Source organism: Rhipicephalus microplus, chromosome 8 (genome assembly GCF_043290135.1).
Source record: "Rhipicephalus microplus isolate Deutch F79 chromosome 8, USDA_Rmic, whole genome shotgun sequence".
Classification (NCBI taxonomy): Eukaryota; Metazoa; Arthropoda; class Arachnida; order Ixodida; family Ixodidae; genus Rhipicephalus; species Rhipicephalus microplus.
In genome coordinates this window covers 110,441,723-110,513,811 of record NC_134707.1, presented here as the reverse complement: position 1 = coordinate 110,513,811, position 72,089 = coordinate 110,441,723, and the positions used below count along the sequence as shown (strand labels likewise).

General features: G+C 44.9%; 1 pseudogene; it reads left to right on the top strand.

The window, feature by feature from the left end:
* The first annotated feature begins 21,794 nt into the window (after nt 1-21,794).
* Nucleotides 21,795-69,077, top strand: LOC142768349 (uncharacterized; annotated as a pseudogene).
* Nucleotides 69,078-72,089: the final 3,012 nt, after the last annotated feature.

Sequence of the window (72,089 nt, the reverse complement as noted above, 5' to 3'; positions counted from 1 at the left end):
TGCATATCTCTCAATAGTCTCACAAAGCAAGAAAAACTTCAAGCCAAATCTTGATCTCTTCAGGGAGATGTACTGAACCCATCCTAGCCTTCCTTTGCAAAGTAATAAACTTTTGTCAATTGATGTTGCCACAAGAAATTGCCATTGCTCCGCGCAACACAGACATCGGGAACGAAGAGAAATGCTACTGGCCCGACTACTAGCAATGAAGTCAGCCGCTATGCACGAGCCGGCCCTGCATGCGCACGGTATTACACCGGACAGCCAACGCGCGTGAAGAAGAAGATAACGATGGTGCTTGAGGCAGAAGCTGGACAAAGCTGCATATACAATAGATTCCGATGACATAGATTTGGACCCTAGGTCCCTGAAGAGATCTAGATCTCCTGTGTCAAGAAAAACTAACTCACCGAAACAAACAAAGAACAAAAAGTATCTGAAAGAAAAGGAGAGCCTTTCAAAGAGGGATTTCTTGAAAGGAAGTATTCTAGAGAAAGCTATAGCGGAAGCAGCTCTTTCGAAACCATGGGGTCGCTTAAGGTTCTCCATTGGAATTGCCGATCAATCCATTCTGCATCTACGGATTTGGTATACTTGGCTTCTAAATTCGCTTCTGATAATATAGCATTACAAGAGACATGGCTATCTGTACATAATTTGTTCCATTTAAATCACTTCCAATCTTTTTGATTAGACCGTCCATCGAGTAGTGGGGGTCTAGCTCTCTTTATTAATAATAGAATTAGTATGAAAGTCAAATGCTCGTACAAACATATGTCGCCAGAATGCGAAATTTCGGTAGTAGACATTACACTGCCCAACTGCACTACTTTCACGTTAGTTAATATGTATTTTCCGGATGGAGTTCAAGACACACGAAGTTTGGATCTAGCTACAAAATCGTGGTGCAAAGACAAAGTTTTAGTTGGAGACTTTAATTCCCACCACACGAGTTGGGGTTTTAGAACTGATCTCATTGGGAAACGCTTGTGGGAGTTGACAATGGCTAATGACCTGACGTGCCTCAACGTCAGAACACCCACATTCATTCCTAATCACTCCAGGTCGGCCTTAGATTTATGTTTTGTCAGTTCAGCCATTACTACTTCTTCTTGGAAAGCGCTGGACTGTGGCACCAACAGTGACCACTTACCGATAAGTTTTGAAATTTCTTGTCCGATAATTTCATCGTGTTCAATTGTAAGAGTATTTGTAAATTACACTAAACTTAGGAATGACCTGAAGTCAGCACTGGCTTTTCACTCGGAAGAGAGCGATGATAAAAAAGCACTGAAAATAAACGCAGTCATTAAAAGATCCTACAAAAGAGCCGAATTTACTGTTGAATCCACAAAAAGAGTATATAGCCGTTGGTGGAATGATGAATGTACAAGAGGGCACCGACGAAGTCAGGCAGCTTGGAAGCAGCTCTTACATAATCCATCCCCCCAAAACCGGGCCGATTATAAATTCATTGCTGCGGGCTTTAAAAGAACGGTAGCTCAAGCTAAACAAGATTATGACAGAAGACATTATGAATACCTGTCGAAGCCTAAACATATGAAAGCACTGTTCCGATATATGAGAGCTCGGAAAATCTTGCCATCACCAGTTAATGTAGCTTGTGATAATCTGTCGGCTCAAGAAATGACCACTACCTTAGAGGCAATCGGTAAAGATCTGGAAAGCAGATTCACTTCAGTAGTTCCAAACAACTGGCACAAGTCTACGACAAAATCTGACTTTGAAGAAGTGACACAGACTGAAGTATCCAACGTGATTAAACATTTACCCTGTGCATCTCCTGGCCCAGATGGAATCACAGTACCCATGATTAAAATTCTGTTCAATTTATCGCCTCGAGACGTCGCCAGTGTTATTAACTACTCCTTAAAAAACTCATGGGTGCCGCAGGATTGGAGGATAGCAAAGGTGATTCCTATAATAACGAATCCGGGTGGAGGATTAACAGTCGATAATATCAGACCGATCTCTCTAACATCTAACAAGGTCAAACTAGTAGAGAGGGTCCTACATAGCCGAGTAAGTATCTGGATGGCAGACAATTTAGTAATAAAACCAAACCAAGTCGGCTTTCGTAGTGATTTCTCAATTTGGTGTGCCCATGCTGATTTAGAGAGCCGAATACAGCTCACACGTAAAAGAAGGCAATACGCTGCTTTAGTAACGCTTGACATAGCCAAGGCGTATGACAGTGTGGAGCACTTCATATTGTTAAATACGCTAGAGAGATTGAACTTCCCACATTATTTTATTCAGTGGGTGGCAGAATTCTTAAAATCAAGAGAATATTACTGCGTCAAGGATGGATGTTCCTCATCTAGATTTCAAGAAACGCGCGGAGTTCCCCAAGGAGCAGTGTTATCTCCAATATTATTTAATGCTTTAATGAGCACAATTCCAACAGATCAAGAAGTTACTGTCTACATTTATGCTGATGACATCGCACTCTTTGCTGCTGACTGTGGTTTTACTCACTACAACTTAAGTTACAAAGATATATTAACATGTTAGAAATTTGGTTGCAGTCGATTTCGTTATCGTTAAATATCAACAAAAGCGCGCTCATTGCGTTTGCGCTTGCAGAACCAATTTCAATTTCAATTCTATATAAACAGGAACCCATCCAGCAAGTAGACTCTAGAAAATATTTGGGAATCATTTATAATGACAAACTTAACTGGAGTCTACACATAGAGTATATAACAACCGAAGCACAGCGGCCTTCAGGCTTACTACACAAGCTAAGTAACCGGAAATATGAGTTACGAAGGCACACCTTGATAACGTTGTACAAGATTTATATGCGCCCCATCATGGAATTCGGCTGCATATTATTCTCGGGTGGCCCTGCTTATAAAACGAAACCTCTAGTTGTCTTGGAGCGAGAAGCACTGCGAATGTGTCTGGGACTCCCTATATTTGTGGCTATCAACGTACTGTACCAGGAAGCGCGCCTGCCTACACTACTTTGTCGATTTCGAATTTTGACCGTACAAGAATTTTTAAAATTTTATAGCTTACTGGCAAGAAGATCTCAATATGCTTTTATTGCAAACCCAGACGCCTTCTTTCTTGCTCATTGGCCACGGTTTCACACACCTCAGATAATGTTTGTACAAAAAAATCTACAAAGTATAAACGTGAATATTAGAAATGTAATTGAGACTAATGACTCGAATTGTCATGTTATTATTGAGTATGATGATATATTCCCCCAAAACGCCAAAAGAAATCCCACAAATTTCTAAATAACATAATAATAGATTACTTGGAGAATGCAGAAACTAAAAATATAATAGCCACAGATGCTTCCGTAAATAATCAAAAGGCAGGTGTAGGCATTGCCTCTGATTTGCTTGACTGGTCCTTTTCAGTGAGACTGCCTGATTTTACTCCAGTTTTTGAAGCGGAGCTCTTGGCGATTATTTTAGCTCTTCGAAAACTTCCATCAAATCAAAACAACGCAGTCATAATGACGGATTCTCTTTCAGTTTGTGCAGCTCTGACAGCTTCAGAGAACTCTCGAATTCTAAGCACATTCAAAACATTAGTACCCCCGCAGTTGAGACTCCTGAGATTACTATGGGTTCCGGGACACTGTGGATTAGGATTAAATGCATTGGCCGATTCCTTAGCACGAGCCGCACTTGATGGGCCAGTTTTGTCCATACTGCCAGATGTTGAATATATCACGGCAATAAGATATCGAAAATCAGCAATCACCACTGATACGATAGAAAAAGTAACTACATGGACAGACTATAACCACCTCATGTTTAGATGGCAGCCCCACTGGAGTCTGTCCAGAAAGCTCAAAGTGTTAATTACTAAATTTTGATGTCGTGTCCCCTCCCCCTAAACCTGTATCTACACAGAGCTGGTCAGACAACATCACCCCTCTGCGCATTCTGCGGAGAAATGGAATCACTAGATCATTATTTTTTTGTATTGTTGCCGCTACGATATACTTATAAAAAGGTTACTAGTTATGACATTTCGGAAAATATGCCTTAGATTGACGGCGGAAACGGCGCTAAGCTTTAGTGCCTCAGTTTTGGGACATTGCCACAGGGATGCTTTCAATGCCGTTTGCGATTATATTCAGGCAACCAAGCGTATACCTTTGTGATCTTCAATCAAAAAATTATTTATTACTCCCCAGGACAGAGTGAAGTAAACGCATCTGAGTGGTAAGCATAACACCTCAAATCTCAAAATTGCTCAACTTGATTTTTTTTCGTTTGCTCTTTTTACGTTGTTTTTATTTTTACATTAGTCTTGTTTTGATACCAATTCATTACACGTAGTTAAAATGATCACAGAAAAACTGCACTACACTTTCTTGGCTAATCCCCCTGAGTGGGTATGAGCCAACATCCCAGGGAAACAAAACAAAGCAAAACAGAGGCTCACGAAGACTACCGACCTTCGGATCTTCTGGCGTCGTTCACGTCGACGTCGGTCTTCAAGGACACCCGCTACCTCCTCGACACGTTTCCCAGATCCCTCATCAGTACCACCTCCTTTGCCTCCCAGACCACATGCCGTGGGAAAGGCTGTAAAGGACAAAGCCAGTGAGCATACCCTAACTGCGACTGAGTGGCCTGCACTTCAAAGGGAAGCAGCATCAAGCGAACCGAAGAAGTTTTATGACGGTCAGTCCGCGATCCCGGTTCGAGATCTTTCAAACCAAGACAGGCAAGTGACTGCAATTGTACAATCAATAATTGCCACGATTCACACGCTACAGAGCAGCATACAATATCCATCTGCTAAGAGTGCACTGCAAATACTGAATACACTGAATCCAGTTCTTGCTAACGTCGTATAAGCACAATGGCTCAACAAAATCTCATCTTCAGCACTGAAGTTAAAAGTGTGTCGATTTTTCAGTGGAATCCCAGAGGCATGAAGTCCCGTATCTGGGACTTTCGCCAATTTGTTCGGGCCAATCAATTCCCTATACTTGTCATATGTGAACCAAACGTATCAACGCCTTATAGATTGTCTGGTTATGAAGCTTTTTGTTCAGCCGCTTGCGAAGAACGAAGCAAAGTAATTGTTTACATTCGCACAGACTTGACTTATCTTTCGCACACAATAAGTTCAAATGACGACAATCAGTACGTGTGTCCTCGTGTAAAGAAGAATGCAGTTTCGTTCACGCTTATTGGTGGATATATATCTCCGTCATCGCGATTTGACTGCGAAAGATTAAAAGACATCTTAATAAGGACCGATGGGCCTTGGATCATCACCGGTGACTTCAACGCCCATCACATGCTTTGGGGGAGCACTAGGATGAATGCCAGGGGCCGGAACAGTGTTACATTCGCTTCCGATTACGACGTTTCCATCATGAACGATGGCATCCCCACATATCTGCGAGGTCTCCCGTTTGGCAGTTGCCTTGACCTGACATTGGTGTCACGGTGCTTCTCGCACAAAGTTAAATGGTTTTGCGATATTGAGACTCATGGGAGTGATCACATACCCACCTATGTGACGATCGATGGTATCATAAAAAATTTCTGTTCCGGCGTTGTAATTGGCACTGACTGGTAGATGTTTACATCGCGTGTTGAGGACGCTTGCCAAGATAGGCCTCGCCTGCAGCCTGGAAAATACCATAGCGGAAGCTATGCAAGCGTCCAAATGTAAATTACCATTTTTGTCTAAAATAGCACAGTTTGACATCGAACTGAAAAGATTACGAGCTATACGAAGGCGTGATGAACGAGGATACAGACGCACAATTTCAATTTACGATCTGAGAGAAGCAAGGCGGCTCCAGAAAAAGATTCGACGACGCATTTACAAGCTGGAGAGCGAACGCTGGAAAGCATTCTGCGAATCTCTAGACCCTCATAAACCGCTGTCATATGTCTGGAGAACAGTTCGTGGTCTTCGCTGCTCTCCGCAACAACGGCACCGTTTTAAATCTTTGGCACTCTATCATGAAAAAACAGAACTCGAGGTGGCTGAAGAATTTTGCACGAGAATTGCCGGGAAAATTATGAACGAGTGCATCGACGCCGTGATCGTTGCTGAGACGCGATTACCAGAAATGGACATTCCATTCACCATGGGAGAACTGGAAGGTGCATTAGTCGCTTCTAAGCGCATGTCATCGCCAGGTCCTGATGGTATTACTTATAGTGCGTTTGGACATCTTGGACAAAAAGCCAGAAAAGAACTTTTAACATGCCTCAACAACACCTGGCTCAGCGGCAGTGTTCCCCGAGAATGGAAAATAAGTCGATTATTACCACTTTTGAAATTGGGAAAATCATAATTAGACTTGACAGCGTATCGCCCTATTGCCCTCGCAAGCTGTCTCGGAAAAGTGATGGAAAGAATGGTTCTATTCCGTCTCGAGTGGTACTTAGAACGATACACCAAATACCCTTCTTGCATGGCAGGCATTCGTCGGGGCTGCTCCTCCATCGACTGTGACCTTGACTTATCGACATTTGTTCAACAAGAAAAAAGTCGCAAGCGCATATCAGGGGCACTCTTTCTTGACGTGAAGGGTGCATATGATAATGTAGCTGACGATGTCATTCTCACTTCTCTCGCAGCAATGGGCATTGGTGGACGAATGTTTCAATGGATAAAAGATTATCTAACTGGCAGGGGTTTCTTTGTGCAAACATATGAGGGTACAACTGCTGAAAATTACACCTACTGCGGAGTACCTCAGGGAGGTGTTTTAAGCCCCACATTGTTCAAGGTTGCCCTCATTGGTCTGGTGAAGGTTCTGCAAAGTCGCTGTGCCTATCCATATACGCCGATGATATTTGCCTCCGGAGTGCTGCAGTTACTCGCCCACAGGTAATAAAAGTTTATCAAAAAGAATAAAAGTTTATCCAATCCAATCGCCCACAGGTGCGTGCACGAATACAGCGGGCAGCAACCCTCACAACAGCCTACCTTCAGAAACAAGGCCTAACTATATCTACTGTGAAGTGCACGTTGATGGCGTTTACACGCAAATCAATGACGCCATACCCCGTTTACATCAATGGACAAAGTGTCAAATATGCACGGATGCATCGTTTCCTGGGCATAATAATCGACAGAGGTCTTTCGTGGAGCCCACATTGTGCGTACCTGAAGAAAAGACTGCTATCTATTGTGCATATAATGAAATTCATGTGCGGGAAAGCATGGGGAACTTCTGTGGCCTCCATGCTACAGCTGTACAGGGCCCTATTTCTAAGTGTATTGCGCTACAGCTTGCCGGTACTGACTAACACTTGCAAATCCAATACTCATTCATTGGAGAGTTTGCAGGGTCAGGCACTGCGTATCTGCCTAGGACTGCCCCGATGCGCTTCTACTTATGCCACAATCATGCTTGCCAAAGACCATCCGGTCAGGACATATAGAGTTGTGGATTGCCTCAGAGCGCGCATTCGACATGCTAGCCGTGTCCCCGACCACCACTTAGCCCTTCTACCCTCCGGAAGACCACGTGCTACGTTTGCAGACATCATAGCCAAGCACCTAAACAGCATTCCATCAGGATATACGCCAGCTGCGAGATTGGCATGTCCTTTGTGGTGCCTCGACCAGCCGCAAGTACGTCTAGAAATTCCGGGAATCAAAAAAAAAGCAGTCACTCCAGAGTAGCATTGAAGCAAGCAACACTGCTAATATTACATGAGTTGTGCTTAGACCGAATGCAGATATACACTGATGGGTCCGTCTCATCCAGCAGCTCATCAGGTGCCACTGTAATTCCGGCTGCAGCAATGACAATCAAGTTTCAGTTGTCACATATGACTACATCTACGGCATCAGAGCTTGCTGCTATAAGGGCTGCTTTACAATATCTCGTTCAAAAACGTCCAGGAAAATGGGTCATATTCTGTGGTTCGAAGGCAGTGCTTCAGAGTTTGCAGTCTGCCATGCGTAGGAAGAGTCATGACCGATTGGTACAAGAAATAAAACATTGCCATCATGAAGCTCTAGCACGAGGGCATGATATTATATATCAATGGCTGCCTGGACATATCGGTATTACCGAAAATCAATTAGCCAATGATGCAGCCCACTCAGCCCATGAAGGAACCCGTGTAGTCCCGATCCCTCTATCAAAGAATGATGCAGCAAGACAACTTTACCTGCTGGCTCAAGATCTCACACGCCCGTGCTGGTCGTCTACCAGCTGCCAAAGGTGTCAATTTTATCAACTGGATCCTTCGCTCGAGCTAAAGCTACCATCACAACTTCCCAGCTCCGATGCGACACTGTTATGCCGCCTTTGGTTGGGTGTTGCATTTACAAAGGTGTACTCCTTTCGCATTGGTATGGCAGACACTCCTACATGCGACTACTGTGAAGCTGAAGATACCATCGAACACGTCCTGTGCAGCTGCGCTTGCTACGACACACAGCGATGCCAGCTCCGGATGGTTTTGAATCAACTTGACCCCGGATCATTTTGTGTGCAGAAGATACTAAGACCTTGGGCATCTGCCTCAGTTGCGCAGAAAGCTACTAAAGCACAGCTACTTTACCTAAAGTCACCAAACCTGAGCGACCGCCTGTAGACTGTGTGTGCTCCCCGAGTGTGCTCGTGATTGTGTGTACCTTCTCATCTCTCTGCAACCTCTTTTCTCCTCTTTATCCCTTCCCCAGTGCAGGGTAGCAAACCGGATGTGCGTCTGGTTAACCTCACTGCCTTTCCTTGCATCTTTATCTCTCTCTCTCTCTCTCTCTCTCTCTCTCTCTCTCCGATACCGGACTACCGACCTTCGGATCCTCTTCCGATACCGGACTACCGACATTCGGATATTTTTGTGGCAACATGTCTCTGTCCGGTATACATGCCGAGTGGTAGTTCTACAATTGTTCCAAAAATGACTATATTTTGTAAAGCTTCGGCTGTGGATGGCCGCTAAGGTCACGTATGCTGGCATTGTCCACAAGGTGCAACATTTGCACAATTACCAGAAACCGTTGGTAGGGCATCACTTCTCCAAAAACAGGTGTAGGCAGCAACTTGCTCTTGAACCAGCCCCACTCATGTCAAGGCTTGTGAACTGTTCTCTGCAATAGCAGTTGAGCAAGGAATACCCACATCTTGTCGCTGGCACCCATTTTTGTAGGCAAACGCGCTTCCCTGGAGGAGAGCATTTTGACATTGGAGCCGCTCTGCGGCTGGTTTGGTCTATCACTATTGATAGGACTTCATCATCCAGAAACTGCTGAATATATTCCGTAAGGTCACCCAATGATGGCTAGTTGAAACTTCTGCCTGGAGTGGCCAAAAATCCAAAGCGTGGAGACTTCGCAGGAATATTGTCTACGGTGCTCACGTTCAATCAGATTTCACGTGGCATTATCACATTGACGTCATCCATTTAGTGCCCTACATGATTTTTTTAATAGCGTATGCCTTTTGTAAGTCTTTGTGTACTTCCTTATAGATTTCGTGTATTTCATGTACCCTGTTTTAGAAGGCATTCTGTAACTGCCTTCTATGCTTGCACTTTTAGCTTTTTTACCGCTTGTGTCTAGTTATTTCAGTTCCTAATTTCATCGAATGTTGCAGTTTGCATTTATTTCTTTGTCATTGTTGTTGTTATTTCTTACCAAATGTATCCAAGTGCCAAGATTGCACTTTTTTACTGTTACTTTCACTCCGTTATTTTTCAAATTTATATTTATATGTCCCCCTATGTAATGCCCTTGTCGAGGGCCTTTAGGGGTATTTTGAAAAAAAAACTCCTATTTTGATGTGCATATTTTTATGAGTGCTAAAGCACTATTGTACTGTTAGTATTGATTACCCACAAATAAATATACGGTATAGGTTGCATGGTTTGAAAGGCCCTTTTTAAATGTGTTTTCTTCAGAGTTCTGAGGATCTTTGTGCATGTAGTCTCTGTAATGTGGGTATTTATTTGTAGCTTTTTGAGTACATAATGTAGTGGTCTTGCAATGTTTTATTAGATAAGTACTTGTTTGCTGTGCTCATTTATTTAACCAAGTTAATACTACAGACTATTGTATCACATTATATGATTCCCAAGAGATATTGCTGGGTAATATTGAGTATTGTCGCTTGTGCAAGACTTTCTAGGGCCCTTCATAAAATTCCATGTGTTCATGCATTGAGAATTTGTGATATTTTATATTTGCACTGAAAATATGTGAAATAGTTTTGTGTTGCTTGTGTTCGATACTCGAAGGCAAACTGAGTTATGGCTTCAGTGCATTATTCTGCTGTTGCCAATTTAATGCAATTTTTATGATGTACTTTATTATTTATATTTCTGAAAATAATGTAGTTTTCATATCTTTATATTTGTCTAGCTATGGCTTTTAGAGCAATCTAGCAATCCACTGTAATACATGTGGACATAGAGTTTCGCAGAAAGGAGTGAAAAAAATGTTTGTAGGAAAATAAATCTCAAAAAAGCTCTATCTACAAACTCTTTCATCGAAATGCAAGCAAGCTGCTCTGCTGCGTGGCAAATGAATGATGTGTTGTAGGCCAACGCTGATTAAAGGTGGTTGCTTCAAGAAATCCTCTTGGTGTGATGAATCTGCACTAGGAATCTGCAGATTCATTTCACAACATGAGGTTCTCGTAAAGGACACAAGTCGAAATATATGAGCGTCTTTACATCTTGTACCATTGTCGAAATGCAACTGTGATTGTCATGAGTGATGCGAATCTACGCTAAGCATTAAAGATTCCCAAGTAGTACACCCTTTATGGCAACCAGCAGTTAAAATGTTCTGTTATGCTTGAAGGTGCGAGTTCAATACCCAGCCATTACTGTCACACTTTGGAGGGGAAGGAGGTGCTGTGTGACAGCATCGAGGCACAGTGGTCTAAGGTAATGTGCCGTCCTTCACTACGGCACATCGCGCAACCTTATTCTGGTGTCAACGGCTAAAGATTTCGCAACTATGGATGTTTTCATTAATAGCACTGCACTTCTGAAGTAGCTAAGATATTGCCCTGCAAGTTTGTTGTTTCCAAGAGTGATCATTTTTATATTAAGTTCATGAATTTCTTTCTTTTGGGACTGTGTGTAGACCTGTGCATCGGTACCGGATTAGCCGGCGGCGGCGTGCGCAAGGTTATCCGGATTGGTGGCAATGCGAGAGGGGGAAGTAGTTGAAGACTCAACAATTGGTGAGGGTAGATACATGCACCTTGAATTTTGAAAAAAGAATTCTGTCTCCCCGAAAGGGCGAAGCAGTTAACATGATAGCGGTATGTCTGAATGTTTTGTATATACAAATACGGCTGTCTCAGTTTTTGCGACACAGCAGGCATAAATACCTTCAAAATAACAAAATAATATTCAAGAAAATGCGTCTTCGTGCAACCATCATTTCGAATTGCTCAGCATTGAGTTTGCGCAGAGTCCCATCAATCTCATTCCAAAAATCCACTTTCTGTAGAAAAGCAAAAAAAGAAAAACGAAAACAATTTCCCCACCTTCCCGAAGAGAATCGTGAGGGCATTCGAATGCATTTCTTGTGTCGATAGTAGTCATTTTATTGGCATAAGTCTATAACGAGACGAGGATTTGTAACCCAAATATTTATTGGCGCATTCATCAGCAAGGGAACGGTCGAGAGTGAGGCTCGTGCTTCACTCCACATATACATACGAGTGAGCGGACAGGAAAGTGGGGTGCAGGAAGGTGAGAGACTAAGCGGCGAGGCACTGCATCTACCCTCTGCTACACACTCTCCACACACGAAAGAACTCCACCGAGGATGGATGAATGGATAGATGTGGCTGTACCCTTTAGATCGGGCGGCAGCTAACGCCACCTAGCCGTAATACTTAGTGAACTAACCATTAGATTTATGTTCTTTTTTTTTCTTTAAAGAGTGAAGTTGAGGATTGGTACTTTGCAGTGAAGGGTTCAATTTTCACTCGTGCCTCACTTTAGCCACCAAGCAGATAACCTTCTAGTTAATTCTACCCGCTTAAAGTCTATTTGGCCCTCCCTGTCCTTATACCCCAGTGCTTTGAAAAAATTTGCACCATCATCCTAAACTATAGGGTGAAGCCCTTTACGGAACATTATCAAATGTTCGTCAGTTTCCTTCTCCTCTCCACATGCACTGCATACCGTGTCTACCCCTTCGTATTTGGCCCGATATGTCTTGGTTCACAATGCTGCTGTTCTGGCCGCAAACAGTAGAGAACTACCCCGAGTATTATCATAGATCCTTTCCTTGGCAATTTTCTGCATAAAAGTTCGATATATCTCTAGTGCGGATTTCTTAATCATGTCAATTCTCCACATGTCAGTCTCCGTTTTCTTCACTTTAATCTTAAGCGATACTTTATTTTGGTTTGGCCACCTGCTCTTTTCTAAGTATTTACCAGTCGATTTCCTGGTTCGCTTTCTCCATTTTGTATCGACATTCTTCTGCATTGCGAGCGCCCTCATACGCCAGGGTGAGCTTCGCCTCTCCACTGCTCTGCTCGCACCACCTGCTCCCGTTGCTAGGGGCGAAGATAAACGCGCGCGCCCGTGGCTGTTGCTATGGGGGAAAGTGTGAGAGCGGAGAGATGGCACCTGCCGGCGCGCGGACACCGTTATACACATGACATGCGCCGACTAGCGAATGCATTCGCATTGAAAACAATTCTGAATTGATGTAGCGGGCACAATATTTAGAGGATCAAATGACCAGGTACGATGTGTACAGAAGACTCATCGAAAGATATTGGGGCTCGACCACTCGAACCGGTGTGAATTATCCTGTATATGGAGGAAGATGGCGCGATTGCAATTGCTCCGATGATCAAGAGGCGCTGCAGTGAGTGAATATGCACATGCAAAGTAGGCCAGAAACACTGGTGTTGCTTTTTTTTTTCGAAACAGATTCTAACATAGTTATGTCATGTTTCTGGCGAGGTGATGAAACAACCAACACATATTCGAGTCCTACGAAAGCCTTATGCGTTGTCTTAAAGGGGCCCTGCAACACTTTTTGAGCTTTGTCAGAAAATGCTGCCGATCCGCAGTATAGGATCCCGATAACACACGAGCCGAATTCTGGGTTGCGCAGAACGTGGCCAGAAGTTCATAATAAATTATCAAAATCCCCTAAAAATTGCTTTCTCTGTCCTCGACAAACGACGGAAGACGATCAAAGATCGCGCGCAGATTACCCATCTATCAGCCATTGACTGATTTGAACATGGTGCGTTTGGTTGTCACAGAGATAGCCGCGAAAGGCCGTCACTTGTTCACGCGTGCACGTGCGATCGCATTGAAAAGCTGCGCATTCGAAGAAAAATTGCTCAAGGCGCGCATGGCGTTTTTTGTTTGCCCTTCCCATTCCCTGCTGCTCCGCTTCCGGAGCTTTCGTCGGGACGAGAGAATGCGATTTCAGTGTGTGACAAACCTTTGTAAGTCTGCTCGTACTGGACGGTTTCTTAAAATCTTTGCCGCGTTGAATTTGTGAGGCAACACACTTTTACAGTGAATTAATTTCATGGTTACTCATAAAAGTGTTTCAGGGCCTCTTTAACATGAGTCGGAGACACCGAAATTATGGAAGAGCTTGTTGCATATGTTCCGATGTGCGTGTGCCATTTTAAATTTGCTGTGAGTATTACACCAATGTAGAGAGAGAGATACAATAAGTTTGAGTGAAAGGCAGAGAAGATAGCCAGAAGACAATTTCTGATTTGATACTCTGCCCTGAATAAAGGGAAATAGACATGGATAGATAAGGTGGGAAAAGGAGGGTATTGCCACAGTCGTTTGCGAGTACGGTTGACAGCAGAAACTTCAGCAGCGCCTTTATCGCTTTCTTGGTGGCAAAGCGTGTTGCAGTTCTGGAAGAGCTTGTTGCCGATTGTTTCTATGTGCGTGTGTCATTTCAAATTTGCTGTGAGAGCAACCATTGTACTTGAGACTACTTTAGACTTACACCGTTATTAGTACATGTAAAATTAATTAAGAGGCTGCGTCTTAATCTAAAAGGTCGTGACTAGACTTTTTGATGTTTGGCATGTTTCACTTCTGTTACAAAATGAGAAAGAAAAAAATTTCCCTTGAGCCTTTGCTGATCTTTATTATTAGATAACGCAGTCGTCTGCATACATGCAAAGTTGAATTTGAGTATCAATTAACAATAATTTTTCCGTCATTTATATAAACAATAACCAAGAACCGGACCAGGCACCGAGTGTTATTGAGGCCCCTTCTTGATGTTATGTTCAAACCGGATGACTCCACGTGATTAAGCGTGACAAATTTTGAGTGCGACAGAAAGTAATGTGCTATTTATCCAAGCGACTTGTTGGCACAAAAAATTATGAAAAGCTGAAAGTTTGGCACAGCAAATGATGTCAAAGAACTTCGAATAGTCAATAAATATGTCATCAACCTGTATTTTGGTCGTTGAGGGAAGCAGCGATGTCGTGCGTAAATTGAAGCAAATATGTAGCACTAGAATTGCCAGCACGAACACCGCGCTGTGGTCGTGAAAGTATATTGTGTGCATTTAGGCAGTCTGCAATGTATGTGTAAATGAAATGTTCCAAAAGTATTGAGCTGGTAGAGAGGAAGAATATTGGCCTATATTTGGTATTACTTGCTTGTTTCGGGATATAAATATAGGCATGACGTTTCCTGATTTCCAGAGCTGGGTCACTGATGCCGAGATTATTGTTTTTTAAAGTATTACAGTAAGATATAGCGCACCATTCTGAATATCACTTTAGAAAGTCATATGAAATACAAACACCGTCTGGGATAAATTACTTCGAAACCTCAAGGTTTACTATAGAGATATGTGCTCCAGATAATCTTAATTCAAGAGAACAAAGGGCAGGTCGTTTGCTGCACATGAGTGATTACCTTATCGGTGTAAAAACAGACCTCAAGTAATTATGAAAGGCAACTGCTATAGCTTCAGAATTTGAGGAGGATTGGCCATCAAGTTTAAATTTACGACGAAGGCATCGATTGATATGTGGGGTTTGACGTCCCCAAACCACCATATGGTTATGAGGGACGCCATAGTGGAGGGCTTCGGATATTTCGACCATCTGGCTCTTTTTCACGTGCACCGAAATCTGAGCACCCAGGCCTACAACATTTCCGCTTCTATCGAGAATGCAGCCGCAGCAGCTGGGATTCGATCCCGCGACCTGCGGCGTCAGCAGCTGAGTACCCTATAGCCACTGGACCAGTGTGGCGGGGCGATGCAGGCACAAACGATGCAGGACTATTATTTCTCTAGAACCTAGATAGTTTTTTTTAGGGGCCAAGCTTTTTAAGGCGTGGGCTGTGCGTTTTCAGTGTGTAACCACCTGTTGTTTAGTTTTTGCAGTATTCACTAGATGGCTGTACTTGTAGCTGACAATGAAAAAAATGCAAGATGTTATAAACTAGACGGCGGTTCTTGTAGAGATGATGAAAGATACGAGATGTTATAAAATAGGAATGATGTCACATATGGCGCGTTTCATTGCTGGAAGGTGATCGTTCTATCTAATGCGGCGACGTACGCTAGGGGGGCGTTGTAATAAAACCGAGCGGACAAAATGTACGTAGGATTCATAGTTTACCAGGTCTACCTCCGGAGCTTCGCTTACTTATCATCATTCACTTCGTGGATATGGCGGCACTTTTTTTTTTATTAGTGTAGCGAAGGCGCTGTTAAAGCAGCAGTTTTTAGCCTCTCTCAAACTTACTTTTTAGTACATTAGGTCGAGAAGCATCACGATTAGTTGGAATGACCATATCCTTACGTAAGCGCCTTATTAAACAAGTTTAATTGATTTTATCTTTTTGGCACCATGGGTATCTGGCGTCTCATGTATTATATTTTTGAGGCACATACTTTGATAGACATTCCCGGACAATCTTACAAAGCTTAAGAAAGATGGCAAAATTTGCTGCAACATTCAAATTCTTCAAAATATGAGGCGTAATTTTCAAGTACGGAAGAGTCATAAGGTTTAGGAAAGTCAACAGTTTTGATCATAGGTGTTGGCGGGGCACACGCTAAGTTTAAACCTCTTTATTGTCACATATCCCTTTGACAACAGAACTTACGAACTTGCACTTGAAAACACCATTGCATGGGGAAGATGAGGTGGTGGTAAAGTGCACGTGTGCACGTACGTGGTTGGCTCACTCACAGCTTTGATCAATTGAATTAAATGTATCAGGAGCATTTATTTATTCACTAGAACAAAGTTACAAGCCAGCTGTGCTTTGAGCAAGTGTACTGAGCCAGGTACATTTATCCAGTAAAACAAAAACGCGTGCCTCTCATTTAAGCTCGCAGTGTACCGAGAATGTATTAATATGAATAATCTAACGTTGGGTACCCTGCTTTGTTGTGCTTTTCGCAGGCGTCTCTGCCAAAGCATTGAAACTGACTGCAGTTACTGTCATTTGCGCTTTCTATATTTTTGTGATTCGTTGGCATCGGAATTACTCAAAGTTGTCAGAATACGAACTCAACTGAGTTTCAATTCACAGGTGAACCACTCTCAAGTACTCATTCCCAAGGCTTGTTCAGCCTGCCGAAGACGGCTGAATCACTCGCCACGACGATTCGCCGCAACCTGCAGTGTGCCCGCGAATAACGTTCGGCAAAGAATAAAATTTCACCGGTTTCGCAATTTCTTGCTCGTCACCCTTCTATTTTGTGCGATCGCTGCACACATATACGGCACAGTCAAACGTGATAAGAGGTGGTGGGCGCAAAAAAAAGAATGGCTCAACTTCAGTATCGCGCATAGGCACACACGTGTACTGTCACAGTCTTTTTTAGAGTTAGCTTGGCAGCGCGTAGCTTTCGGAGCTCCCAGTGCCGTTAAGCGGCGGCAGCGAGAAGTATCGCTCATGCGCAGTGTGGCCAGGGGGCAAAAATCTACCGTCGCGTGTATAGTTACTGTACATGCTACCTTTTAGCATATACAGAAACTTTAGTCGCGCGCATTGCGTCAGGCGAGCTAGCGCGTGTCGTCTGCTGCACGCGCACAGCAGTAGGAAAGCCGTGTGCCTCAAAGTGGCAACAATGTAGAACTTCCAATTACGTTCCACTCAATATGGAAGTAAACTTTAAAATGTGTTATTTTTTGCTGGCGTCTTTTGGGCTATTGTTGATATAAAATGCGAGGCATTTCTTAGCGAACTTCGGTGATTTTTAGCGTATCTATCTATCTATCTATCTATCTATCTATCTATCTATCTATCTATCTCACCGCTTATGTTTTGGGGGCTCTCGTGGTTACCTCATTTACATGGCGTGAACCAAAATTAGAATGAGAGGGTAAGACGGTTTGACGAATACGACGCGCTTGTCAAGACATGAATAATGTCACAATCCCATCGCGTACGTCGTCAAACACTTCCCGCCAGACAGTGGCACATACCCACGGGCGGGTATGTGCTGCTGGTATGCGGGTATGTGCCACAGGTGATTCGCACTTGGTATCTGCTCAGGAACGGCGAGAACACACATGAGCAATTTTAACGCGTGAGTGTTAACCCTTTCAGCCCTGGATTTTTTATTTTGGTCAGATGCACTTTTTGTGCGCGTTTTTCTCATAGTTAGGAACTCAGCCCAGGTAGCACAATACATTGAAGTAACATTGTATTTTTGTTGCGAATGTTGAAGAAACCTTTTTTGTTTTCACACAATATTGTCTGAACGTTTTACATGAAATGTGTAATGTTCTTTGTTGTATGTAAAACGTTAAATATATAATAGAAATACACTGTTAAAATAACGTTGAATGTGGAACATTAGTGCAACATTCAAACAAAACATCGAACATTGAATGTTATATTTTAAACATTAAAGAAATGTTAAAATTGCACAAAAAATCAACATAACAGGTAAACATTCCAGCAATGTTCATGTCATAATTTACCATCATTATTTGCCGAAAATGCCCATTAACAAGAAATTTAGCTGCAGAGAAATACTTCATGATGTACAAAGAAATTATACAGAGAAAACATTTCTTCATTTGAGAAATGAAATGGGTTTTTGCTAAGTGACACCAGATAATGATAGTTACAATAACAAATAGTGTAGTCAATCCGTGGCTATTCTTCAATTGATATTGCAACTATTCAATGCATGCTTATGAACTGGCTTTACTGCTTGAAATGTCATACACAGCTGTCTTTTGGTCATGTATTTGTAGTAGCTTTCAAGTTTCTCATACATGTACTTTAATAGCCAGACTACCGTGGACGTCGGCATGAATGAGTTGAGTCTTGGGGGGGGGTCGCATTGCGGTGGGGGAGTGCTGGTGTGGCTTGGGCAAATGATGCTTTAAATTTGCATGCCCCTGCTGATTCCCTAGAACACTGGTGACTCACATAAGGTTGCCAAAACAGTAATGCAATTTCTTTTTGAGGTCCCAATGCTTTACATGCGGGAGTGAGCCAAACAATTATTGTAAATAAAACAAAGATGCTAAGGCTTCGCTAAAGCTATGGTGATGCTCTTGGAAAGACTGTTCCAGTCCTGGGTGGTCTAGCAAAGGAGCGACAGTGGGTCGTGGTGCAAACAAGAGGTAGGTCGACAGCCTTCTGGTAATGTGTGGGCCGAAGCATGATGAGCCGTTTGGAAGTTATATTGAAATGTATGCATTCGGTACTACAAGTACATTCTAGTGATTGTGCATTGCAGGCATACATTATGTACGCCTGGGTTAGTCCTTATCTAAGCAACACTAGCTGGTACAGTACGAGTAACAGTAGAGTAATTGGAACAGATTGGTATAACTTCACTGTTTAGGTCAAGCTCTATAGACTTCATTTGAGCTGCGTTCAAACTGCAGATGATTACTTTAATTTTGGGCCAAGTCATGTCTTGTAAGCTCAAAACTTTGACTCATGGAGGGGCAAAATGCAAGTTATAATAAAAATAGCCGGAAGTTTTGTAAGTATTGTTAACTACCTTGCTTCAGAAGACGTTTAGATTCTGGTAATTCTTAAAAAACAAGACACTTGACATAATTGAGAGACTACATCGTAGCATGACCTCACCAGGCTTTTGCGATCCTTTAGACTTCTATCAGCGAAGCTGTTTAGCAAATCGCGAGTGGGTGGCAGAAAACTATTATTGTAACAAGTACGTGCCTCTGTGCAGCCTACCAGAAAACTATCATCATCATAAATGTGTATGTGTGATAGAAATCAGGAAAATTTCACTACTCGCCACAGGTCCACTAATAATGATGAATGCAACAGTGAGCCCAACAAATCGCTTCAAAGCAACAGCAAGTCGAAGACCCCTGAGCCCGTATAAGAAAATACTAGAGAATGAGAAAGGCAACGGCAGCAGTGAGAAGACCCCGAAGCAACAAAAAGCCTGCGCTAAAGACGTGCCTGTCGATCTGTAAGAGGTGTGGACGCTCAGTTTCAGGGCGAGTTTATTTGTGTGTTCTCCGTTTACCATGTATTGTGCATAAGTACACATTGTTTTTGTAACAATTCCTGTGTAGCTGTGTATGTTGTGTTCCGTTTACTTATGTAAACACATCTTTTTGTAACAACTTTTAGTGTGTCACGACTTTTGTAACAACTGTGGATGTTGTGTTCTGTCGCAATGTTCTGTTGGATTGTAATTGATGTTCACTGTCTGTGAAAATAAATTTCTCTAAACACACAGTTTTTGTCTGCAATTTGAATAACTGTGTCCTGCCTGTGACTGTCTATGGGCTTCTCTGATCTAAAAATGAACGTAAAAACAACCTAGCATCACATAGCTAAAGCCTAGAAGCAACGTCTTCACAATCATGCAGTTTTGCTGTTTCAAGCCTTGAGCGGCTTAGTACAAGCTTTGGCAATTCTTGTATGTCACTGCATTAGAAGCAATATAAATATTGTGTATAGCTTCCGCAGCCACCAGAATCTGAGATAATTCATGGTGCTTTTATAATTAACATGTCAAAACATTTCAAATCTCGGTAAGAATTACTGTTCCTAACAAGTATGGCAGCGTGAACATGTAAAGAATGCTCCTCATTCTGGCTTGTTTTCATTCACCATCTCAACATCAGCAGCCAAAGCTACAGCTCATTTCCACAAAGGCAAAATGCCAGAGGCCCAAGTACAGTCGTCAGTAAGCTTAGCTCGAATGCTCCACAACATGTCCTGAAGCAGTTTGGTAGACACCAGGGCCACGCAGCTTTGAGTTTTGTTGCCGAGGTGTTACGCCTGCATGCCGACATACAATCCAAGCTTACCGAGCTATTATCTTGGCAACAGTGCCCAGTGTTTCGCGGCTGGCCTCAGTCAAACCAGTCCAAGACACGCTGCGGAGCGTTCAAGTTAAGCTTTTTTACAATTGTACGGTGAAATGTCATTTAAGAACACCAGATAGTTGAAATTCCTAAAGCTCTCTGCTACAGTGCGCTCATATTCCTGTTGTGGTTTTGGCATGTAAGTGCCCCGATAATAATATTAGTAAAACTATACAGAGCCAAACATAAGGACATCACAGTGAAAGTAGTCTGGCTGTTTAAATTTCAATGCATAAAAGAAAACAGAGCAGTAAGAACATTCAACAGGAGCAGTCATGTTGTACGTTCTCTGTGTGTAGTCTGTTGTTGTGCAACAATACTCCAACAAGAGCCAATACCAGATTTCACACCATTTCTGTCATGCGCACCTTGAAATTGTGTTAAATTAATGGAGATATAGCAACTCGGGCAGGATTGTAGGCACTGCGTTAATACGATGAGGTTAGTGTCTACATTCCATCTGGAGCACAGCCCGAATGAATTTGGCCAAAATTGAGACGTCCCATGAAAAGCATTACGCTAACGTAACTTCTTAGCCAGAACAGCAACAAGGAAGCTACATATATGAGGCGTAACGCAAGTGTGCGAGTAACACACCTCGTAGGCAACTGCATGCAGTCGGCCACTCGGTCAAAATAGCTGAACCCTAGTCAGGAAATGTCCTGCCGAAAATCAATCCGTGCACAGACATGACATCGAAACCAACAAAATATGGTCAACGGGCATATTCTCGTCTTCACCGCTTCGGTGAATCATGAATGCAAGGCTTGAAAACAGCGCGCCTTGCATTCAGTATGCAGCTGGGCTAGCTACCCTTGCTGAGCCGCACCACGAACTGAACCTGATTTGGTAACACGCTGAACACAACTAGCACATTCCAGCCAGGCAACGTGCCGTAAGGTGGGACAGGTCGGCATTGATCAGCGCACCAACCACCTTCCGCGATCAAATAAAAAGCACAGTAGGCGAGCGCTGAGAGTCTCAAGATCTGCGAAGGCAAAACTGTGCGTCGAATGTCAGCGTCCGGTGTATATACATGCCACAAAACGAACCCTAATGCTTTGCAGATGATGCACACACACTCCCTGCGTTTTGAGACAATGCCCCACATCAAAATTTGTTACAATTACGACCTTTACGACGCCAATTTCGCCAATGGGTCATTGCAACTGTAGCGCAGCTTTCTTTACGGCTCTACCTACTGTAACAAGGCGCTGACTGTAACCTAGTTTTTTTTTACAATTTTTGCCGCTTCACGGGTGCAGCCCCGTTTTTACCTCTGTTCTTGCTTAATTGAAAAAGTGGCGCTAGTGAAAACTTACTGATGTTTTAAAAAAATAAACATATTTTCTTTAGATAACAAAAACTTCCTATATTGAACAACAATCTGTTTCGTTTTGCAAATGTTTTTTTGCTGCAGCACTAGCAGTCTTAATCGGATGCAGCACTTAATTTTTTTGTGTGTTGGCTCAAGTTGGCAACCATGAAAGCGTCTTTCTTTTTGGCTCGTGTTTCCTCTTGTTTCCTTGGCGAGGGTAACGGCACCTTTCCTTCCTCCGTGGCGAGCGTAGACGATCGTGACGACGAGACCGGTGCGATTTTCGTTCACGCTTGTGAAGGTGGTGAAGGTAAGCATAAATGAGTTCATTGAACTTTAAAGCTGCTACTCTCGATGAAGTGAAACTACTGCATGCATGTAATACCAACGTCACGCGGTACCCCGCAGTGGCTGACACAAAAAAACAGGAGGGGTCAACAGTTCCCAGGCCACGCTGCCATAGGAATACATGGGATAGTGGCCCAAGAACTTTTGACTAACTCTGTACGTCGAAACCACGATGATACAAAAACCAATCCGCGGATCGAGTTTGGCGCAGCGCGATCTTAAAGTTGGATCGCGTTGCGATAGGAGCTGATCGCAATTGGAAGTGTCAAAGTAGCAGCACCTCATCCGGCTTAAGCCTCATCCAGATTGGCCCGTTTTGTGATCGTGACTGCTCGTGCGACACCGGTGCAGTCCGTTTTAATTGCGATCAGGTCCAATCGCTATTTGTGCGATGTCTGCGCCAAACTTGATTCGGATCAGGCTGTTGTAACGCAATGCATTGGCCAATTGTTTGCGATCAAAAGCGCTCTTGTGTCACCGGTTTTGCGATCGAGAAATGATCGGGCTTGATTGTGACCAGAAGTACTCTTGTGGTATTTGCAGAACATTTAAGTTGTGAGGAGCAGAAATGATTGCACACGGGGTGCTGTAGGAGCCAACATTTTGAAAGGTTTTGTCAGGCTGAAGAAACAAATCCACTTATCGAAACGTTCGCCCCAACGACACTCCAGGCTGAAGAAACAAATCCACTTATCGAAACGTTCGCCCCAACGACACTCCGTGTTCGCAAATTTTTTATGTCTTCAAGCTTCCATTTTGCGCTGAACTTCTCCCTTTACCCTCCGTGACTGTATATCAGCTGTCATGCTGCTAAAGAGACCACGGCCGCCGCATCACGAAGAAGCTAAGTACAAGCAAAGCTATTCATTTCAATCCACACAAAAGATTCCCAGCTGGCCAAAATTAATCATGAGTACTCCCTTCTCTATTGCATGCCATATTATCACCATTTTAGCTCCTGTTACTGCATAGTTATTAGCTTTCTTTGTGTGTCAACTTAAATTAAAAACATTCGCTATTTCATATGCAGATATGAAACGGTACCGGAGACGTTTACAACATGTCGGCGATCAGCAGAGAAAAAGAAGAGTTGCTGAATGTGTGCACGAACACTTCGTAGACATTGCAACTTCATCTTTTTCCGAACAGGATAAGAATTTCGCAAATGATGAAGGCAACAGAAGCAGTGATGTCACGAAGGCTTCAAATCAAGAGCATGTCAACCTTACAAATGCTTTTGCAAGCACATCAGCTGTAGAACAGCCAAGATTGGCCAGCAATGTGGCAGAAGTTTAGTTTGAAACAACTTATGAAGAACAGCCGAGCTTGGCCAGTGAGCTGGCAGCTTGGGCCTGTGAAACTAAAGCTTGTGCATCTCATCTAACGCTGCTGCTGAAAATATTGAAGAAGCATCACCAGGAGTTACCCAGTAACTCACGAACTCTAATAGAGACACCGAAGTCTTGCGCGTTAAGAAAAATGTGGACATCTGCTTTATACAACTACTTTGGTATTAAATCAACGCTAGAACAAATGACACAAGCAGGCAGCATCACAAGTGATACCATCGCACTTCTCATAAATATTGATGGGCTTCCCATTGCAAAGAGTTCAAGCAAACAGTTCTGTTATGCGCAGAAACAGCGCACAAACTCACGGGACGAAGAGAAGAGACACAAACAAGCGCAAACAAGCATCGCTCGTTTATGTCTCTTCTCTTCGTCCCGTGAGTTTGTGCGCTGTTTCTGCCCATAATGTATCACCAACTAGCCCAACTTTCAGTCTTGAAACAGTTTTGGCCAATATTGGCTTCTGTTGAAGAGTCCAGCGATGTCAAGCCATTTGTCATTGCCTTGTTTGCTGGAAACACAAAACCTGAGAGCCTCCAGGACTACTTGAGTGATTTTATTCCAGAAGTGAGCATGCTGGAAAAGGAAGGCTTCACTCAAGGTGACAAAAAGTTTACAGTTGAAGTACGTGCGTTTGTCTGTGATGCACCTGCAAGAACATTCTTTAAGTGCATCAAGGGCCAGGGGGGCTATTGCAGTTGCGAGAGATGCACTGAAGAAAGAGTCTATTCTGAAAGCTCCCGAAAACTAATTCTTCCAGAGCTCAATGATCTACTGCGAACTGATGAATCATTTCTGAACCAAGATCAGGAAGAGCACCATCGTGGACACTCACCACAGAAAGAGTTAAAAATTGCCATGGTTTGCGAATTTCTACTGGGTTACATGCACCTTGTGTGCTTAGGGGTTGTGAGAAAACTGCTTCACTACTGGGTCCGTGGAGTACCTCATAGGTCAAAGGTTCCAGTACGTGTGCAGAATGAAATATCAGAGATGGTAATAAATTTGCAGAAGCACACACCTCGGGAAATGGCCCGTAAGCCCCGAAGTCTTTGCGAACTGAAAAAATGAAAGGCCACAGAGTTTCAAAACTTTTTAGTCTACTTTGGACCTGTGGTGCTATCAGGGCGAATTGAAAAATGTTATTACCAGCATTTCATGAAGCTGAGTGTGCCATTGTCTATCCTCGCAAGCCTTGAGCTTTGCCACCTGCACCTAAACTTTGCCAAAAATCTTCTCCGAGGGTTTGTCACTGATGCTGAATGTCTTTATAGAGAGGGTGTTTACGTGTACAATGTACATGCACTTGTACAGCTTTCTGATGATGTGCAGAAGTTTGGCCATCTTGACTCATTTTCAGCATTCTCGTTTGAGAACTTTTTGGGTCAATTGAAGCGTGACTTGAAATCTCCAAATTGACAGCTTCAGCAAGTCATAAAGCGCTTGTGTGAGCGCAGTCAGAGTGACGTGTTCAAAACAGCACTCCCACAAAAGCAAGTAACTTTGCAGAAGCTACATGATTTTGGACCTACTCATTCAGGTTTTCAGGGACAACAGTTTCACTGCATAGCTTTTTCAGATATAGTTATTGGAACCAACAATGCTGACTCATGTCTTCTTATGAAAGACGGGAACGTTGTGATCGCAACAAATATTTTATCAGATAGTGTTGATGTAAAGATATCTGCTAGATCTTTCAAGCAATTGACCACCTTTCATGCTGGTATTGTGGGGACAACTGAGCTACATGCTTACCAGGCTTCGGACCTTTCAGCAGTCAATGCAGTATGGTCAATCAACGAGATCAAGTCAAAGTGCTGCTGCCTACCTGGTAGACAAGGTTTTGTTCTACTGGGTTCTTAAACGCAGTGTTGTAGTGGGGTTCTTTAAGGTGCACCCAAATCTGAGCGCACGAGCCTACAACATTTCTGCCTCCATCGAAAATGCAGCCACCGCAGCCGGGATTCGATCCCGCGACTGAAGCTAACATGCTCTTTCTAGATGTGGTTTTAGAGCGCATCTGTGTTGCGACTTGTACGGATCACCAGAAACCATCCTTGCCCTCACCCACACTAGCGGCCATATAAAGCAGCCACCAGGGCCCCTCGGTATTTCCCTGGATGTGCAAGCACAGCGAGCGACATGTGGAAGGAGAAGTTGGAAAAAGTATGCGATGAATTCTCATGTGCGTGGAGAGTCCGTCGGGCCCTGAGATAGTGGCGACCAGCGTGGAGATTATTCTTCTGATTTGTGCCACTGTCATGATACAGGCGCAAAAAATAATTGAGTGGTTGCCGTGCGGGGGCCATGAACAACAATGAAGGGGTCAAAAGCTTTAAATTTTGAAGTGTGGTCATGTGCAAGCAGGCAGCAAGTGATAAAATATACCATCGAGGGACTACAATGGCACTATGTGATGTGGACCAGGAAGGTAGCACTATGGCAAGGCAGTGCTGACAGTGATCATTATTCGTGGTTGGACGAAAGTCAAGTTTTTAAAAACAGCTGCTGCGAACAAGTATTTTACAGAGCACTTACAAGGCTATGTGCATTAATTTTGCCCCACCGCGGTGGTCTAGTGACTAAGGTACTCGGCTGTTGACCCGCAAATTGCGGGTTTTTGCCCAGGCTGCGGCGGCTGCATTTTCGATGAAGGCTGAAATGTTGTAGGCCCGTGTGCTCAGATTTAGGTGCACGTTGAAGAACCCCAGATGGTCGAAATTTCCGGAGCCCTCCATTACGGCGTCTCTCATAATTATATGGTGACAACAGCGAAAGTTGGGCTAGTCAGTGGTTCATACTTGGGAAGTAAAAACAGTGCAACAATATAGACAAGGACACAGGAAGAGACGACACCACGCTGACTCGAGACTAAACTCATTGATTGAAAGATACACGCACATATATCAAGCATTTGTCAAGGTTGTCCACCTGAACAGGCCGAATGCTTGATATATTGATAGTTGCCAGCCTCTCAGCAGGAGAACGATGTAGTTCTGTGTGCGCGTGCTCTGGTGTTCGCGTTTCTGGCCCTTGGGTTACGAAAGTAAACGCCCTATTTTGTACCTGCATACCTGTGTCTTTGCGACATTTTCTGGTGGAGGTGCTGGGTACGGTAGATGATACGGTCCTCTGCGAGCACCCCTGACGCAAGTCCATCGAGCAGCACAGCCGAGCTTACCCCTGTGCACGTACGTTCCAGCCGTCGTCTCCAAGGACTCGAGCCACAGCCCGGTTTGCTGCCTGAACGTCAGAGGACTATGAAACAACCACCGCCTAACGTCACCGCGCCAGCACCAGCGCACCTGGTTATCAACCAGCCCAAGACGCCGAAGACATTTCACGGAGCTGCTTTTGAAGATGCCGACGACTGGCTCGAGAATTTCGACCGGGTCGCCTTCATCAACGATTGGACCCCAGAGCGTAAGCTACGCTATGTGTACTGCTTCCTGGAGGACTCCGCGAAAACGTGGTTTGAGAACCAAGAATCAGCGCTTACGACATGGGATGAGTTTCGCCGGCAGTTCCTCAAGGCATTTGCCCGAGAGGACAGGCAAGAGACAGCGGAGCGTGCTATAGAGGCAAGGGTTCAAGGCCCTAACGAAAGGGTGACGACTTACATAGAGGACATGGATCGGCTTTTCAGGCGCGTGCGGCGCCCTCTATGTCCGAATCCAAGAAAGTTCGCCACCTAATGCGTGGTGTTAAAGAAGAAATTTTTGCCGGCCTGATTCGAAACCCGCCTGCGACACTTGCGGAGTTCCATGAGAAAGCCACTGCCATAGAGAGGGCCCTTCAACAGCGTGCCAGGCAGTATAACCGTGGTGTACCCCCAAGTGAGGTCACTTCTGTCACTCTTGGCAATGACATCAGCGCGTTGCGAGAGCTTATCAAAGCTCTCATTAAGGAAGAGCTACAAAAGATGCAGATGACTGCTTCACCTGTAGAGCAGCTCTCCATTGCGGAGATGGTACGTGCCGAGCTACGGCAAGCCATTCACGCTCCCCAAACGTCCGAGGCGCCACAACAGAGGCACTGCGTCGAGATGAGCTACGCGGAAGCAGTGCGACGTCCTGCAGCGTATGCAACCAGTTCAACCAGCGTATTTTACCCCAATGAGTGACACGCACAGCAAATAGAGGTGGGCTTCCATCCTCGCAGCTCATCGTTGATCACCGAAGCAAGACCGAGAAAGAGTGACATCTGGCGTAAACCCGACCACAGGCCCCTTTGTTTCCATGCGGGGAAGCCGGATACGTCTACCGAACATGCCCATACCGTCGTGTGGGTCTCCGTGGATTTTCGCCTAATGCCCCTCGTTCATGACCTGGCGAGCGACCACTGGAAATAGAGAGTTTCATCTCAAATCGTTGCAGTATGGAACATCGGTCGCAAGAGTCTCGCTCGTCGTCGCCTGCTTGCTACAGGTCCCCGAGCCCAGCCTACTCACGCGGCGCTCCGAGACGCCGTTCACCCAGTCCTGCAAGTCGGGAAAACTGAGTTCAGCGACCTCCGGAGGTGAGGCCGCTAACGCTGACTCTACGGAAGGTCCTCCACTGCGACGACACCGAAGGCAGCAAAAAGATGTACAGACGCGGTCAAACGTGGTACGAAGAGTGGTGACATCAAATATTTCGGTAACTGTGGATGACGAAAAAGTAATGGTGCTAATCGACACTGAAGCAGACACTTCCGTTATGAGCATGGGTCTTGCCTGCAGGCTGAAGAAAATTTCCACCCAGTGGGCTTGGTCGCAGATACGTACGGCAGGAGGCCATCTTCTCACTCCGGTGGGACGGTGCACAGCGCGAGTCAGTATTCACGGATTTACGTATCTCGGAGATTTTGTAATACTGCCGAGTTGCTCGAGATACCTAATTCTCAGACTGGACTTTCTGCGTGATAATGAAGCCGTGATTGATTTGCAAGAGTCGCACGTAACGTTTTCTACGGCACACGCTTTAGCGCGCAACCCTCACGGCAGTTACGTCAATGCTTTGAGAATTGCTGACGATGACGTCACGTTACCGCTGAAGAGTAGCGTGTTGACCTTGGTAGCATGCGACGTTTTTGATTAATTGAACGACTATGAAGGAATTTCAGAGGCAAATATTCCGCTGCTGCTCAAACGAAACATCTGCATAGTCCGATGCCTTGTTCGGTTAGAGAATAAACGCTCTCGAGTTCTGCTGACCAACTTTAGTAATGAGTTTCAACACGTCCCTAGAGGCACTACTGTCGCTTTCCTCAGTGAAATCGCCGACTTTTCCAATATCGGCCCATTGGATACGACTTCACCGCATGCAAAAGCTTGTGCGGACCTGGGAAGCCGCAATCACGTTAATCCAGACTTGCCAGATTCACGAAAAGAACGGCTGCTAAACCTTGTGAGGGAATTCGCGGACTGCTTCTTCACAGCATTGAAAGTTCAGCGTACCAACGTTACAAAATATCGCATTATTACCGAAGAGTTGGCACGGCCTTTTCGCCAACATCCATACGATGTGTCCCCGAAGGAAGGAGAGGTGATTAAGCGTCAAGTTCAAGAAATGCTGAATGATGACGTCATTCAACCCTGGACAAGTCTGTGGGCATCAGCTGTTGTCTTAGTAAAGAAAAAAGACAACACACTACGTTTCTGCGTCGACTATCGACGGCTTAACAAAGTCACAAAACGCGACGTTTACCCCCTGCCACGGATTTATGACGCCTTAGACCATCTACGGCACGCCCAGTTCTTTACATCGTTAGATCTCAAGTCAGGGTACTGGCAAATTGAAGTTGACGAGGGCGACCATGAGAAAACCACGTTCGTGACGCCTGACGGGCTCTACGAATTTAGAGTGCTGCCTTTTGGTCTCTGTTCCGCTCCCGCCACGTTTCAACGCATGATGGACACTGTACTAGCTGGACTAAAGTGGCAGACGTGTCTTGTATACTTGGATGATGTCCTTGTGTTTTCAAGCACGTTTGAGGAGCATCTTTCAAGGCTAAAAAGTGTCCTCACTGCAATAAGGAGAGCAATCAAGCCTGAAAAGTGCTACTACGGCTGTCAGGAACTCAAGTTTCTCGGCCACGTGGTGAGCCGGCGGGGTGTTCGACCAGATCCGGAGAAATTGGCTGCCGTTGCCGATTTCCCTCGTCCTGGACACAAAAAGGCTGTTCAGTCATTCCTCTGACTCTGTGCGTACTACCGCCGTTTTGTCGAAGGATTTTCGAAAATTGCGGAACTTCTTGCAAGACTGACACGGCCAGATGTGCCTTTCGTATAGACGGAAGAACCACAACAAGGCTTCGTAGAGCTACGCAATCGACTGCAGACAGCTCCAGTGCTGGCACATTTCGACGACAATGCCGACACCGAGATCCACACAGACGCCAGCAACGTAGGAATCGGAGCCATTTTAGTTCAATGGCAGAACGGCGCAGAGCGTGTGATCGCTTACGCGAGCCGCAGTCTTACAAAAGAAGAGGCTAATTACTCTACCAGCGAAACAGAGTGCCTAGCAGTCGTTTGGGCCATTAGCAAGTTTCGACATTACTTATATGGCTGGCCATTTCGAGCGGTCAGTGACCACCATTCGCTCTGTTGGCTTGCCAATCAACGGGATCCATCAGGCCGCCTCGCCCGCTGGAGCCTCCACCTTCAAGAGTACGACGTAAGGGTGGTCTACCGATAAGGACATAAGCATACAGATGCTGACTGCCTGCCTCGTGCTCCTATTTCCCCGACGTCATCTGACACTGAACAAGATTTACCGTTTCTTGGCATCTTCGATGTGGTGCGGACGGCTGAGCGTCAACGTGAGGACACTGAGCAACTTCCTGTCATCCAGCATCTTCAAGGAGAAGACGTTATCGTCCCACGCCGGCTCTCGCGTGGTTTAACAACGTATTGCCTGCGAAACAATGTTCTCTACAAGAGAAATCTTGAGAGCAGCCAGGAAACTTTTCTTCTCGCCGTTCCGACGGCACTGCGTGAGGAAGTTTTGCAGGCGTGCCTTGACAATCCTTCGGCCGGTCACTTAGGCTTTTCTAGGACATTAGCGCGCATTCGACAGAAGTACTACTGGCCACAGCTGTATTTGTCCGTTCAGCGCTATGTCCGCACCTGCCGTGACTGTCAGAGGCGTAAAGTTCCACCCGCAAAGCCTGCCGGTTTCCTCCAACCTTTAGATCCACATCGAGCACCATTTCAGCAAGTGGGAATGGATCTTCTTGGTCCCTTCCCTACTTCATCCTCAGAAAATAAGTGGATAATCGTCGCAACCGACTATCTGACTCGCTATGCAGAAACCAAAGCTGTGCCTAAGGGAACTGCAGTTGAAGTCGCCAGATTCTTTGTCCACGACATTGTTTCGCGCCATGGTGCACCTGCTGTTCTCATAACCGATCGTGGAGCAGCATTTACGGCAGAGTTATTGCAACAAGTCACCAAGCTGACGCACACCAACAACCGGAAAACAACAGCTTATCATCCAAAATCGAACAGCTTGACGGAGAGGTTAAACAAAACACTGGCCAACATGCTATCTATGTATGTTGATGTAGAGCACAAAACGTGGGATGAAATTTTCCCGTACGTCACGTTTGCTTATAACACCGCTGCGCAAGAGACCACAGACCGAACGCCATTCGAGCTTGTTTATGGCCGTCGCGTCACAACACCGTTAGACGCTATGCTCCCCGTAGACCAGGACACCAGCGGAAATGACCGTGTTGAAGACTTCGTCGAGAAAGCCGAGGGAGGTCGCCAGCTTGCGCGGAACCGCATTCGCGCGCAGCAAGATATCGACGCTCACCGTTACATCCAAGGCCGAAGGAACGTCCACTATCAACCAGGTGACTATGTATGGGTGTGGACACCAGTTCGACATCGTGGGCTTTCGGAGAAGCTATTGCGACGCTACTTTGGCCCTTACGAAGTTGTGCGCTGCCTCAGTGACGTGAATTACGAGGTAGTTCCCCAAAGCTCCGACACCAGTTTAAACAGAAGACGTCCACGTCCAGAGGTAGTCCATGTAGTACGGATGAAACCGTATCACGCCCGCGAGTTATGAACACTTCGAACTTTTACTTATTATCCACAACAGTGTGGGCTTTTTTTTGTTGACGTGATCATTTTTCTTCATGACCACCTCTAGCATGTTAGTCAATCGACCGAGATGGTCGCTCTTGAAAGGGGGGAATTGACGCAAGGTAGGCTGGCAACTATAGTAGCCAACCTCTGAAGAGGAGAACAAAGTAGTTCTGTGTGCGCGTGCTCTGGTGTTCGCGTTTCTGGCCCTTGGTACAGTGTACTAGAACTTTTGAGTGGCGCGACCGAAACGCTTTCCTTTTGCTTTCTCTATCCCCAACTTGTGGCGACAGTAGCGGCGGCGCTGCCATCGCCCAATCTACCACAGAACACTGGTAGGTGTTCTGTGGTTTACTCGGCTGGTTCGGCGGCATGGCCGGCATCTCGGTTTTAGTCGCGAAATGACGAAGAAGTAGCGTCTAAACGATTGTTACGCGCCTGGTTGCACAACTGGATATTCGCGTGTGCAACAAAGTCGGAAGTATCACTTTTTAAGGCCCCGAAAGACGAAGAACGACGACTTCTTTGGCAGCGGAACCTCCATCGGCTTGACAAGCAGCTTGACGCCGATTGTGCTGTGTGCGAGTTACATTTCAAACCGCATTTCATTGTGAGAGGCTACGTACATGTTATCAATGGTGTTCAAGTCCGAATTCCTAGGGGAGCGCCGACACTCGCCCCTGATGCAGTCCCGACAATCTTGCCCAACCTGCCTGCATATTTGACGCTCAAAACTGCGGCTCCGCGGACCCAAACAAAGCGGCGTCATCAGCGTGTGCCGGCTGAGAATGACAACAAAAAACAGCGACGCATTAGCACTCCTGCACAGCTTTTTGTGGATACCAACGGTGCAACTTCTGCAGATGGCGACGAAGCTGACGAGGCAAGCTCAAGTCATGACTTCTTTGCGCAAACACGTACACGGACACAAGGAAAAGAGGCAAACGACACGGGCGCAAACTCACAACTAGTTTATTTTGAACAACGAACTGTACTTATATCTTCACGTAGCCCACACGCCCCCCCAACGGTGGATCCAGGAACAAACGAGATAACCTGAAGAAAGCTTATTCAGCGCTACGTCATGATAAGAACCACAAAACAAAAATTGAAAAGTTCACGCATATGCAGACGGATTGTTGCACGTGCCTTTCAAAAAGTCAAATTTTTTTTCGGACATGGTGACGGAAGCTTGGCCAACACACTTTTTCCCCCATGTTTCTACTATGGAATGCTTCAATTAACTCCATGTTAATTTTTCTCTTGTGAGTTGACAGAATCTTTGTGTCTGTAAAAATTGGTACGCACCCACAAGACTTGCAGTGATCCACCAGATGTGTTCATTCTGAACTACGTAATGCCGAGTCGTGCTCCCTCAACCGTGTGTTTACACACCTTCCAGTTTGCCCGACGTAAGATCTGCCACAGCTGAACGGAACCTGGTATACCACTGCTATTCTGCAAGACCGGTATTGTTGGCTGTGTTTCATCTGGCAGCTGGTCTTATTCTGCGTAGTGCCGGACTCCATCATGTTCCGAAGTCGTGGACACAACTTTTACGGCTTGTTGGTTGCTGTAAAAACCGAGGTTACTCCGTATCTCGCTGCTACCTTCTTCAAGCCATGGGACAACCTATGAACATATGGGAGAACTGTAAGCTTTCTTTTTCGCTTTGTATTCTTCTGGGACTTCTTTCCGTACCTTTTATCACTGGGTTGAGTTTTTTGCAAATAGTCTTCAGCAAATGGCTGGGATACCCAGCTGCCCTGAGCCTGCTTAGCTGGTCCTGAAAGCTGGAAGCAATCTCGTGCACACATGACCGAAGCAACGAAGATCTAAAGCATCAGGTTGCTATCGCATTTTTTATTACTTTTGAGTGACTAGATGCAAAATTTAGCAGTGCTTTTTTGGCTCGTGGACTATACCGCCAACACACATGATCTGCCTTGAAGAGCAACTTGATGTCCAGAAACTGTAGAGACTTGTCTTGTACAAACTCTATTGTGAACTTCAGCCCACAGGAACTCTCTCTAAACACCTTGAGAATATTGATGACGTTCTGGTTATAGTTATCTTTTGGTACGAGTACAAGATTGTCGTCCACGTACCGGAAAAAGTGTTCCGCAGTCCCTGCTAGACTATCTGACACTTCTCTATCAACGCGACTGAGGAACATGTCACTTAGGATGGGTGCTACACCCGACCCGGTACATAAACCAGACTTCTGCACATATAGGTCCTTGCCAACACCAACAGCAGTGGACTGTAAATACACCATAAGCTGTTCCAGAAATGCCTCCACCGTTAACCCGCACCTTGACCGGAAATCCAACTCGTCGTTGTGTTGCGTGACTCAAATTTTTACGCTCTCCACTAGTTCACTGTGTGGAAGCGAATAGTAGAGGTCTTCTACATCAATACTCGCTGCGCTCCGGCGTGACGGGTTATCTTTGCGAAGGAAGTCAACCAGGGCTTGCGAGTTGCGGATTCGGTAGGGGTCATTAATTTTTAGGGCAGACAACTGTCCTTGTAGAAAGCGGGAGACCACTTCGAGCCACGTGTGTCTTTCTGATACGATCGCTCGAAACGGAACGTCATTCTTGTGCGTTTTGGAAACGAAAAACATGTCAAGCTGCAATACTTGAACTTCCTTGACATTTGCTGCGACTGCGTCGAGTCCCAGACTCGACAATAACTGAAGTGCACTCTTCTTTACGTTGGCCGTCTTGGCCGGCACTTTTTTAAAATTTTTTTCAACGGCTGCGCTAGCCTTTTCTTCGAACAGGCTTTCTGACAGCACCACAAAATGGCCTTTTTTATCCGAGAGAACTAGCCACAGTTTTTTTTCCGCAAAAAAGGACAAAAGTGGTCGAACACTCACAGGCCTTTGGCGTTGATTTCTTGTCCGAGACACTACATCCACGCATTCAGACGAGCACCCTGGGCGAAGCTCTTCTCCTACGTTTCTTGACACCTGCCGGCAAAACGCGAGCTTATCCACAGGAGACGGTGACACTTCCAGTGCGTACTTCGGACCTCTTTCAAGCACCTGAATGTGCTCAGCAGGAATGTTGTGTTCACCTAGAACTAATACCTCTTGTTTGGCAACTTGTGTCTTTTTCTTCTTCCTGGGTAACCCGAGAAGGACTGACTTCCAGAGAGCCTCGGTGCTCTTGTCAGCTATTCGGCACCATTCTGTGTACCTCTTGCCACGGTCACTCGTGCCTTGTTCCCTAGCGCAGGTTACTTTAGGTAGATCTTTGTAGTAACGGGCTTGAAACCACATCTCAGAGTTCAGGATGCTGCATATTCGACGGGCCTGGCCGCTCGACGGATCCAGGCTTCCGAACAGAACGCGAACTTCTGGGGGACACTGTCCAATTTTTTGTACCATGACGCCGTCCTTGCTTTACATACACTTACTGCTATTAGTGAAACCACCGTGGCAGCGTTTGCCAGATGAAGATTACTACACGGAAAAGGGCCCTGTGCACAAGAAATTTGTAACAACAGTACTGAAAGTTGGGCGAGTTGGTACTCATTCATGACTTCTTTGCGCAAACACGTACACGGACACAAGGAAAAGAGGCAAACAACACGGGCGCAAACTCACAACTAGTTTATTTTGAACAACGAACTGTACTTATATCTTCACGTAGTCCACACGCCCCCCCGCCCCATCGGTGGATCCAGGAACAAACGAGATAACCTAAAGAAAGCTTATTCAGCGCTACGTCATGATAAGAACCACAAAACAACAAAAATTAAAAAGTTCACCCATCTGCAGACGGATTGTTGCACGTGCCTTTCAAAAAGTCAAATTCTTTATCGGACATGGTGACGGAAGCTTGGCCAACAGATTTTTCTCCCATGTTTCTAATATGAAATGCTTCAATCAACTCCCTGTTAATTTTTCTCTTGTGAGTTGACAGAATCTTTGTGTCTGTAAAAGTTGGTACGCACCCACAAGACTTGCAGTGATCCACCAGATGTGTTCGTCCTGAACTACGTAATGCCGAGTCGTGCTCCCTCAACCGTGTGTTTACACAACTTCCAGTTTGCCCGACATAAGATTGCCCGACATCGCTCCCCCTAGCGTACGTCGCCGCACTAAATCGAACGATTGCCTTCAACCAATGACACGCGCCATATGTGACATCATTCCTATTTTATAAGATCTCGCGTCTTTCATCAACTACAAGTACCCCTTTCTAGTTTATAACATCTTGCATCTTTTCATCATCAGCTACAAGTACCACCATCTAGTAAACACTACAAGAACTAAACGAGAGGTGGCTACATACAGGAGATGGTACCGCCATCTAGTGAACACTGCAAGAACTAAACTAGAGGTGGCTACATAGAGGGGACGGTACCGCCATCTAGTGAACACTGCAAGAACTAAACTAGAGGTGGCTACATACAGCGTACAGGGGACGCACAGCCCACGCCCTAAGGAGCTTCGCCCCTAAAAAAAAGAGAGAGATCATCTTCACACTAGGTGCGACAGAGAGGTACCAACACGTACGCGGAACGCCTGTCCGCCATCCGCCCGGGAAGATTGGTCGATGCCAGCGCCACCGCATCATTCCACGCCGAAACGGCCACTCCCAGGCAGCTGCTCGCGCCACTCAAAAGCTTCTAGTAGACTCTACTCTTGGGTTACGAAAGTAAACGCCCTATTTTGTACCTGCGTACCTGTGTCTTTGCGACAATATGTGCATGTATCTTTCAAAAAAGTTTATTTGCGAGTCAGCGTGGTGTCGTCTCTCTCTTTGTCCTTGTCTATATTGTTGCGCTGTTTCTACTTCCCAATAATCATATGGTGGCTTTGAGACAGTAAACCCTACATATCTATCTGTCTCTCGACGTGCATTAATTGTACAGTGGTGGTGAATGGTTTTCATTGTGTTATCAAAAGCATCTGCAATGTTTATGCTGCTACTAAAGCTATTTTGTTTGCTTATCATCTGCAGTAATTCCTGAATATTCCTTGTTTTTGCTGTACAAAGTGCTGCGGCCTGCTTATTGATCACAGCCAAGCCTTGGATGAGCATTGAGGAATAAAGTATATACGGGCATCATGCAATAAAGTATATTTGCAATCAAGACATGCAGTTGAGCTGAGTTAATGCTGCCAAACAGCTGCAAAATGTAGAAAGTCCTTAAAACTGCTGATTAGAGTGCTTCGAATCTGTCTGGTTCAGTCCTTGCATATATATACAAGCCGCTAACACACATGCGTTCCATCAATAATATAATATACTTTAGAATACCCTACTGCATGTTGAAGACATGCTCCAGCTATGATTCGCAAGTTTGTCTTATTAGTTAAAAAGACTTTTGACATTGGGCCTGTTTTCAGCATTGCATGAGCATAATTTACAATAATTCTTAATATTTTATAAATGTTACGGGAGTGTAAGTTGTAACGTCACTTTTTGTGTTTTACTTAACGTTTTGCAAACATTATCTTAATGTTTTATTAATGTTTACATAATGTTCAAGATAACATTATCACTACGTTTATTCAGAACGTTAGCAGAACATTTACTGTCAATGACATTAACAATAATGTTTCAACATTGAAGCTGAACGTAAAAGTAACATTATTATAACGTATTTGTGCTACTTGGGAGAAGACCACAAACGAAAAATTGAGCCACTGGTACAAGCATTTTCCGATTAACGTGGCATCAAATAGTTAATTAGGGTCCTGTGATTGGAAATTGAAAAAAGCGGCTAATTTTTTTCTGCCAATCAATGTTGCACACAAAATGGAAACCAGTGTCTTACCTTTCAGCCTAATACTCACTGAAACAGATTCGGTACGTCGTCCCGAAAATGGCGCTTACCCGCCTCAACCTACACGCCTCGGCTTCAAGGAAGGCGATGATGATGATGATGATTCCATAGCCGTGGCTCGTACCCACTCAGGGGGATCGGCCAAGAATCGATGACTTAATTCAGTAAGATTTTTTTAATATCGAAACCACCCACCAGAAAAAAGAAAGAAAAAAATAACAGACACCCTAGGCAGAATGAAAGGAGTGCAATTTTGTTTGTCACTCGTTCAGATAAGACAATAATTCATTACATTGAATAGGAATCAGCATGGTTAAATAATGATCTTGTGTATGATGGATTTTTTTTTGCACAAATAATATTCACGCAATTAAAAGCTTAATTCTTTTACTTTCGTTTAGGTACTTGCAAACTGCATAGAAAACGTTTTCGTGGCTGAAGCCCAGATCGTAAGCACCGAAGGAAAGTATGTTTTCTATAGAAAAATTCAGCCCTAGGCTAGCGAATGGGAGGACTAAGAGTTTTTTCCTGAGCAATTTGTATCGGCGACATGACAAAAAATAGTGCTCTATTGTTTCCAATACTGAACAAAAGTGGCATAGTGGTGATATCGCCAAACCAGCCCTATGTGAATAGAAATTTAACGGGGGGACACGACATCTAAATCTAGTTATTATGGTTTCCAACTGTCTTGTAGGACACCAATGAATTTTCCATGGAAATCTTAAATGAGTAAATTCTGGTGTTGACAATATTGCTTCCATAACGGAAGACCTCGGTCACGTTTCTTCTCCTTTGTGGCTGCTACATCCACAAACGTGCCCCAATATTGGTGTAAATTGCAGTGAGGATCATTGAAGAACTATGCCCCCAAGAGTGAGCAGTATTGGTTACGTTTCCGAGATACTAGGGGAAAATTTGTGCGGTGGTGTCAATTGACACCGCCAGGGCCGAAAGGGTTAAGAAATACCCGACGTCGGTAGCGTCGACCCGACGAGTCCCAGCTGGAATGGAACCAAGTTCCGGGTGCCGATGAAGCGTTTTATCACAGAGCTATGCCAGGTCTCGGAACTACTTTTCAAATAGACACTAATCCTCGTGAAACGTTAAAGGTGGTTTTACTGCTGCCTACCCAAATTTATAAACATTACATATGTACTATATTGATACAGCCGTAACATCGGGTTAATGTCACAGATTTGGTTAGTTGCCAGTGCGCTAAAGCTGATTTATGTAGCAGTGTCCAGGGCGAGCATCTTCGCAAGCATCAACGCTTCATATCAGCTTCTGGTGCCGCTAATACGTATGCTCCAGTTGGCATCGTTGCGCAAGTGCTAACAACTGGTTATATAAACATCTGCAACTCTTCAACATATGTCTGTGTGTGCGACATTTGTACACTAATTTAGCGTAATTTCACTACGTGTCGCTCAATGAATAAATCCCAAACATGGTCACCTTTCTTCCGCATGCTTCGCATAACGTTATTTCTATGGTATATGGGATCTGCCGAATCTTTTAGTGGGCGCTTCCTCCAATGCACATTTCGTGTTCTAGCATGCCTGGCGCTGGTACACATTGTGATGGTATTGAACGAGCGATGGGCGAATTGCTGGATCGCCATACTCTTCTAGCAAGCTTGAGAATTTGTGAAAATATGCGGGAATACACATGACATCACCTATGTGCAAAGCCCTGTTTTCGGGGTGACTGCGATCAAACGCAAGGTTCACCAAGAGTGGCGAAAATCCTAACTTTGGGTCACTATTTTTTGTACCTTCCAGAATAGCAGCAGTGCTTTTGGTTTTCAAAGGGGGACACAACAAATTACAAGTGTAACATTAGGTGAAACAACATATTCTAGATTACTGACAGAAATTAAATAAACGTACCAGTCTTTCGTCAAACGTATACCACCAAACAGTTGGGGTGTTTGCGAAGGGATGCGAAGGGAGTGAAAGGATTACTTATTCGTTGTACTACAAATACGATGGAAAAAGAAAAAGAACTGGCGTAAAGCAAGTCTCATGGCAGGTATAAAAGACAAAGCATTTGAAGTGAAAGTTTCCAAATTTTGTTGCGATCATAATAGGATCAGCAGGAAGGCCGAAAATCAGCTAGCAGACGACAAGCGAACGCTGCAATGACGTGATGCGCGCGAAGTGAAGCTGTGACGTGTGCGTATGCGCTGAGATACTGTGACGTGTGTTCTACCAGCGCTAGTGGTACTGAAAACGACGCGCTCCTGTGTTCACTCTCAAAAAGATTGTGACTGTACGAACATGGCCGTAGTCATAGCGGCCTGAAATAGTGCCTTCCCTGCATGCTCTGTGGAAAGCCGAAGCGTAGGCTGTGGAAGCACCCGGTTGCTCGGAGGTGAAAACCACCTATAATAAAACACGGCCGGGCTATACTGCACCTGCGTGCGCTTATTTTCTTTCGTAAGAAGCGAGCACGCAGGTGCTGTCTAGACCAGCCGTGATTTGAGGTTCATAGTTTCAATTCAAGCGGCGCAGCCCGCCATGGCTTCACCAGCGCCTCCTCTGGCGTCACTGTACCCCAATTCATTGAGTTATTAACTCTATGCCCCCATCTAAGGGACCTATGTAGCCGGGAACATGACTGAGATTCTCACGCACAACGAAACGCCTTCTCTGATACCTCCGTTAAGGATTGCTGCGTTGTCGGAATCAGCGATGCCGTCGAGTAGTTTTTTTTGTACGGCAGCTATCATGACAGCCATCGCGATGTTTTGGTAAACACCACCATCGATACACGCCGCGTTGTCTGTTTGGCCGTCTCGGCCTGCACTTGCATCTTAGTTTTGGCAGCAGCCGCCGCGCTGTAGTGTCGCGGCTCCACTTGCTGTACCGGTGCTGTGCGCCCACAGCACCGCTGCAACACTTTTCAGTTCTAGTGCAGGCAGTGCAAGCCAAACCCAAGAGACTCATTGTAGCGGTGTCGAGGGTTACCATCCTCGCAAGCACTAGCATGAATATCAAACTACCGCTTCTGGTGTTGCTTATACCCATGCTGCTGTTGGCCTCACTACGCAACTGTAAACAATTTAGGTAAAACATCTGCGACTGCTCAACATGTATCTGCGCATATCTCTATAGCATCATTTCGCAACGCTTCCCTCAATGCATCTTATCTCCACATGCTTCTCATAAGATAAACGTACGTCCGCGTGTACCTGGGAACATAGGTGTGCGCCCGGGGATGGGAAGGGCAGGGAGGTCACAAAATCAGCCCCGAACATTGACGTAACAGGGATAGAAGAGAATGGTTCTTGCAGTGAGTACAGTAAGCATGGGGGCGATCTGGGTCGCTATTCTGCGACACAAAACATGCAAGATTATATAACCATATGCAACCTCATTTATTGCAATAACGTAATAAAATAAGTTCAGTTGTATATATTTTTGAAGTATGTTTAGTTACAGTCGTTATACGTGAACATTTTGCTCAAGAACTGCAGACGGAGTCAAACTGCTATTTAAAATTTCACGGATTCGCACACTTTTCGGTTGCGACGCTGTCTGGTGGAATGATTGCAAATACGGCCACGGTTTTTTCATTGGGACCATTACACACATTACTCCATCAACGGCTCCTAGATTTCTCGTGCCTGCCGGATGAGCGTGAAATGCAAGTCATCTATGACGGCGCTGCCTACGTAGGAATAAGGGTCTTTGTACTTGGCCTTTGAGATCGGCCAGTTCAGCGTTTGGTACTATATTCAGAGGATGCTTTGTAATAAAAAAGTTTTGCTGAATGACAGTGTCATTTACGTAGAGTAATTGTAATTACGTTTACGCCTTTAAAAAACTTTTTTTGTTAATTTTGTCGCATATAGGCTCCAAAAACATAAAAACTTATTGGCAGCGTCTTCTGCGCCGCGCGGTGCAGCAGCCAGCCCCACACAAAAGTGGCTCCTGCACCACACGGAAGTGACGTCACATTAAAAATTATTACCTAAAGCTAAATAAATGTGTAAATGATTCGTGTGTCATGCGTTCAACCTACAAAAATTTAACTATGAAAGTGTATAACGAGTCAATTAGTTTAGGTTTGTTATTTAAATACATAATATAAGTATTTTAAATACAGGGGGCGCCATGAGCGCTGCGGCTGCAAAAGGTAAACACTGCGACATGGTAGCCGCCTGCGATGTGTTAGGTGGTGAAAACTCCGATGAAATCGTGGCCATGGCCTAGGCCACTCCTGAGGAGGACTGGAGTGTCGTCGCTGCTTCATGTGATTGCTGGATGCTTAGTTGAACCTGAAGGTTGGAGCTAGCGCGGCCGTCCACCGTGCCGCAGCTTCATCTGAGTGTGTGCGCCATGAAATATCTCAGTGTGATGAGTGGATTACAGTTGTTGGACGTACTGCATTTTCTAGAATGCAAAGCCAAGCGTGGTGTTGTCAAAGGTGAAAGTGTTCTTGCTGCCGAGCTTTGCTTGTCGTGGAGGACAAGGTCGACGATGAAATAAATGTTTCCGCATAGTTCACGTGTGACTGACCAGACGCACATGCATGAAACCCCAGTGCATCGGCGAAGTGTTCATGCGATGGATGGAAACAGCTTTATTGTAATGTTCTTACGAAGCCTGTGATCGCCGAAGGCCAGAGCTACAGCATTGCCGTCTGTTTTGTCAAGTGCGAACACGTATGGCCATTCTCATCCGTTGCTACGTGAATGCTCCCGTGCTGTCACAGGCCGCGCGTGTTATTGAGCAAGGCAGACAAGCTGTTTTGTAGTTAGACGGGCTAACGCCGTTGGCACTTGCTTTGGGGCATTGTTTGTAAAGTGCTGATCGCCTAGAACATTACGGTGACAGGTCAGTATCTTTAAAGAAAGCGGCCTGCCGGTTACCTCGTCAGGTGATGGTACTCTGAGCGACATAAAAAAAGTTGCCCGAGACTACGTTGCAGTGCACCTTTCTGTCATCAAAACTTTAATAAACCGTGGGAATACATTCCTGACACCTGTGCCGAAGGAACCAATGCGGCCAGCTGCATTCAAGTTTTTTGTGTCTTTTTGCATCCCGCCGATTAAGAGCACTAATTCGCAAAACTTTTTATCATAATAAATATAGTCAATCCTGCAAGAGTTATCGAAGATCCAATATTAAAGGGCCTGTGGACGGGACCACCTCCAGCAGCAAGTCGGGCTGAGGAGGAAGCGCAAATGTTAAAACAATACATGCGTGAACAAAAAAATGAGGAAGTATTGATAACTGCAATGGGATTTGAACCACCGACCTCACCAGTTGATGCGTTGCTTTAACCAACTACGCCACACCTGCCGATCATGTCGAGGTGGCGAACAAGCCATTTTTGTATTGTTGTCACGCTAAACCAAACTAATATTTTTGTTCACTTTTTTGTTTGGACATAATTTTAACGGCTTTTATTGTTATGTCTAGACATACCGCTAAACACTCCCAACTATTCAAACAAAGCGCCTAACCAAAAAATGCATGACGTCACTTCCGTGCGGCGCAGCAGCCGTTTTTGTGTGGTGGTGGCTTATGCGCCGCGTGGCGCAGAAGTCTCTGCCAAACTTAGCTTATTTGAAGACACCCATACATGAGTGGCGCCACCACCGTAGTTCCGACGACCGCCGCTTCCCAAGTGACCACCAATAATCCGGCAGGCACGGGAATCTAGGAGGCGATGACTCCATTTATGACATTTATTACACCACAGCTTCAGGCACGCATTCGAGAGTTCGCAGCCTGTGCTTGCCCGTTTTACACGCGTGCCGAGTTGTCTTGTGCGTTCTGGGACCTTTCACCGCAACACAGGATTAACTACGCTTCAGATTTTGTAAGTGTTTTGTCGTTGTTTTGTGAATCCAAGCGTTCCTTCCATCCGAAGGCTTAGTTGTGCTGCGCTGCGAACTGCTGTGCCACGTGTGTTTTTCGTCGCTGCGTTTAACCCAGCTTAGCGAATTGTTTCACGTGTATACAAGTCCAACGCGTCGCGTAGACTTATCATTGTGTATGTGTGGTGACGAGAGTCGTAGGGGTCCATCAATTCAAGCTTATGTTATGCAGTGAGTGATGCAAAAATGTCACTTCTTTCGCGCGAAGTGTCTTGCCTTTCGCCGCTCTATTAGAAATATTTCGCTCTTCACGTTGTCACCCGCTATTCTACGTTATTAGACTAGCCGTATACGTAATTACTAGTATGCATACCTGACTCTTGACCGAGAACCATCTCATTTACCAAAGTTTTCATTACTACTCAAAAACGCCAACGAAGTAGGATACAGCCTTAACGGCAGCACAAGTTTATTCTTTAGCAGCTAGAAACTTCAGTGAGCGAGCAAACTTTGTTTATCCAGCGGATTGAGGAATGGGCCCTAAGCCGCGCCAGTGGCGGTGGAGAGGCCCTGTCTCTCAGCCGCCTCCCGTGCTCGCTGGATGGCCCATATTTTATCTGCCCGATCTGAGCTGATCAGCGCGGCTCTCCACCGCTCTCCAAGCTGTTCTGGGGAGACTGCATTGGCGTACTGTATCGGTGTGCATTCCCATAAAATATTGTCACGGGGTCGTGACGTGGCCGAAGACAGGAGACTTCGTGTTAGGATTTACCTGTTTATTTGGGCGAACCTGTGCCCGGTAAACTGAAAGTTCAATTACAGCAGCAGTCTCGCACAGATAGCAGTCTCGGACTGATAGCGGCGAACGGAGCGTCGGCCTTCGATCAACAACTGACAAGCGGCGAAGCGCGTCGGCATTTATACTCTTGCCGTCGAATGTTCTAGCGTTATCGCTGGCGGTGGCGTAGCTTCCAGAACAATCTGTACCGTTCGCACAGTGGGCGTGATCTTATCGAAATGATCTACTACAGTCCGGAACCTTCTAGAAAACTGCAGGCGCGGTTTGCGCTGAGAATCGTGCGGTGTTTTCGGACGATAACAAAAACTTGGGAAATGGAACGTGGCATTGCCCCCCTCTGAAAAAAGGCATCGTCCCGATGCTTTAACTAAAGATGAAAGTACAATAATAATGCAAGAAAATACAATGAATAAATTACGATACAACAATAATACAAAAAACACTAGTTCAGTTTGTTAACGCGCATGAAACGGCTTGAGGCGCGTGACATGGACGACTTCAGGTCGCGATCGGCGTCGTTGAGAGTTCGTGATGCCGTCGGGAACAACCTCGTAATCAAGTGGGCCGAGCCGTCGAACCACCCTGTACGGTCCGAAGTACCGTCGCAGAAGCTTTTCACTTAGTCCACGTCGGCGTATCGGCGTCCACACCCAAACACGTTCACCGGGCTGGTATTCCACGAAGCGTCGTCGAAGGTTGTAACGGTGGCTGTCGGTCGTCTGTTGATTCTTGATACGGAGACGCGCAAGTTGTCGGGCTTCTTCGGCGCGTTGAAGGTACTCGCTCACATCGAGGTTTTCTTCGTCGGTGACGTTGGGTAGCATGGCGTCGAGCGTCGTTGCCGGGTTCCTTCCGTAGAACAATTTGTATGGAGATATCTGCGTCGTCTCCTGCACCGCCGTGTTGTATGCGAAGGTCACATACGGAAGAATGGCGTCCCACGTCTTGTGTTCGACATCGACGTACATTGACAGCATGTCGGCGATCATCTTGTTAAGCCGCTCGGTGAGGCCGTTGGTCTGTGGGTGGTACGCTGTCGTCCGGCGGTGGTTTGTTTGGCTGTATGCCAAGATTGCTTGAGTTAAGTCAGCAGTGAACGCCGTTCCTCTGTCGGTGATAAGGACCTCTGGGGCGCCGTGACGTAGGACGATATTTTCGACGAAGAATTTAGCTACTTCGGATGCACTGCCTTTTGGCAGGGCTTTTGTCTCGGCGTAGCGGGTGAGGTAGTCGGTAGCTACCACGATCCACTTGTTTCCGAAAGCCGACGTCGGGAACGGCCCCAGTAGGTCCATGCCAATCTGCTGGAAAGGTCGGCAAGGTGGATCAATTGGCTGCAGAAGTCCCACTGGCCTTGTCGGCGGTGTCTTGCGTCGCTGACAGTCCCGGCATGTTCTCACATAACGAGTGACGTCGGTGGTAAGACGTGGCCAGTAGTACCTTTCTTGTATCTTCGCGAGCGTGCGAGAAACACCGAGGTGCCCTGCCGTCGGATCATCGTGAAGGGCCTGCAGGAGTTCTGGTCGCAGAGCTGAAGGCACCACAAGAAGGTACTTAGCTCGAAGCGGTGAAAAGTTTTTCTTTTGTAGAAGACCGTTTCGTAGAAAGAACGACGCAAGTGCGCGCTTGAATATCTTCGGGACTTCGGCGGTCCTGCCTTCGAGGTATTGTATTAGGGCCTTAAGTTCCGGGTCGGCCCTCTGTCGTTCAGCGAAGTCGTCGGTAGTTATCGTTCCTAAGAAGTAGTCGTCATCCGGGTCGTCGGGTAGCGGTTGGTCGACAGGCGCACGAGAGAGACAGTCGGCGTCGGAGTGTTTTTTGCCGGACTTGTAAATGACAGTAATGTCATATTCTTGAAGTCTCAGGCTCCATCGTGCGAGGCGACCTGAGGGATCCTTCAAGGTGGCTAGCCAACACAATGCGTGGTGGTCGCTCACAACTTTGAAGGGCCTGCCGTAGAGGTAGGGGCGAAATTTCGACGTAGCCCAGATGATGGCGAGGCACTCCTTTTCTGTTGTGGAATAATTTGCTTCTGCTTTGGATAGCGATCGGCTGGCGTAGCTAATAACCCTTTCAAGTCCGTCAGCCCTCTGCACAAGAACGGCGCCAAGACCTACGCTGCTTGTGTCAGTATGTATTTCTGTCTCGGCGAATTCGTCGAAATGGGCAAGTAACGGAGGCGTCTGGAGGCGATGTTTAAGCTCCTGGAAAGCGTGTTCCTGCGACGTTCCCCACTTAAACTCCACGTCGGCCTTGGTAAGGTTAGTGAGAGGATCGGCGATGCGGGCGAAGTTTTTCACGAACCGCCTATAATAGGCACACAGGCCCAGAAATCGGCGCACGGCTTTCTTGTCAGTGGGCGGCGGGAAGTCGGCGATGGCGGCTGTTTTCCGTGGATCGGGAAGAACTCCAGATTTGCTGATAACGTGCCCCTGAAACAAAAGCTCCTCATACGCAAATCTGCACTTTTCTGGCTTCAGTGTGAGTCCGGAAGTCTTGATGGCTTGAAGTACAGCTTCAAGGCGCCGAAGATGCTCGTCGAAACTCGAGGAAAACACGACGACGTCGTCCAAGTACACAAGGCAAGTCTGCCACTTCAATCCTGCCAGTACTGTATCCATAACGCGTTGAAACGTTGCAGGCGCTGAGCAAAGGCCGAAGGGCATCACCTTAAACTCGAAGAGGCCGTCCGGTGTTATGAACGCCGTCTTCTCTCGGTCTCTTTCGTCGACTTCGATTTGCCAATAGCCAGTCTTAAGGTCCATTGACGAAAAGTACTTGGCATTATGGAGCCGATCAAGTGCGTCGTCTATTCGTGGGAGGGGATACACGTCCTTTCTTGTGATTTTGTTCAGGCGGCGATAATCGACGCAGAAACGTAGGGTCCCATTCTTTTTCTTCACTAACACCACGGGGGATGCCCATGGACTTTTGGACGGCTGGATAATGTCATCTCGCAGCATTTCATCAACTTGTCTCTTCATGGCCTCACGTTCTCGCGTCGAAACCCTGTACGGACTCTGACGGAGTGGTCTGGCATTTTCTTCGGTTATGATGCGATGTTTCGTGATTGGGGTCTGCCGAATTTTCGATGACGACGAAAAGCAATCTTCGTATTGCAGGAGCAGGGCCTTGAGCTTTTCTCGCTTATCGTTCGGAAGTCTGGGATTGACGTCGAAAGCTATGGGAGGGGCTTGGTTCCTCTGAGCAGGTTCCGCAGAATCGGTGAGAGCGAAAGCACTGGTGGCTTCGACAATTTCTTCGATGTATGCGACCGTTGTTCCTTTGTTCACATGTTTGTACTCATTGCTGAAATTCGTGAGCAAAACCGTTGCTTTGCCTCCCCGCAGCTCTGCGATTCCTCTTGCGACGCAAATATTTCGGGTGACCAACAGATGCTGACTGCCTTCGACGACGCCTTCCAAGTCAGGTGATTTAGGAGCGCCGACTGAAATAATGACGCTTGAGCGAGGCGGAATAGTGACTTGTTCTTCCAGCACATTCAAGGCATGGTGTCCTGACGGCGTGCGCGGCGGTAGTGCTTCTTCTGTGGATAACGTTATCGACTTTGTTTTTAGGTTGATGACAGCACCATGGAGGCATAAGAAGTCCATGCCAAGGATGACATCTCTCGAGCAACGCTGTAGGACTACGAAGTCTGTAGGATAAATACGGCCGTTAATGGTGACTCTCGCTGTGCAGATTCCTGCAGGCGTTACGAGATGACCTCCGGCTGTGCGGATTTCAGGGCCTTTCCAAGCTGTCCTAACTTTCTTTAACTTCGCGGCGAACGACCCACTATTACAGAATAGTCGGCTCCAGTATCGACGAGAGCAGTCGCGCTTTGTTCATGTACCGGACGCCCCCGTCAAGCCGTGTACCCAGCACCTCCACCAGATGTCACGGGGTCGTGACGTGGCCGAAGACAGGAGACTTCGTGTTAGGATTTACCTGTTTATTTGGGCGAACCTGTGCCCGGTAAACTGAAAGTTCAATTACAGCAGCAGTCTCGCACAGATAGCAGTCTCGGACTGATAGCGGCGAACGGAGCGTCGGCCTTCGATCAACAACTGACAAGCGGCGAAGCGCGTCGGCATTTATACTCTTGCCGTCGAATGTTCTAGCGTTATCGCTGGCGGTGGCGTAGCTTTCAGAACAATCTGTACCGTTCGCACAGTGGGCGTGATATTATCGCAATGATCTACTACAGTCCGGAACCTTCTAGAAAACTGCAGGCGCGGTTTGCGCTGAGAATCGTGCGGTGTTTTCGGACGATAACAAAAACTTGGGAAGTGGAACGTGGCAATATGCTCTAGGGTGGCGTGACTCACTCTACATAGCTTACATGAGTCATCTGGGTATAGTTCGAGGTAGATGCGATTTAGGTGCTCCGGGTTGGGAAATGTTCTAGCTTGAAGTCGCCTCCAGTCAACCTCCTGAGATCTGTCTAATGTGGAGCTAGGTGGTGGAAATCTGCGCCTCGACTTTTGGTAAAATTTGAGAAACTATTCGCGTTTACTTTTCATGCACTTCGACTGCCCGCGACGTAAAGGCTCAACGTTACAATCACTTAAAAGTAGCCGCAAAACAAGCGTGCGCAACTCGTCAGTTCACAGCAAACGTCAAAGTAGTAGTGCGACCGCTTGAAATCGGCAAACAAGCGGCACTTTGAATCTGACGATGTCGAAAGTGAGCGAGACAGGAAGAAGTTGGGGGAGGATAAACGCGTGATAAGGAGGGCACTGAGCCGGCCTAAGCTCGCAAAATCAGAAGTTTGAAACCGTGCCGTCTTTTATTCTATAAAAGAAATTCGGACTTTGAAACAGTTAAGAAATGGCCAGGTGAGCTACGAGTCATGTGAAATATAGAGCTGCTAGTCTTTCAGTTGGTATTGTGCAGTGTCAAGAAAGTGGAACAGAACCGTCTGCTTAGAAATAGCCCAGCAGCCTAGCTTGCAAATGACAAAATTCGGTTGGAAGGAAGATGCCAGACTACTCCTAATCGTATGTTTACATAAAACGTGTTATAAAGGAATCGTTATAAAGAAGGGGTCTGGGATGCGGCCTCATTGGCGACCACCCGCCGGTAATGCACTTCCTCACTAGAGGAAGATTGGCCACCCTTGAGGAGCAGCTCGTTTATGAAAGTACCAATCAACTCTTAGCCCTCAATCTCTAGTGAATGCGTAGCAACTGTCCAAGACTGCAGTCAGGCCTGCTACGTCGCAGAGGTTGCTAAGAATTTCTGGGTCCGGTCAGGCCGCCATTGGAATTCGAACTCGGTTACGTTCAATGCTAGAACCCTATCTAGAGAGGCTAGCCTAGCTGTGCTATAGGGTGTTTTCACTTGATGTCGTCCGCAAGGACCGCACAGTGTTTAAGTATGCCGCCTTCTTGGGGGTCTCAGCAGTTCGATGCACGTATACAGTGGCTTGAAGTCACTGTGGAGCTATGTGTTTTTCTCTTTTTTTTGTGCAACTGGTGCCTGCTAAGGAATTAAGCACATAAGCTTGTGGGTTAGATAAAACTTTGTAATTGCGCTACCTGGAAAACGGGAGTCTGTTTGGCGGTGAAGACCCACTCGAATGTTAAGAAGCTGGACTGCGGCGTAAACTTGAATTGATGCCGCAGGTCAAATTTACCACCATATTGGACTACCTTCTTCACGCGACAAGTTTTGTGGCACGCGAGGAACTAAAAGCTTACAAATCCATGCAGTATCACAAGTAATTTTATGAGTGGATGGGCGCAGCAGTTGGGCATGAATGTTCTCCTGAACAGCACGACAGTTGTAGCCGGAAAGGTGAACAGATTGACCATGTCCAGTTGTAATCACGTTTATGGTGACGTGCAAGCACTGTGTCAATACTGTAAACATGGTAATGGGATCACATGGCAGGAAAGGGATCACAGCAGTTGCGTCAGTGGCTCTTTTCTTCTCAATAACCACTGGGTACCATGCTCATGTGCAGCTGTGTCATCGCACCTGTTTAGTGCAGGTATCGAAGCTCTGCCGTATACAGCACGCTCGCTGTTGTCGGTAAGGCATGTCGACTTCCTGTTTATTCCTAATCGCATTTCTTCTGTAGTGCTAGCACTGGTGAAGCCCGTAAACACGGTAACGGGATGGCAGCGCAGGAATTCTTGGTGGTTAAGGCGGCGAAACCACTCCGTCTTTTGCGGTGCTCTCACCTCTGTGGTTTTGTGGCATTGACCTTTCAGCACCAATCATAAGAAAAAGAAATTTACAAAGGCAATATTCTGATCAACAGACTTCTTTTTTTAGAACATGTTACAACATATAATCAAATACGGCAGGGGCGTAGCCAGAAATTTTTTTCGTTTTCGGGGGTAGGGGGTTCACACCAACTCGTCGGTTGGGGGTGGGGGGGGGGGTGTCAGAGGTATCAGCTTTTTTTAATGGCGTGAGCATCGGCAGTAGTTTGAGTAGACTGTGTACGGGTATGTCAAAGTCATGAGGCTCCCCCTTCCCCTCCTCATGCGTATGTGCTTGTGATGAGAATATGGAAAAGAGCAGATAACTACAGCAAATGACCGGTACAGTGACCTTTTGGAGCAATGGGCTTCTGTTGCACCACTGCATGGACTAGTTTTTGAGGAATGCATCATCGAGACGTACATCCTGATTGGAGAAGACATTGTTAATCTTTAATCTCTGTTAAACGCAGAAGGCGTAGTCTTTGTCAGGGTAAAGTGGGTTTCACAAATCGAGGACGGCTCTGCTTACAACATGCAATGAGAGTGACTGCATGCATATGGGAAGGGTGTTTATATATAGCTCTATACGTCAAGCAGCCCTGACGCAGTTGTAGCTTTTAGTCGACATGTTTCTTAGTTTACTGCTCGCATCCACGCATGCTTGCGATATGCAACAAGCAATTTTTTGTAAGTTATGCTGCACATTGGCAACGCCATTTCAAACGCATTATTTTTCAGGCAGACCTTCTAGCAGCCATGGTTGACATTTCAGTTGCACTATGACTTGATATCAATGAAGTACTTCAATCGCAGAGGTTTTATGATGCACTCTGTGAGAGCAAGGCAATCATTCTTGAGAAATGTTTACGAGGTCTCACTGTAAAATACACCTGGGACAAGACTATATCTACTCGCATAGAAACAGATTGTTCGCTGCGTATATGCGCAAGAAAACCTAAATATGCACAAAAACGTGTAATGTCCTTATCTTCTTTCTCGTTTTCGCAGCTTTTGTGGCTTTGCTTTCTGAAATAGTAGCAATGTGGCAGGGCGTCTTCCGTTGTTTGCTAGTGTGCAGCCATCGTTTCACTTTACGTCAACATATTCATAACTGTACAGAATATTTCATTGTGCAGCATTGGTATGCCATGCATCTAACGTCCATCTAACTAGTACGTGCATTCATGTTTCCAGAAGTTACGCCGGCGCGAACATGAGCAGCCTTGTACCACATGAAGTCTCAAGTGATCCGTTATCTAGTGATGAAGGAATGGACTCTGGTCTTGTTCAGAGCATAGCACACCATAATCAATTTCTAAGAACGCGTGAAATCTGAGAACTGCCAGCGCACGCAACACGATTTTACTTACGCGATACTGTGCACCATCCATGCCTGACAGTTGTCTGTTTCGGGCATTCTGATGCGAGTCACTGGAATTTCACTGCTGTCATCAACTCCCTCACACTCGTACACGTTTGTGGAAAGGTATCACAATGCAACAGAAACTAGCAGCCTTCTATACGGGCGCAATCACAAATACGAGACGTTTGCACGCAGATTAAGATACTGGGCGAGCGCGACTTCACTGGTACCTGAAGGGAAGCGGAGGAAATGTATACCCGAGTCTTTCTGCCAGGCGAGAAATGAGCTTTAGTGTTTAAGGTGGAACTTCACTAGCCAACATGTATCGTGGGTAATGTTCCCGTTTCTCGCAATCAGTGTCACTGCCCGAACTTTGGTGAGCGTGTTACTTCCTAGCAATGCGAAGTGACTCCCTTGAAATACGCTGCCTACACGTATTGCTGGTTATTCGTGTTCTGTGTCAATCACCACCCCTCTATGGGACTCGATGGCCGCGCCGGAACGTGGTAAAGTAAAGTTTGATAATTATTTCTCGAAAGGCGACGCTGCACTCTCGATTCACGGAAAAGCTTCAGCAGCTGTAGAAATGGTTCCCAGCAGTAGGTGTGCACTGCCTGAATACGACTCTTGTGCCGAAAGCAAAACCTATCGAATCATGATGCATGCACCGAAATTGCGACTCCTGACAACGACATTGGTCTACCTGTTTAATGGGCTGAGACGCCAGGATTTGCAGCACGACGAGACTAGACGACGTTTGCTAATGATGACATGCAAAGTTGTGCTAACTATACGTTTTTCTCAGTAAGCGCAAACTGAAGTTCCCAGCTTACTGTCAAGCAATCTTTTCCTGGCTGCTGGTGTATTCCAACTATCAAGAGGGATCAAGATGTTTGCTCTTTGGAAAATAAAGTTGAGGTAAGGGGACTCATGGTGCTAGCTCAGTCTTCTTTTCATGGACACGTTGCCAGAACGCGTTCGCAAATTTCAGAAGCCACGAGTGCGACGACCACAAGACCACTGCTCTGTACGAAATTTTCTAGAAGCACTCAGACGAGAGTCTATCGTTAAAAAGTGGAGTCATTAGTTCAAGCACAAAATGAAATAGACAGAAAAAAGCACGGCATATCCACGAGCTGAATTACGATTGGTGGGAAGAAGCGTCCGTCAGTCCGTCCGTGCTCTTGTCGGCCCGTTTGTTCTTGCTTCCGTCCATCCGTGCGTCCGTCCGTGTGTCCGTTGGTGGATCCATCTGTCTGAGCGTTCCTCTATGCATCTGTCCATACGTTCGATCTTCAGTCTCTCTGTCCGTCCCTCCGTGCATCTGTTCGTGCGGCCGTCCCTCTGTCTGTCCATCCGTGTGTCCACTCTTCTGTCTGTGCGTCCGTCCGTCTATGAGTATGTTCGTCCGTCTATCTAGTGGACACTTTAGGTACAGCCATCTCACATCTTTTCATCATTTAATCATCATATACAGGTGCCGCTACCCAGCGGACAATCTAAGGACTGGTCTTTTGGGTATGTGCCACCGGTGGCTACATACACCATTAAAGGAAGGACAGACCCACACCCTAAGGAGCTTTTCCCTTAAAAAAACTGATCTCTATCGTAGTGTGTTTCTCTGTGGGTGACAAGGTGATTATGAGAGACAATTGTAAGAATCACAATATGATTATGAGAGACGCCGTAGTGTGGTGCTCCAGAAATTTTACCACTTTGGGTCACTTAAAACAAAGTGCATAGGCCTCGAGCATTTTCACCTACATCAAAAATTCAACAAGAGTTCTATCCTGTGACCTGCACGTCGGCAATGGTGCACAAATACCAATGGACCACCATGGCGGGTAGTAAAAAAAAAGACGGCTTCGTTAAAATCACTATGCGCTACTTTTCGTGCGGCTGTAAAGATGGAAGTTCCACTGATTGAGATATACTGCTGAAAATCACTTTCACATTGTGGCAGAGTGATTTCGTTCTCACTCGTTGCCTATTCCTTGCTTTTCGGTGGAACCTTTCTGTTGCACACTTGGTTCGCGGATACAAAAAGTGTGAACGGCAATTCAAGAACCAAAGTTTCCATGTAACAATTCTTGTGAATTTTGGGTAACATACGTGGCGTATAGTATGACATGAAATGTGCAGGATAATCTTTGTGTCAATAGAAAAAGATAATCAACAGTATTGCTGTGTGTCCTATGTGTTTTCTGCGTGGAACATTGCTTGCACAGAACGTATTTGATTTCTTCTAAAAATTATGGTTACTATGTATATCATTCTCATATTTACATGATTACATGTCCACTCATGTTCCTTCACTCTGTGCATTTCTTGTTGTGTGTTATGTCTCTAGTTGCAGAAATCACTTGGTGTGCCCTTCTAGTCATGTCAATGTAAAGGGATGAACAGATGAAGCGAATCAATACAATTGTTTCAATTCATCAGATATTTTTTCAGCTTAATGTTCTTTATTCTTGCACTTTTTGCCACGCTGCTAAAATAAATTTTGTAATCACGACAACTACACACACTACATTTCTCAATATGCTGCTTTAGATTTATCCCCATCTTTTTATGTGTCAGCTTAATTTACATGATCACTACTTTAGTGGGCCTTTCTAAGGTTGTGATTTGCGTGCACGTTCGTCTGTGTTGCACCTTCTCACTAGACCACACTTTGGGGTGCCTTTACCAGTTAGGGCAGAGTAAAGATATGTATTAATATAATGTACACTAGCATACAAGTGAAGCTTGCTGGATAAGTCTTAGCCTTGCCGCAGTAGTCTAGGGATTAAAGTGCTCGGCTGCTGAGCCGCAGTTCGCGGTATCGCATTCCGGCTGCGACGGCTGTATTTTCGATAGAGGGGAAAATGCTGTAGGCCTGTTTGCTCAGATTTGGGTGAAAGTTAAAAAACCCCAGGTGGTCGAAATTTCCGGAGCCCTCCAGTATGGCGTCACTCATAATCATATGGTGGTTTTGGGAGGTTAAATACCTTATATAACTCAGTCAATGTACTTTTCAATTGGCAAAAACTATGTTCCCGAGACATATAAAATATTGTCATTTTCACACTGTAACGAAAAAGTTAGACGAAAACTTGGGAAATTTATATCAATTCACTGTGTTAAGTGGCGCAAACGATGATGTACTGGTTGAAAAGAAATCCGGACAGCTGCGGAATTGCAACTGTGTGTCTAATCAATGTGATTGGAAAATATATACAATTTGATTGGAAAAAATATACAGCGGCACATAAAACATGAAAAAAAGAAGAGAATTTGGTGCACACTACAAATAATCATCTTTCACTCATAATCCCAATGTACCTTCAGTATGTGCTGATTCCCCATCAGATTGCGTAATCAGAGCCTGGGTGATGTATATATTGTTTTTTTTGTGCAATCTTGGCTGCCACAACAACCGTGTTTGTGTTTACACAGTGCAGTGATAATAGTGCTGCTCCATATTGCTCAAAAAAAGAATGCTGCTACAAATTGTGGTTTTTCTTATTAGCTGCTGTGAACCTGCTCCTAAGTGGCAGTAAGAAAATGAAGGTGAGCAACTGTGTGACCAACTTTCTTGCCCTAAAAAAACTGACAAGCATGTGTCTACTGTGATTCTAGCCAGAAAATATACTTTGCTGGCTCTCATCTCAATAAAGCAACATGAACTGGTATATCGCGCTTTTAGATCATTAGGCTATCTTCAATATTACATGCAGGCTGTTTACGTGATACGTAAAAACCCCCGAAAACGTATATTCAATATATAGCTCGTACTACAGGCATTTGATAAGCAACCTAATCATTTCTTATGATTCTAATTATGTATCTGGATTTGAGGTTATGATATGTTTCTTTATAACTAATAATATTTATGGAACACATTGGTGATGCTTTGAGTTTTAGGAACTGTCTTGCATATTTTGCTATCTGCTCCTAAAACACCTCTAGCTGCTCCAGACTAGCACTTTTCCTGCTACGACAACACTCGTGGCTGCTCCAAACTTGTACTTTTTCTGCCCCAAAGGCTGCTCTAAAATGTGAATTGTTTCTTTCACCACTGCACTTGTCTTGTGTACAAAATTTGTGTCATATAAGCTCTGGCCAACATTTTGAACGACGGCATTGTACACGTGAATAATTTTGCTTCTGTGGAGTCGGTGAACCTCAGGGATAATATCGATGCACGGTCCCATCTTTTTCATGAGCACTGTGAACGGGAGCAGTAGGTGTTTTGGCCTTGGAGTGGGTGACACTGGCATTCCAAGAAGGGTCTGCTGACTGTGGCGACGATTGATCAAGGTTCCTAGGAATTCGCTGCGACCTCTTGCGGTAGTCCTGGGTGGTCCAACAGTGGTTTCTTGTCTGGAGGCCAGTTGGTCACATTTCCTGGGACAGCACGCCACCGCTTGTGCAAGGCGCAGAACACATACCCTTGCTGAAACTGTGGTTCAGCCTGACCTTCTAGTCCAATTGCCTTGATGGCAAGCAAGTCACTGGTAACATCTTCAATAGAGCCTACAGACCCTGACTGTATGACATGGTTGTCTACAGGAGCCTCATGGTCACTGACCCTGGGCACGAGCCGACCCACATCGAACTTTGAGGGCCCTGTCAAGTAAAGTGAGCGTGTTCCAGCTGGCACGTCTGTTTTTCAATCACAAAGGCTCAAGGCCTCTCTGGAGTGTACCTCACACGTGTGTAATTCCAAGGAGGCATGTTGTGCTCCTTTCTAGTGTTTGTCAAAGATGCCGCTTTATTTTTATTGACTAATCGTCACTGCATAATAAACATGAATGCGCGAAACTATGCACTAATGACGGTACCCACAAAGCTGACCTTCTACATCTTAAAGTGCATTTGAACCACTCCAAGTTTGAAGAAGTGTTTTTTTTCTTACCTCGCTACCCTCCTTATTGGCACTACCTTCTTCTAGCCACTGATTTTTTTGTAAACACACGAACGTTCTCAGTGCCAAGTGTGGACCATACAAGGATTTCGAGTTTTTCTTGCTTTATACTATTAATCAGCTCCACTTTCTTTGTTTAAAATACACAATACGAACTTAACTCAATTGAAGAATGGTCAAGTGACTGCATGGTAGAAATGGGGTCAGAGACAACTGACTACCAACATCTCGTATATGGATCAAACGAAAGTTTATTTCATTATGATGTCACATGAACCGACCTCTGGCATCACGAGTTTTGCCGGAGAGACTGGAAACGCCTGAACAGAACAACGCTCTATGTGTTGTTGGAGGTCGCTTGTGTTCAATTGAAGTGGGGAAATGCTGACGCACCCATAAACTTGGATGCATCTGGCTGGTGCTGTACAGTGGTGTGTGCAAGATAATTTTAGAGTACTACACCAGGAATGGTGAACTCTCTGTCCCGCCGTGGTGGTCTAGTGGCTAAGGTACTCGGCTGCCGACACGCAGGTCACGGGTTCGTATCCCAGCTGCGGCGGCTGCGTTTCCGATGGAGGGGGACATGTTGTAGGCCCGTGTGCTCAAATTCGGGTGCACGTTAGAGAACCGCAGGTGGTCGACATTTCTGGAGCCCTCCACTACGGCGTCTCTTATTCGCATATGGTGGTTTTGGGACGTTAAACCCCCCATATCAATCAATCAATGGTGAACTCTCTAAAATACTGACTGAAGTTCAGGGGAAGATAGATGTATGGCGAGATAACAAATTTGTGATTGTGAGGTGCGGCTGGAGGCGACAGTTCTACAAACGTACCCTTAATCTTGCTGCAGCCTTGAAAAAGACAAGTCTGATTGTTGAAACTCTGGCTTCAGAAGTGTTCATGAATTTCTCATGTAAAGCACAGACTGTGTGTGAAACTGTATTTAGGATGAGAATTCTTTTATTTTTTTTTCATGCGGTTTCTACTTACACTTATTCATTCTAGCTGGAGAATCGGACTGGAGGATCAAATTACTACCTTAAAGGAACCCCTGACACCAAATTTTAAAACTCAAGATGCTTGTGTCGTTTGGTAATCCGGAATATGTGCCAACTTCGGGCCAATTGTGAGGGACGATCATGGCCTTTAAAATGTCTTAATTAAGTTTTAAAGTAAGCTTTAGTGTTCCTCTGAGTTTTCAGCATTTAATGACATTGGTGCTAGTATGACGGGGACCTTTGACATTTTCGCGTGATGTTCCACGAGTGCTATTGTCAACGTCTGAGAAGATTTGCAGACTTGCACACTACTCTGACTGACACGTGGCGGGTACCATTGTTTTTAAACCCTCTCACTGTGTTGCCAGAGCATGGCACGTTAGTCAAAGCAAGCATGACCCCAAACGTGAAGAGAAGACGTTAGTTATAAACTCTGTTGTGCTTTGGTGCCCTGAAGAAAGGTGTGAGGTGCACCCAAAACGCCGAGCTTTTCCTTTTTTTCAACGAAAGGAGGCTTTTACTGTTGGTGAATACATTAGTGTGGGTCGCCTTCCTAATTTTAATCTTCAAATACCAGTGTGAAGTTCAATGAAAACCCTTAAATTTTTGTAGGCTCTTAATGTGCCTAAAGTTCGTCAATGCATTTCTGTTCATCCAGTTATGATCAGTCGCTATTTAAATAGTTCTGTATGATTAATAAAGAATTTGTAGTTGTAATCATGTAATTTGGTTGATTGTCATCATGGTACAGTTGTAAAATTTACTTCTACATGAATTAAAAATGTGAATGTTTTGAAAAGAACAAATAGACCTCTTTTACCACATGTAACCTGCCTTCATCTTGGTTTCATTGCATCTCAGGGCTGCTGTGCCATAAAACGACTTCTCGGGGGTAATCCGTACTGCTGCAAAGCCGCGCCTTTGCACTCAAGTCATTCTTCTTTCTTTTTTTTTACTGTCTCAAATTTGATAAGTACTACAAGAAATTTCTATACCTTTGTATTTTTCTTTGTACAGTTCTCATCGTAGTACTGTACAAGTTCTGCCGCCATTTAAATTCCCTTCATAATTATTGACACTGATTGCCATTGACTTTGAACCTATAGGGCCTTAATTGCACGAGCCTGCTTTCAAAATAGAATATTTACAAAGATTTTAGTTTATGGTAGTTGGAGGGGGGGGGTCAGAGTGCTAGGTTTCTTTGTGTGTGTGTGTGTGTGTGTGTGTGTGTGTGTGTGTGTGTGTGTGTGTATGTGTGTGCATGCAGTACACAGCTGTAATAAGACCATTTTGGGAGGAGCGTGGCAATCGATAAAAAACCACCCTCTTCGTTGACAGGATCTGAAGCCACAAGTTTCGGAATATGTATCTTACCGATGGAAAGGCTGCTTTTTCGTCCTCTATAATTCATTTAAATTTTCAGTTCACTTCAACGTCAGATAAAAAATATTAAGGAGGTCGATGCTTTATTTGGTCGAATGTTCTGTTGGATTATTTTTGTAGTGATTGATGAAAAAATAGGGGCTAAATTCTCCTTTATTTGTTCTTTTTTTAATGGCACTTCCGACTTTCTTCTTCTGGCATGCCGCAGCTAAACTATTGTTTGCTAGAAAACATAAGAGGAATAGCTGTATCAGTGACATCCTGACTTAAGCATTGCCACCAGTAGAACATTTTTCTGCAGGCAGTAAAAAGAAGGGGCTGCATTTGATCACATTTCTTTTTAATCTTTTTGTCCAAACAGTTGAATATGTCTTATGGTATGTGTTCAAGAAAATATGTTTGCGCTTATGTGTGAGCACAAATCTGAGCTGCCGCATTCGAATTGGAATTGTTACATGTGTGCACAAGAAAACCGTGTCATGTGCAACTTCGCATAAGTGTTTTGTGGTCTATTGTATAGAAGTTAAGTGTGGCTGAAATCTTTTGTTTTCTTAGTGTTCAGAAGCTAAGCACTGTGTCCAACTTTGCAAGAACATAAGCAGGTTCATATGTGAACGCAGGTTCCTTTAAGGGTTATGCATTATTGCCATTTTTCTTTTGCTTTGGGCATTGATTTTACAACAACAATGAAATATAGCATAGGTTCACTCTTTTTTTCTAGTCTGTCTTATAATGGTATCGACTATAAAAGCTCGTTCGAAACTTGCGTGATGTTTGTTCATTGAGAATTTTATTACAGTGTCCCTGGAACATTTTTTGAGCGTGGTCAAGAAATGCTGCCGATGGTAGCCGAGGCTCTTTAGAATGTGTGAGACATGTGACGTGTATAGATAGGGAATTCACAAACAAATAAACTTTAAAGTCACCTAGGAATAACTCGCTCTTCTCTCGACAAATGAAGCCACGTATTTAAAGGCACAGCTTCTCGCACCCAAACGACACGGCCGTTGGCGTATTTGAACATCCTGGTCTGCGTTGATGTGATGGTCTTTGGAGTGTGTCCCAATCTACCTACACCTCGACATGGTGTGGTTCAGGCAAGTGGGTGACGTGCAGTGTTCGTTGAAGGAAAACAAAGCAAAAAAAGGCACAGCTTTGTCGGAAAGGTGAAGCAGTGAACACGAGAGCAAAAGATTGAGAGGGCGCGCACAGAATGGAAAGCAGGTTGAAACAAATTACTCGCAAAACGTAATCGCAGGTACGAATGCACACGAATAAGCGTCTCATTTGTTACTTTGCTGTGTCTGAAAAGTGCGTGCTTTTCGCGAATGGAGACTGCAATGATATCAGTGACTTTTGTGCACCCGTTAACTGCAGCAGAATCATTCCAGGTGATGCCAGAGGCTAGCCAAGGCAAACGACCTTTCCCTCCTCGCTGCCATGAGATAAGGGCACGTGAGGGAGCTTCACTTCCCTTCTCTAAGCCAGGCAAAGTACACGTAGGGGATTAGAGCAGGCGCTGCCGCGCAATGTGATGACGCGCACTCATTGTGCCATCTTGTTGGTAATGCTGAAAACACCATTCCCCCGTGAGGTGCTCGTGAGCAGTAGTAAGTAAAAGATATAAGTAGCTTGTTGTTTGAACGGTGAATAATGTGCTCTGGGGTGGCTCAGTGGTTAACACCTCGCTCTCACGTCACAGAGGTCCCACGTTCGATTTCGTACGCCGGAGGAGTGTTTTTTTCTGGATTTTTTACTTTTTTGCGTTTTCAGATATATAGGTACGTATAGATATACGGCACTTGACAACGACGCCGGTGGCAAAATGCAGCCGTGATTATCCGTATTATTGCTATCGCAATAAAAGTCTTTGATGTAATGATACGCACTGACACACAGACGGAGAAAGAGAGAGAGAGAAATAACGTTTATTGCACCCGTCTAGAATGACGGGGGAGGAGGCTTCGGCCTCTGCCCCCAATCATCCCCCTAGCCATCGCCTGGAATCCCTTGGGACTCGGCATAGCCTCTTGCTTTTTTGTCATCCACTCCTTGCCCCTCCTCTTCTCCATTGTGTAGCTTCAGTGCTCTCACTCAGATGAAAATATGGAGATAGAAGAGAAAAGATAGGCTTAGACTGTGCGACTAACTTTTGTAACTGTTGGTATTCGACGGATTCTAACTATATTTTACTGCATTTCACCTGAAGAGCAATAAACTCCAATAGTGCGGACATTCGATGATTACTTGTAAAAGTGTTGCATGGCCTCTTAGAGTCTCCTGTAGCAGCAACTGTTAATAATCTGGTAAATATTACATGCTTTCTGACGAAACTCTGGTCAGATCAAAAGGAAAATGAGGATTGTATTCTTCGTGAACAGGAGGATATAGTCTTGTTCTTCGACTCACTGACATGTGTGGCTGTGCTGCTTTAAACCACTATATTTTTAACCAGGGTTGTCAGGTTTGGGTACTTCTTTAAGCTTGTGGCAGCAGAAATTTCTTGGCTATGTTTTGGCTGATTTCTTATTGCCTCGACTTGAAAGGAACTTTTTCACTACCTTGTAGCGTTTCAGCAGCTAGCTTTCAATGATGCAATAACCATACGGGGGTTAAGGCGTCTTTTCAGGTCCCAAAACTGAATTTGGTGCTTCCTGTGCACAAAACAGAAGACTTTTGAACGCGTGATAAGACTTGGAAGAGAACATCTGCATTGTTGGATGGGGCCTCGTTTTGCTGTTTGTGACTTCAAACTTTGGTTGTGTACCACAAGTGTGTTCTGGTGACAGTGGTCTATTAGATTGAGTATTTGATTCCAGCCACAATATTGGCATTTTGTTCGAAATGCTCCCGGCTCGTAGCAGTTTATTCACGGTTTGTGGAAGTGATACGCCTTATGTAGATTGAGATGTGCTTCCAACTAACTGCTCTGACTGCTCATGTAATGTTTGACTAGCCATGCAGACACTTTATTTTACGAAGCTTTATTGTGCGTTTGTTGGTTAGAAGATAGTTTGCAAACGAGTTTGTTTGTAAAAGCATAGCTTGGTCAAACTTCAAAGATGAATTCCAAAACTGCTTTGCAAATATTTTTTGAAAGCTGATAACTGCCGTTTTTTAGTTCATTGTTTTCAATGCAATGTTTTTATCTTTTCTAGGTTCCTGTCAGAGAATATGGAAGGAAATTGAAGGCACTGTTGGATCAAACATATTACATTTCAAATATTGTGTTAATAATCATATTTTTACAAATTTTAGATAATACCTGAACTCCCGTTGAGTGTGCCATCTTTTTTACATTTTCTGGTGATTGTGGTTTTGTATCAGTAGTCTCTGTAGTTTATTGAAGTGTAATGTGATGGGTTTTGTTTGTTATGAAGGTTACGTTTTTACTTTTTATAGGATCTACTACATTCACCCGTATGTTTGAGCTAGTTTTTTTTTATTTGTCCTAGGCATGCTTGGTGTACTGGAAATACTGACACTTGCATGTGCCTTGAACACAGGTGTAAAGTATTGCACGTGCCTTGATTACAGGTGTAAGGTGTAAAGTATTTTTCACGTTTTCGAGTGATTGTGGTCTTGTCTTAGTAGTCTCTGTATCCTATTGAAGTGTTATGTGATCGATCTTGTTTGTTATAAAGCTCATATGTTTGTACTTTTCATAGGATCTACTAGACTTGCCTGGATGTTTCATCTAGTTCTTTTTTTTTTCCTTGGCATGCTTAGTGTGGTAGAAATACTGACACTAGCTTGTGCCTTCATTATAGTCGTAAAGTAATATAGCAGCTGAAATAAAAGGGATATATTTAAGCTATAGTTGTTCTTTATAGTTCTGTGCTTTTAACCTTTAATTTTCTTTTTATTTGCTTACTTTCGTGTTTGGTGCCTTTTTTTGATGGTCCCTCTGTTTCTTTCAGCCTCGTTGCTTAGATTACATTTATAGGGTGAATTGTGTGGTTAATTCATTTTTTGTAGATAAAAAGTACATTTGGGTAGTATGGTACATTTAGTTGAGCATGCTCAGTTGAGTAAATATTTCATACATGAAGACATTCTAGTAGACAAACCAAGCAGAGACGTGACATCGAGTGTATATATTGCAAATATTGCTAACAGTTTATTGTGTAAAGAAGTATTGGGCAAATATTTACTGAGATATAAAATTGGTTTATCTACTGACTTGATTTGGCTCCTGAGATCAGATGTTGAATTGTAATACTGTAAATGGCCTTGCAACACTTTTGTGGCATGGTCAGTAAACGCGGCCAATAAATAGTTGTACCTCCCGAGAACATGAGATTCAGAAGTTATAGTGCAACATGCGGGATGGAATTAACACAATTTTCAAAGTTACCTAGAAATTGCTGCCTGGTCTTTTGACAAATGATGTCATAAACAAGAATGAACTAAGCATTCACGAAAAGTTGACGGCCATATGCTGATATAAGCGCCCTGAGCTGCATATTTAAAAGGCGTCCATAGGATGGCGCTACTTGCAGAATCGCCCCCTCACCCTTACATTCATTTCCTATTTCTTGCTGTGCTATGCCGTAAACGATGACTTACTTTCTCACCCCTTTCTCTAACGCTCCCACCACTTCTTCACCCTGACTTTCAATACAAATTTCTAGCTGTGCTTTGCTGTAGGTGATTATGCTATGGATTACCCTCTCACTCGTTTCCCTCCTACTGACCCTCACATAACTTTCTCACCCTGACTTCCATTTTACATTCCTTGCTGTGCTACGCTGTCAATGGTTATGCTATGTATTACTCCTCACCCATTTCCCTTCTTTCAATGGCGAATTTCATTGAGAAAACAGGAGTAAAGAGGCAGGGCAGAGAGGAGTGGAAGGCACAGCACAGTGCAGGGCCACTCGACCTGCCACTGGTATGCGGCACGATCCCAGAGGGCAGGTGAGAGGGTGATGACTGGGGAAACCATGTGATTGAAACATTCAAAGCCCTGGTGTACTCTTTGAGGAGCAGTAGCAACATAGGTGTGAAATCGGTCATCCACTTGTTCTTCATATAGCATAAGTCCTCACTTTTACTTTTCTTTCCCATTTCTTCATGTGCTATGCTGTAAATGATGTATTACCCTCTCACCCTTTCTCTCCTAACGCTAACATCGCTTCCTCACTCTCACTTACACTTCCCATTTCTTGCTGTGCTTGGCAGTCAATAGTTATGCTATGGATTACCCTCTCACCTCTTTCCTACCCAACCCTCGCATCACTTGCTCACCCTCACTTCCATTTCCCATTTATTCCTGTGCTATGCTTCAAATGGTGTATTACACTTTGAGCCCTTTCCGTCCTAACGCTCACACCACTTCCTCACCCTGACTTTCAGTTCAAATTTATTGCTGTGCTATGCTGTAGATGGTTATGCTATGAATAACACTTTCACCCCCTTCTCTTATTCTCACCATCCATTTCCTCTTATTTTTGTGCTATGCTGTCATTGTTTATGCTATGGATTACACTCTCACCCCTTTCCCTTCTAACCATCACATCACTTCATGACCCAGAATTCCATTTCTCATTTCTCACTGTGCTTTGCTGTCAATGTTTATGCTATCGATTACCCTCTCACTCTCCTCCTAACCCTCACACCACTTTCTCACTCTGAATTCCACCTTCAATTTTCTCGCTATGATATGCTGTTAATGGTTGTGCTATGGATTCGGATTTGGGTGCACGTTAAAGAACCCAAGTTAGTTGAAATTTCTGGAGCCCTCCACTACGGCATCTTTCATAACCATATGGTGGTTTTGGGACAATAAACCACACAAATCAATCAGAATCATTATGCTATAAATTACCTTATCACCTCTTTTTCTCTTACCTCTTATATCACTTTCTAACCGTGCCTTGCATTTCCCATTTCTTGCTGTGCTGAGCTGCTTATGGTTATGCTATGCATTACTCGCCACCCCTTTTTCTTCTAATCCTTGGTTCACATATACAGCAAGTAAACACGTTGAATAGTCGCAGCGTAGACGTCGCCACAGCTGTAACTCCTGTAAATATGAGAGTGATAATCTGTGTAATATGAAAGCTAATGTTAGGATTCACACAGGTGAGTGACCGTTTCGGTGTCACTTGTGTCCGCAGAGCTTTTGACAGAAATCCGATTCGGTATGTCACCTGCATGCCACAAAGACGAGAGGCCACATAAGTGCCACCTCTGACCTCAAAGCTTCTCAGTCATATCCAATTCAATACGTCACCTGTGCATCCACAAAGGTGAGTGACCACACAAGTGTCATCTGTATTCTCGCAGCTTCTCTCGAAGGTCTGCATTCAGAGAGCATCTGCGAATCCACACAGACGATCGACCGTTAAAGTGCCTGTTATGTCCTCAGACGTTCATGTCGAAAAGCAACCACAACAAGCATTTGCGTAAGCACCATCAGAAGTGATATTTTATGAGGAATTCACGGTGACTCCTCTTCATGAAAAACCACCTTTAATGCGTTGTCATCTTAAAATTTTTAGATTCTATAAAACCTTATAGGTCATAATATGTTGATATATAGTATGTTCTAGTATATCGCAGGCATATATTTGTGTTTTAAGTTTTGGTCTCTGTGATTGTCCCTCGCAGCACACTTTTGCTAGGCCCATCTCATATGATATGTTTCCGAGAAGAGAACTGCATTTTTCTGATGCCGTAACACATCGTGAGTTCGCAACGATAATGGCGACACTCGCCCTCCCGGGCGGTAACACGGGGTTCTCCGCTCACACAAGCCCTGTGAGGAATTATGACAGAGGAGAAGGGAGTTGTAGCACGTGTCCCGTTTCCCCCTGTTGCTTTTGTGATGCCATGTTTTTTTAAAATGCTTAGAGATCGCACCTTTAGCTCAAGTTGTGCATCAAAACTGCGACACGGTTGTGGCTGTTGTACTGCTGTCTTTGATTACACTCTTCCTGTGTGAATGTAGTAACCTGAGCAACAGTGCATTGCTAAGGCTGTTCAAATCTTGAAGCTTATCATGGCGCGGTTTGTTTCTGAAAGTTTCTGTAAAGACATATTCAATGAAGAAACAGTTTCTTATCGCATTAGGGTCTCTTCATTAATTTCTTTGGCCTTTCAGTGTACGGGGTCTCTTAGCAAAGTATATGGCCCCTTTTTTTGCCTGCACCTGTTAAATTTGAAACAAGCAAGCTTGCATGAGCTGACCTTGACCTTTCGTGCGCATGCGTGAATTTTTGCCGCCTGTAACGTCGGCGTCTGGGACGCAGAATTTGAGTGAGGTAGTGCGCAGAGCTCTCATCGGCTTGTCATTGCAAAGAAATTGATAAAGGTACTGGAGCAGTTCTGTTGCAATAACTTTTGCCAGAAATCAGGGAACAGCCATATGAAATTCACTGGGAAGATCAAGATGGTTTTCGGTGATGATTTCTATGAGGAGCACACAAATTAAGGAGTGGTAGAACGGGTTTAAAGACGACCGCACATTGGAGAGCGAGCCACGTTCCGGTAAGCCATCAACGTGTTGAAATGACCTGGTCATTGCCGAAGTGAACGCTGCGGGGATGCGGCACTATCATGTGATTATCCTGGAAATTGCGGAAGATATGGGTATCGGTACTTTCTCTGCACATTCTATTATGACAGAAGATTTGACCATGAAGAGAGTTGCGGCAAAGTTCGTGCCGAAACTGCTCTTGGTGGAGCAAAAACAACTTTTTGTGGAAGCCTCACCGGACATGCTCAATTTCACAAGCAGTGACCCTAATTTCATGAACACCATTATTACTGATGACGAGTCTTGGGTGTACGAGTATGATTTGGAAACCAAATCCCAGTCGTCACATCGGAAGTGTTACACATCACCAAGTCCAAAGAAGGCCCGCCAAGTATACAGCGTCAAAGTAATACTGAGTGTTTTTTTAACTCCTGTGGTGTAGTACTTTATGTGTACGCACCACAAGTTACACTCACCAAAGAATACAACAGGGATGTGCTCCGTCGCCCACGTGGTTGCTGCGAGGCACAAGAGACTGGAGTTGTGGCGAACAGGAAACTGTCGCATCCATAACGACAATGCTTCTGCACATTCCTCACACTTGGTTAAGACATTTTTGGCAAAAGGTCAGACTCCTATAGTTCAGTAGGCTGCTTACTCTCCTGATATGGCCCCCTGCGACTTGTGTCCGTTTCTCAAACTCAAGAGGACATTGAAAGGAGGGCGATTTTAGACAACGGAAAACGTTCAGGCTGCAAGGACAGCTGAGCTGAATTCCATTCTGAAAGAGGCCTTTTCAGAATGCTTTCAAGAATGGCAACACCGCTAGGAGAAGTGTGTGTAGTCCGAATGCGCATACTTTGAGGGGGATTAGGTTTTAAAACAATGCTCCATCTATGCCAGTATTTTTCTTAAAGCAAAGGTCGGATACATTTAGGAACGACTTCGTATACGTACCACATTTTAATAAGGGGAAAACAAGGAATGCTTGTAATTTTTCATCCACGCCTTTGATAGCAGAAAAAAATCTAGTGGTTGAAAAAAAATGGGGCGGAAAAGCTTATTTCCTTGGCATAGAGAGTAAAGCCGTCACGTTTTTCTTTTTCTTTTGTGCAGCACTGCGGTCGGCCAGTCATCCAAGAACTGAAGATGGTGAAAAGTCTCGTCTCGGACGCCGCTACCGCTGCAAGTCGTGGGACTATGAGGCTCGTGTCCCGGCCCTTCTGAAAATGCACGTCAGGACTCGCACGGGCGAGAGGCCGTTTCCGTGCCATCTGTGCCCCAACAGCTTTGCACAGAAGACCACTCTGACAAAGCACCTACGCACACACACGGGCGAGCGTCCATACAAGTGCTCGACATGCCCGCGAAGATTTTCCACGAGTTTCGGTCCTTGACTGCACCTTCGGACTCACTCGGGAGAACGACCGTACAAGTGCCGTTTTTGCCCCGAGAGTTTCTCAGCGATGTCCACTCTAGAAAATCATCAACGCATCCATACAGGCGAGCGTCCATATGAATGTCACGTGTGCTCAAAGAGCTGCTCAAGCTACTCCTCATTATTTCGTCACCGACGCACGCACAGTGGTGATAGGCCTTATAAGTGTGAAATATGTTCCCAATCATTTGTAAAAAAACCCGCTTTAATAAGCATCTGCTTTGGTATGTAAGGAAGTGAAGATTTCAATGTTGACCAGGTCATTTCCGAAGTGAACGTTGCGGGGATGCGGCACCATCATGTGATTATCCTGGAAATTGCGGAAGATATGTGTATCGGTACTTTCACTGCACATTCTATCATGACTGAAGATTTGGCCATGAAGAGAGTTGCGGCAATATTGGTGCCGAAACTGCCCTTGGTAAGCAAAAGCAACTTTGTGTTGAAGCCTCACAGGACATGCTGGATTTCACAAGCAGTGACCCTAACTTCATGAACACCATTATTACTGATTACGAGTCTTGGGTGTACGGGTATGACCTGGAATCCAAATCCCACTCGTCACAATGGAAGTGTTACACATCACCAACTCCAAAGAAGGCCCGCCAAGTATGCAGCGTCAAAGTAATACTGAGTGCTTTTTTTTACCTCCTGTGGTGTGGTACTTCATGTGTACACACCACAAGTTACACTCACCAAAGAGTACAACAGGGATGTGCTTTGTCACCCACGTGATGCTGCGAGGCACAAGAGACTAGAGTTGTGGCGAACAGGAAAGTGTCGCATCCATAACGGCAATGCTTCTGCACATTCCTCACACTTGGTTCAGACTTTTTTGGCAAAAGGTCAGACTCCTATAGTTCAGTAGGCTGCTTACTCTCCTGATATGGCCCCCTGTGACTTGTGTCTGTTTCTCAAACTCTAGAGGACATTGAAAGGAGGGCGATTTCAGACTACGGAAAACGTTATGGCTGCAACGACAGCTGAGCTGAATTGCATTCCGAAAGAGGACTTTTCAGAATGCTTCCAACAATGACAACACCGCTAGGAGAAGTGTGTGTAGTCCGAATAGGACTACTTTCAGGGGGATTAGGTTTTAAAACAATGCTCCATCTAGGCCAGTCTTTTCCTTCCAACAAAGGTCGGATACATTTAGGAAGAACCTCGTATACGTACCACATTTTAAAAAGGCAAAAACAAAGAATGCTTGTAATTCCCAATCCACACCTATGATAGCATAAAAAACTAGTGGTTGAAAAAAAGGGGGGGAGAAGCTTATTTCCATGGCATAGAGAGTAAAGTCGTCACGTTTTTCTTTTTTCTTTTGTGCAGCGCTGGGGTCGGCCAGTCATCCAAGAACTGAAGATGGTGAAAAGTCTCGTCTCGGACGCCGCTACCGCTGCGAGTCGTGTGACTATGAGGCTCGTGTCCCGGCCCTTCTGAAAATGCACGTCAGGACTCACACGGGCGAGAGGCCGTTTCAGTGCCATCCGTGCTCCTACAGCTTTGCACAGAAGACCACTCTGACAAAGCACCTACGCACACACACGGGCTAGCGTCCATACAAGTGATCGACATGCCCGCGGAGATTCTCCACGAGTTTCGGTCTTTCACTGAACTTTCGAACTCACTCGGGAGAACGACCGTACAAGTGCCGTTTTCGCCCCGAGAGTTTTTCAGCGTTGTCAACTCTAGGAAATCATCACCGCACCCATACAGGCGAGCGTCCGTATGAATGTCACGTGTGCACAAATAGCTTCTTAAGCTACTCTGCATTATTCCGTCACCGATGGACGTACAGTGGTGATAGACCGTATAAGTGTGAAATATGCTCCCACTCATTTATAAAAAAAAAACCGCTTCAATAAGCATCTGCTTCGGCATGTAAGGAAGTGAACATTTCAATGTTCTCTGTAAAGATGGGTTTTACTGGTTCTTTCTTAGCATCCTGACACCAGCAACGTCATGAAGAACAAACAGGTGATCAATCCAAGAATTATGCAGGGGATGTTATTTATAGTAATCATAATGCCAACATGAAGCAAAAAGTAAACAAAGAAAAGCTCTTGGCGCAAGCAGGGCCCGAACCTGCAACCCTCAACTAGGGCGTTTCTTGTTCTACCAGTAAAGCTGTGGCAGCAGTTGTTCTTCCTTCCACTTGGGCGTGGCGGAGCATTTCAAACTTTCAGTGACGCTTCGTGGCAACGACCAGAACTGGCTCGTAGCAGCACTCCCAGGTTTAGGTGCACAGGTATGCCCAATAGAGTAATTGGGATGACAACCGCTACCATAGCTCAACTGGTAAAGCATGAAACGCCCGAGAGTTGTAGGTTCGGTTAATCCTTGTGGCAAGTTGGTTTTCTCAGCCAATTTTTTCTTTGCGTTTGCATTATAGTTGTCATACAGCGTGCTCGCGAAAAATCTGCGACGAATTTATTATTACCCATAATTCGTTTTAAAACTTTTGAAAAATTCGGTCTGAAAGTTGGTTTGGTGGCGCGGCCACACAATAGTGCGAGGAGCACAGGAACATATTTATTGCTTGGTTAAGCATTTTTATTTTCATCGTTTGATGTTAATGTTTTAGTTTAGAATTTTCTATGTATTCTGTGGTAGTTGGGCATACGGGTTGTATGTAGAGGTGCAGGTTGTAGGTGAGGAGGCGTGTTTTTATGTAAACAGTGGTTGTGCGCCGGAAGCCTCTAGTGTGCCGTGGCTCTAATTTTGGGGTTGTTTTCCAGTATCCATAGCCAGCGTGCTTCTTGGCATGCCGTATGCAACTATGTTATCAGGCTTCTTTTCTCTACGTTTCACTATGTTGTTTATTGCCATTTTTGCTGAGAACAGCTCGGTTTTAAGTGTGGAGCAGTTCAGGGGGTCGGGCTGTCATATTCTGTCATCGTCGTTTGGCATAACTTTCCATATGGAGCACGTTAAGCACAGGCTCGTTCTGAGGCAAAGTGTTCTTTTGTACTTTGAGTGCTTTCATGGTTACCGTTTATCATCATCAAAAAAAGCTAGTGCGCTTCGCATACAGCAAGTAACACCACGTATAAAAATTAAATAAAAAAGGAGTAAGTGCGAAATGAAAGAGAGAAAGAAAGGGAAAGGAGAAGAATGAATAAAATTAGAAATGAAGAGAAACATATCCAGAAAGGTGTAAAGAAGGCCACTGAGCTTTGCATGATACACTGAGTGTGTTAGCAATGTGGTACCCAGCGCACTGAACGTTCCGATGGAGGCGGAAATGTTGTAGGCCCGTGTGCTCAGATTTGGGTGCACGTTAAAGAACCCCAGGTGGTCGAAATTTCCGGAGCCCTCCATTATGGCGTCTCTCATAATCATATGGCGGTTTTGGGACATTAAACCCCACATATCAATCAATCAGCGCACTAAACGATACACAGCACGCTACTAGATACACGGAATGTGTTAGCAGTGTAGTCCACATTGTTCAGACAAATGGGCCATTGTTCTCACGATCATGCAAAAGAGCCGCTGGTGGTCGGCATGACCATAAAAATGCACTTGGCAGGCCACTGTTAACATTGTGGTTGTGCGTCACACCTTAGATGAACCACATTTCTTAGAGAAAGCAGCTGCTCCGAAAAGGTGACAATTGGGGAATTCCTAGTAAAAAGAACAGGTATTCATGTTAAGAAGCCATGACTAGAGTTGAGTGACAAAAGAAGTTATTGTCCTAAAAGATAGCTTGTAGACATGTCAAGTTGAGACTGCACTCTCTGTTTTGCTTTCACTCAGATCAATTATGTAATGGACATGTGTTATATTATTCTAGTATGATCTCGCTGCTTAGGTCAATGCACTTTGTGGGACATGTTTGATCACAAATTCATGAGCACTTTACAGTTTATTCATGTGGCTGTATTTTTAGAAGGATTAACCTTGTTTGACAGTATGTAGGAATCAGCATGGTTTCTTTCAATAAACATCTGGAAATTGGCAATGAGTTATTCAATTCGTGCCTCTACTTTGCACAAGTACTTTTGTGCCACATCTATATTTCTAATAAATTGCACCAGTTATCTCAGCAAGCAGCTCTGTTGTACTATTGGACTGCGCACTACGGTATGACACCACTCAAGCTTATTGTGCAGTGCTTTGACGAGAAGCTTAAATTTACCTGTTTTTTAGAAGTTTTCTTCTTACATAATCACACCAGAACTTCTGGAGTACAATTATTGTCCATATTTATAAAACAATCCAAATAATTTTTGATTTTGATACAGTGATACTTTTTAATGCCCGCTTTTTTCAAAAACCCTGCTGTTCTCCACAATATGCAAGTTTCGCTGACTGATCACTTATATATTTGTCATTTTTTAAAGACAGATTTAGTTGTCCCTAGCTAATGGTGGGCAAAATATCAAGAAAATTTAAAATACACTATATCAAATGTTTTTATGTATATAGACTAGTATATCAAAATGTATC